This window comes from Lissotriton helveticus, chromosome 3_1, assembly GCF_964261635.1.
Source record: "Lissotriton helveticus chromosome 3_1, aLisHel1.1, whole genome shotgun sequence".
Classification (NCBI taxonomy): Eukaryota; Metazoa; Chordata; class Amphibia; order Caudata; family Salamandridae; genus Lissotriton; species Lissotriton helveticus.
In genome coordinates, this window is record NC_136061.1 from 1,839,752,238 (window position 1) to 1,839,824,326 (window position 72,089).

Consider the following 72,089-nt stretch of genomic DNA (forward strand, 5'->3'; position numbering starts at 1 on the left):
GTCACTAGCCAGTGACCAGGATGGAACCAGGAAGGAACCAGGCGATATCGGGTGCTTTAAGGTGAAGAAGGTGAGTTTGTCTCTTCAGCCACGAAATCCAGGAGGCATCGGCGATGACCAGAAGCTGGATTCGAGCTGTCCCACAATGGATCTAGATGACTGCGCTATCAGTATCCGGATTGGACCCAACAAGCCTTGGCAACCTCAACCAATGCAGGATGTCAAGATTGGCTCTGTTGCAGACTAGCAAGGTCTGTGGCGCTACTCCTTTTCAGGAAAACTGGATCAAGCTTGGAGCAACCGGGAAAGCAAGTAAAATTCAAAGGAAGGTCTTCAGGGGGCTCACAAGCCAACGGGGAAGGAACCGGGAAGATGCATCGAGCTCAAATGCAAAGGTGGGGCCCACGGGACACTCGTGGAGTGTGAGGGCCTGAGCTTCGATGCAAGTGGTGCTTGGGGCTGCGGCTTCTCATACCCCAATGCCCAACTTACTGAGGCTTCAGGAAAGGAGTGCAGGTGGCAAAATGCAGGATGTCCTAGATGTCAGGTCCCATGTCTCTGGTGTCCGCCACATGTCTCAGCTTTGCTCTGATGTGGGTCGGGGTCAGAGAAGTCTGGAAGTACAGTTCTTGTGTCACAAAGTCTTCGCGATCTGGCGGGAGCCTCGACGATGCAGACGGGTAAAGATGCTGTTGGTGCCTGTTTGCACAGGGTGGTCACTCCTTGACCACAAGGGGGATGTCTTCTGTCTTCCAGTCAGAATGGAATGTCGAAGGTCCAAGATATGTCTAACAAAGATTCATCCAGGATAATGTAAAGTCCTGGGGACACTGCTCCTATACTTATACTAAGAAAGGGGGATGGATTACCTGACTAGGTCCCTCCTATGGGTGGACCTGAGAAGAGGGTGGTTAAACCCCTTTCCCTTTGTCCTGTTTCGTGCCAGAGCTGGGGCTGGAGTCCCTCAGCAACTGGTTTGAACCGGGCTATGCATGGAGCACCTTGTGTGCCCTAGGCAGTGTCTAGATGCATTCACTGAATGCAGCCCTCCCTGCCCCAATACACAAAACCCCTGTCTGGGGAGGTGGCAGCACCTCCCTGGACAGGAAATGTTAGGGTTTGTGCACAGCAAAGAGCATGTCCCCTCTCATTGCACTAGTGGTCTCTGTAATAGCTCTCTTTAAACATACTATTGAAAGCCTTTCTTGTTATCTCAGCCCCTCCCTAAGACTTCTGTGTATGTTGCTCAATGTATTCACAAGTTTGGACATTGCTGTTTTGTTTGCACATTGGACCTTGCTTTTACCAAGGCTTATTTAGAGCACTCCTCCCTAGGCCATGTGTTACTTCAACTCATTAGCATAATAACTGAAGCTCTGCACACCTGCTTGTTAGAACCACAACCAGTTCTTCGAACCACACCCAGCTCTTCGAACCACACCCAGCCCTGTCTATAAAAGGCAGCCCCTGAGCCTCACCCAGTGCTTGTGCTCGTCTACCTCCCACTTACCTGAGAACAGATCCTTCGGCGCTGGCACTCCTGCTCTCTCCAGACCTTCATTGGCTTCAATGGGCATGGCTGCTGGCTCTTCCTTTTCCCGGTTTCCGGCTCCTTCTTGCCTCAGTCCCTCTTCTGTCCACTGCAATCGACCTGCAAAAGAGAAAGAGGACAAGGTTAGACTGATCAGTATCCCTTTTATGCAACAAGTAAGTGTAAAACTTTTTATTACCTGCAAGACCTTTGTCGGCGATTTCTGGATTCATGTAAAGACAATTTGGAACAAGATTTCTCCCACGAACTTTGTGGTTCAAACCCTTTGTTACAAGAATACTTTGTGGAACTTTGTGAAATAAACATTGTTTTACATGGAACTTTTTAAGAATCGAACAGAGGAAACCATTGACAGCAAGGCAAACAGTAAATCAAGGACTTGCACAAATGACCTGCTGTATTTTGATGTAAAAGTACAGTATTTGTTTTATAAAAAGTTTGGAAATGTGTGAAAAGTGAGTTTGCTATTAAGAATTTAGGTTTTAGTTATATTAAGGTGAATGTTAGATGTTGATAATTCTGATAATGATATTTGTTTGATTTTACAGAAGTTTTACAGTAATAGAAAGCACATCCCAGAACAGTAACACATTCCAAACCTGAAAGCTAGAGACCAGGATCCAAGAGGTACTTTTAGAAGAGAATTTCGAATAGATTAAGGGTTAGTCAGGAACACATTTAGGGTTAGGTTGCACTTATCTGTTCTTTGTTTATGTTTCATTAGGCACCAGTTTCTACACAAGTCAGAGAGGGCCGCAGATTTTAGCAGCACTTCTACAGTGGAAACGCAAGAACGGTGTTGTCTCCCTTTTTTATTTTATCCATTTTCCCCCTTCCCTTGAGCTTCTGGTTCTTAGAGCACTGTTTAAAACTAGTGTGCAGGAACAAGCAGTTTCAGGGTGGGGTCGGACTGTCTTCAACTTCCATCAGAACTGAACAGAAACTCAGGTGAGCTGGGCTTTGACAGGAAACCTATTGTCCAGGTCTCCCCTGCCGGAGTTTCTCGCAGCAACAGGAGGTCAGACTCGTGTATGTGGCAGCAGCATCCATTTTGTGATGCTGAGGCTCTGTTTAACTTTAACCGGGTAAAGCAGTAACTACATGTCTTCTCCCTCTAGAAGGGTGGAATGCTACCCCCGCCGTTAGAATTGGCGGGGGGTAGTATTCCAAAGTGTTTGACACCTTACACGATATTTTTTGATAAAGCCAAACCAAAGTTAGCAGTAACCACGAGGATTATGATGCACTTAAGAGTATAAGGTATGGCTATATCATAGAACAGCTTAAGGAGATGGTTCCGAAAGCTGCAGAGGGGCTCAGCTCATGCCAGAACTCCCTCACATAAAACCCAGCACTCTGCCTCCAGGATTGTTGAGGCCTACCATAGGAGTGGCTTATAGGTGTATATGTGTCTATATGTAAAGGTGGATATAGGTATACTATATCTAAGCAAGGGGTGATTACACCACCTTACCCAGGCTGTGTGAACAGACCTGTGGTGTCAGTTTGGAAGGCAAACCAGGGGTGGCACAATACATGCTGCAGCCCCAGTACTTGGGTGCACCTATGCCCTGGGTACCTATGGTACACTATACAGGGGCTCACAAGGGTGACCCAGTAACCAATCTGGTATGCACCTAAAGTGCATGGTATCAATTTAGAGAGAAAGCAGCTGGGCTGTGGTCTGATCAGCAGGCCCACAGCCACACTAAAGTCGAAAAACCAGAGAATCACAGCAAAAAGTGGGAGTGACCATAGGAAGCAGACCCTACTCTCCTACAGTGATATGCTGATCTGATTGTTACTGTAAATCAATACATCATAGATCTCACAAAAAAGAATGTATCCTCCCTGCACCGGCCTTGATTTGCATACTGGTAGGCTGTTTTGCTTGGTGATCCCCTAAATGATATGATACTGTAAACACCTGTATGCAAAATGTGTATGTATTATTATGATTACTTTCATTGAACTCTCGTAGAACATGAAACACTATCCCTATACTTTGGATATGTTTCTTTTTTGGTCACCTTTGACCACCTTTCTCTCTCTCATCCAATTTTTTGCTACTCTGTTTCATTGCATTATTATAGATTGCCTCTACCAAGACTCAAGGTTATCTTCTATCCAATGGCGTTTGGGAGCCAGGGTTCCCACTATTTACTCTTTATTGGCACCAACTGGGTTAGAGCCATACTCATAGATTTTTATAAAAACTTGCTGGTTCTGGGCGATAGAGGGCCTCCTGTTCATGAACTAACATACATGCCACTAGACCCGATTCAGCGAGGAGACTACCGATTTTTCAATTAAAAAATGGCTTTATTTTAGCTGTCTCCCGCCTGAAATTGCATTTTTTTACAATAGAAGTCAATGGGGAATTTTAATCCTCCCTATTTTTTATTTTAAATCTCCCTCGTCCCTGTCCTAAAATGTTGGCATGTATGAACTAACCACATTAATTACATTTAATTCCTGGTACACGCTGCAGTAGGGACACTGAGATTATTGTTTCTCCATAGTCTAATTATCATGATATGGACTGGCCGATCTTTTTTTCGTTATTGTTTGATTTTGACACCCTCTCCCACAAAAAGATTTTATAAATCGAAATTTCTTGGTGACTTGGCGTAATTATATGACTTGGCCTTTTGGGATTCTATGACCTTAGGCAGGCATGATGCTCGCCTCAATTGTCTCAGTTATACTTTATATTTCCACTTTTTCCGTTATATCTATATACATTTTTTTTTGTACACCAGGCAGTTTGGCCTCGAGTAATTTGGAGCAATGGCTTGTCTTTCTGGTGTAAAATAGCTGTATAAGACACACCATCACAAGATGGCGGCCGCCACCATTTTTGGCACTCAGGGCGGAACTTGGTCGATCTTGTTTGTATAGCCCGTGCTCGGCATTTCCGGTTAAATAATGATTGCTCTGCTTAAATGCAGAATTTATTGCGGTTTGGCAATATCATGTCCCTTGGTCTTTCTAGTGAATGTTTCATATGTTTTTCTTATGAAGGGCATGACACCCATCCAGAGGGACCATGCCAACTCATTATTTTTAATTTTCTGTTCCTATATAGGTATTTGAATATTAAGTAGTGTTTAAATTCCATGCATCCACTTAGTGTCTTTCATCAGATTTCAGCCGTTAGGAATAGCAACTTGATTATTTTTTTGTTTATCGCTATACGGGATACACCACTTAAAGATGGTGGCTGCCATAGACCCCGAAAATTTCCAGAATCAGTTTGGTTCACTCAGCTGTTTCGGTTATCAGGGATTATTGCGGGTACATAAAGTCGATTTAAAATGCGATCTGTACCCATTTGGTCTTTCACTGAGGAGGAATACTCCGACTGAATCTGGTAAGTCAAATAATATGCTGGAAGTGACACGGTCCGACCGGCTTTTGAATTATTACTCTTTGTATGGATGTTTACATGGTAATATTATTTTGTGACTGGGAGGTTCTGTACTGCATTATGACCGCAGATTCGTAAATATGCATGGTTTCCGTCCCTGCTCTAGATTGGATATCCTAATACATTGCAAGGGGGGGTAATTGATTGTACATGCTTCCTCTCGATTTGTAAACATGGCTTTGTGAATAACTCACTATGTAGCATTACCATTTGCAAATGGTATTGGGTTGTGCTTTGGTACTGATTGTATCTATTGAGAACCTTTTGGGTGCCCTGCCTTTAGTATAATGTTTGGGGACATTCATAGTGTTATTGTTTAGGGTGTTGTGCGGCCGTTACTTTGTGGGGAGTGCTGCCCTCAACTCAGTATACTTACCTTATTTACAGTCTAGACAAAACTGGTTACTCATTGACTATCTATCCTTTGCCACTGTTGCCGGCACGAAGCGGCATAGCATTTCATAGGCGAATTTTAATCAGGCTGATGGAGCGAGATAGAAAACAGAAATCTGTTTGAACTCGTGAAGTCACATTTTCATAACATGAATAATAATATTAATGATTTGTGATGTGTTTTGCTAACTTAACCTAGATTAAACTTTACACATGGGGTTGGTAACATGTGTGCTCATAAACGTGCATAAATGTTGCATCTTTTGTTCGTGCAAAATAATAAATTAATTTGTCGTTTTCGTTTGTCACTACTAACTGCAGCAAATTTAAAAGTGGCATGTGCTTATTTTGCTTTCCTTGCCTATGTGATGTCATTTCTACTATTCTAGGTGCCCATAAGATTTCATGGATTTATGAAGACTGGTAGATATGAAATGCTGCTTATTTGTTGCTTGGTGCTAGGTAACATTAGACTAATTGGGTGGGTTAATCAATTAGTGAACGAAGGGTGGATACAGAATAAATAATATTTCTTACATTAATACTTTTCTTGTGTTTGTTTTATACTAGAAAAATAAGTTGCCTGCTTTTGGGCCTAGTTTGCTCGAGTTTGCTAAAAGATGAATTTTACTTCTGCAAGGAGCACGAGATGTCCATTTTGAAAAAGTGTTTGTCAAAGTCGCATTCACTGAACAAAAGCTGATGCGTTGTCATCATTCTGTCGGACGTGGCCAAGGTCAGAAACCGGTAGAAAAGAACAATTTTGCTAACTTGGCATCCGCGGAAATTGTTGCAAACTAGGGAAGCTTTGGAACACGTACAAGAAAGACAATGGTCCTAAAGAATATGACCTAATGGAAGTTTTGAAATGTGGGTGACATGTCACTTGTCACTCTTGGACCAATAGGACATCGTCGTTTGCAGAAAATTTTCCTTTACTTAGATTAGCTAGCATAGAAAGGTATAAAAAGTCCATGCCCCTGGGGATGGGCTGGCTGCTGCTTTCTGACTTTCTGATGAGGGTGTCGTGCTGCTGGACTTTGCGTGGAGCACGTAAGAATCCTCAAAGAACTTTGCTTTATTTCCATTTATTTTAGCTCAGTTAGGGACTTAGGATTTAGAAATGCTAAACTTATATTTTCTTGCTTAAACTATATTTTCTCATGATACTTTTCATACATGCTTGCTTTAATGCTAATAAAATTACATTTATGAAACTATATTTTGAAATATCTACAATTAGTTAATAAAATCTTACTTTTGAACTCAAGCTGGTCTTGGTTATTCAGAAGCGCAGGTTACTATTAGCTAGATGTCATCGCCATGGTGGTCATTTAAATAGTTAGGATTTGTTCATATGTTGTCATTATCTACCGCGGATGTATATAGATGTATATAATTTGTAAATAAGGTGTATATAGGTTTAATTTGACCACCTGATTCAGTAGGCAAAAATATGTCATATTTGGTTAATGGGTCCATGAGTTAGAGTGGTATATTATGAAGTAGGTTATGGAGTTAGGTAGCGTTGCTATGATATATTTCCTATAGGCCGCTGGATCAATTCTTCTGGTAGCAGAAATTGATGGTTGCTAAGGGTAACCAAGGTGATATGGTGGTTGCTAAGGGTTGCTAAGGTGTTATGGTATAGAAATAGGATCGATGTTTAACACATGTTGAGTTTGTTTTTGTGCTATGTGTGTACCGGTACAGATTGTGTGATGAGAAGGTAGTCACGCAAGACATCTGATCTGTTTGTGATATCGTCGTGTATCACAAGTGATATCGTCGTGTATCACGTGTTGTGGTCGTGCAACACAGTGTTGTGGTCGTGAAACACAGTTTTAGGGCTAGGTGTGAATCTTGTATAGTGAGGATTTTCTAAGAAATTAGAGCAGCATGAGAATAGGGACAAAGCGCCTGTTGTAAAACTCACTGTGATAAGAGTATTAGTTATATTCGAGCTTGAGTGAAGGGTAAGGTAATGTCGGTGCATGATTATCTATAAACAGGTGAGAGTCCTGTAGGGATACATGTTTTATATCTATAAACAGGTGAGAGTCCTGTACGGATAACGTCATTATTTTGCTAACGGTGCATGATATCTATAAACAGGTGAGAGTCCTGTACGGATTTCATGTGTGTTTGAAGTTAGGGATTTTTCCGTGTGAAAGTGCGAGTTTGTTTTGTAATTTATGTTCAAGTGGAACTTTCGAACAGTCACTTAGTTGTGCGTTCAGAGGGAAATGAGTTCATATTTTACTTGTTAGAAGGGTAGAGTAAGAGTTGCTCTACTGGCAATTGGAAAATATTCTTAATGAGAATAGCGTCGACTATTCCGAGGTGTGAATACTTGAATGTGTGTAAACTATTCTATTTAGAGAAACAGACAGATGAGTCCTTATTGTCATTGTTAAAAATTAATTTTAACCCAAGAAAGTGTTCTCAAAATGGCGCTGTGAAAAGATTTTGTGAAGGAGGGGTAAGCGCAAAGAGTGAGAAGTGAGAAACCGCAGCTGCTGTGTACGTCACAGAGCCGCGCTGGGATTGGGTGACATACGTCACAAGCTGTGCTCTGATTGGTTCTTGAGTATCTGACGAACTGTAAGCTGATTGGTTCTTCAGAAAATTCTCCATTTTATTGGTTGAGTAAGAGAAGTGACGTAGCTCAACTCTCATTGGCTTGTTGGTGTGTTTCGCGCACGGATTGGTTGCTTTTGCGGAACATCCCGGAAATATTTTTCGAACTAATTTGTAAATTGAATTTAACTCTTAAAAATGAGTTATCATTTTAAACACGTTGAGAAAAAGCCAACGTTGTTTCAGAAATTGAAAATTTTTATTTCGCCCGACAAGAAAATTGAAACGCGAGGTGGTAAATTACTTCATAAGTACAAAACACCTGCAGCGTATATGGAAGGTGAATATGGTTATCATACTGTTCTGTGGTTTGATAGCTGGAAACACTACACAAAGGACGATGGTGTTTTGGCTTGGCCTGATGATGGTTCATTTAATGTAAAGGTTTTGAGAAATTTGCGAGAGAAAATGAATGTTCTTAAACCCAAGCCGAGGCCAACTCAATTTGAGGCTTTAGTTGAATGGGAAGATGAAATGTACCAATTACAAAGGGAAGCAAGTGGAATTAAAAGATCTTCTAAACATCCAAGTTGGAAGAGAGAGACACATGAAGACAGGATGCGAATGTGGAGACAGGGAAACATGAGTGAGGGACTTTTTGTAATTAGAGAAATGGTCTTAGGTTCTCCTGGTGGAAAAAGAACTGAAAAGAGAAATAGTGCTCCTTTAGAAAGTGAATCTGAAGATGCAGTTTTAGAGGAAATATACACTACAGATAAAAGGAATCAGCCTTTGAGACCTCCTAGGTCATGGTCTACTCCGGTAGTTTCTACAGAAACTTCACCAAGTGCACCTCCAATTAATGAAGCTCCTAAACTTTATCCCAATAATTGTGAAATTGTTGAAACTCCAAAAAGACCAGAATTTGAAAATGTCCGTAATGAGGGTAGGCATTTTTCAGTAACTCGGATAGCAAGGGAAGCTCCAAAAAATTATGTGAGAGAGACAAGAAACGTTGAGGCTGTTGATTCTTCTGAATATTTGAGATCAAAGGAAGAATTAATTCGACAAATAACAAAAAGCATGGAAGCTGTGACAGTTCCAGTAACTATTGGTCCTGTTCAACCTGTTTTTGAACAAAGAGAAGCTAATAAGACAGGGTTAACTGTTCCTTTAAATGCAGAAATCCAGAAGGTTTCTGAAAAATGTTACTCAGACATATCTGAAATAAACTCTTCAAGATCGAGAATGCCAGACTTGACTTTTAATGAGGATTTATCTCCAAAAACACCGATGGGTGCAGAATCTGATGCAGAGAGTCCTGAAGTCAGGGTGACCAAACCTAAACTTGATGTTGCAAAATTAAAAGCAAATATTGAGGAATTAATAATTGGTACGATTGGTCCTGATAGTTTAAATTATTACCGGGATGATGAACTACTGTTCATTTGCAAGAGTGTGCAGTGGAAAACAAAAAATAAATATGACCAGTTGGAAGAACTGGCAGCTGAACTTGAAATTGATGTGAGCAAGCAAAAGAATTTTGCAAAACATTACAGATTAGACTTTTCAGAAAGTGACATTGAGAGTTTGAACTCAATGGGAAGAATAATGCACATAAAAGACCTGATCGTTTATATTAAAAAACTGGGAGAACTAAATAAGTGGAGAGTAAAATGGACTAAAAAGAAGGAAGATGAGAAATTGGAAAAATTGTCAAAACAATTTCCAATGAGAGAGATTGCAGGTGGAGGATATGTTCATGTCCCATGGTCAAGACAGGACATACTGCTGTTCACAAATGATTTTCCGAAACTGAGGGAAAAGCCAGTGGAGTGGTATAGGCAGGTGGACAGGTTTATTAAAGTCTCAAAAGTTTTGTGGATTGATCTGGATGGATTTTTTGACATAGTTGTTCCATCAGATCTTTGGACAGAATGTAAAATATCCATAAGTTGGCCAAAAACGGAACCTGATCGGGTTAAGGAAACAGGTGCTCCAAATCCTCTTGTAATGGATTTTTATGAAAAAGTGATTTACTGGTTGAAAAACAAAATTCCACCAAAAGAGGTTGATTGGGTTAAAATAGAAAGGACAAACCAGGAAACAAAAGAATCAGTTCATTCATTTTACGAAAGGTTACTGTTGATTTTTAAACAATACAGTGGCTATGAAAAACTAGACGAGAAAGATATGAGTCATTTCGTCTACAGATTTGTTTATGGTTTAAAACCAGAAATTGCAGATATGATCAGGAATAGCATTGTCGGATGGCAAGCACTTTCTGTTGATGACATCTTGAGAAAGGCAAAATACTGCAGTGATGAGCTAGAAGTGAGACAAAAGAAGCTCAAGGAGAAAGCCATGAGGGCTCAGGTAAAAGTGGCTGAGCAACAGATTGCCAGTCTTGGTAATAAAAATACAAACTTTATTCAAACTTCAAATTCGAATCAAGGGCAAAGGAAGTTTAAAGGTAATAATTTTGTTAGGAAAATTAACCCAAAGATTGAAGAGATGAAACAAAGATTACCTTGTTTTAATTGTGGCGAAATTGGACACTGGAAAGACGAGTGTAAGAAACCACCTAGAAATGTAAGGAATCCATTGTTAAATCCACAGATGCAGAATGATGTTGACTTGCAGCAACAGCTACAGATGCAGCAGAGTTTAAAGGAATTAAATCTTCAGCGACAGCTGCAGCAACAGGTGAATCAGGTGAATAATAACCGTCAGAATCAATTGCCACAGGCACCATTTCCAAATTGTGGGGGAACTCAGAAATATAATTCAGGTGTGGGATTTCAAGGAGATGAACAAGTAATAAAACCGCAAAGACAGAGGGTGCAAAATGCAGCACAACAATTTTTATTAACAGAAGGGCAGGAAAGTGATTCTGATGATTATTACTGACGGTGCCCGAGAGAGGAGGAAGAGTGTGTTGTTGGAGCCACTCTTGAGGTTGACCAGTCTGGTCCATTTGTAAATGGGAAAGTTAATGATGTAGACATCACTTTTCTAGTGGACACTGGTGCTACCCGTTCTACTGTTAGATCAGTGGAAATTGAAAACCTACCTCTCTCTGGGGATACCATCCAAGTTGTTGGAGTAAGCAATCAACAAATCAGAACTGATTTGACTGATCCGGTACCAGTTGAAATTGGAAATTTTAAAGATAAACACAGATTCGTGGTTTGTAACAGTAGTCCAGTGAATCTATTGGGCAGAGACATATTGTGCAAGATGAACTGCAGAATATATTGTTCTCCTGAAGGAGTTGAATTACAAACTATAGAGGAAGATGGCTTATACAGGATGACAATGATGTTAATGGAAATAGAGGAAACAAAATTGTTTCCCGCGTTTGAAAAGGAAAATCTACCAGAAGAACTCAAAGAAACAGTGAAATCTGAAATTTGGGAATTGACTGGGAATGAGATGGGTCTAATGAAACATGTCAATCCAGTAAAAATTATATTAAAGCAGGGAATAGAATTTCCTAATATTCCTCAGTACAAGATGAAAGCAGAGACAATTGAGGGAGTTATACCTGTGATTGAAAAATTCATTAAAAAGGTGTTTTAAAAGAAATTGAGAGTAGTCCTTGTAATTCACCGATCATGGGAATTAAAAAGTCGAATGGAACGTACAGGATACTTCAAGATTTGAGAAAAGTTAATCAGATTGTTGTTCCATGTTGTCCGGTGGTTCCAAATCCAGCAGTTATTTTGTATCAGATTCCACATGATGCAGAATGGTATACTGTCATTGATCTTTGCAATGCATTCTTTACGGTTCCTTTACATCCAGAGAGTCGGGAAATTTTCACTTTCAGATTCCAGAGTAGGACCCTCGCATGGTGTAGAATCCCTCAAGGGTATACAGAGAGTCCTTCTATCTTTAATGAGCTGTTGAAAAGATCTTTGGAGAATTTAGATTTACCAGGCAGGTCTACGTTGGTGCAGTATATCGACGATTTGTTGATAGCTGCTAAAACGAGAGAAAATTGTGTGACAGACACAATTATACTTTTGAATCATCTTGCAGATGAGGGACATAAAGTGTCCCCAGCAAAATTACAGTTTTGCAAACAAGAAGTGAAATATCTTGGTCACAGAATTGCGAAAGGGAAAAGACAAGTGACAGTTGAGAGAATAAAAATGATTCAAGCAATGCAACCTCCAAGAACACAAAGACAGGTTAGAATGTTTTTGGGAATGGTTGGCTACTGTCGACAATGGATAAGTGGATTTTCGGTAATTGCGAAACCACTACAGAAACTGACAAGGTCTGATGTGAAAGATCCAATTATTCTCAATGAAGCTGAGATGGAATCTTTTGAGAACCTGAAAAAGAGCTTATGTCAAGCTCCTGCTTTGGGTATGCCGAATTATGAAAAAGATTTTGAACTGTATTGCAGTGAGAGAGAAGGATGTGCATTGTCTGTGTTAATTCAGAGACATGGGAATCTAAAGAAACCTATTGCATACTTCTCTGCAGTCCTTGATCCCATTGCAAAAGCATTACCAGGTTGTTTAAAAGCAGTTGCAGCTACAAGTGTCAGTCTTAAACAAAGCGAAGGAATCATTATGGGATTTCCTGTGAAAGTTTTTGTGCCTCATTCGGTTGAAATACTACTGACAAGTGGTAAAACTCAGCATTTAACAAGCAGCAGATTGACCAAGTATGAGAAAATCATACTAGGAACAGATAATGTTTCCATTTCAAGATGCTTGAATCTGAATCCTTCTACATTGCTGCCTGATTCGGAAATTGTTGATGAAAATGAAGTGGAACATGAGTGTTTGGATGTCATGGAGTTTTGCACCAAACCAAGGCAGGACATCAAAGATGTACCTTTACCTGAATCAGATGTTGTCTACTTTGTGGATGGCTCCTTTCTGAGGACAGAGGGAGGTGTTTTAAAGGCATCGTACTCAGTCTGTACAGTTGCAGATGTGAAAGAAGCATCATGTCTTGAAGGAATTCGTTCAGCTCAAGTGGCTGAATTGATTGCTTTGATTCGTGCTTGTGAAGTGTCAAAGGACATAAGAGTTACCATCATTACTGATAGTCAGTATGGGTATGGAGTTGTGCATGATTATGGACAGCTCTGGTCTCAGAGAGGCTATTTGACCTCAGCAGGGTCACCAATTAAAAATGCAGTTTTTATCAAAAGATTAATTGAAGCCATACAGTTACCGAAAGAAATCGCAATTGTAAAGTGTGCTGCACACACAAAAGGAGTGGATTATATCTCAAAAGGCAATGCCTATGCAGATGAGACAGCAAAGTACTGTGCAAGAAAATGTTGTGCATATAATCGGGAAAAGAGTAAAGAAACTGATTCAAATTCATTAATGCTAACAACAGTTGTAGAAACATGGCATGAGATTAGAGATTTACAAAATGAAGCAGATGATGAGGAAAAAGATCTGTGGTTAAGATCAGATTGTAGACCACGTGATGAAGATGGAGTATGGGTCTACAAAGATGGCAGAGTAGTTTTACCAAATTGTTTGATTGCTGATATGGCTAGATTGTATCATGGTCCAGCTCACATTGGAAGAGATTCTATGATTAGACTTTTCCGAGAGACTTGGTTCAATACTAAATTTAGAACCATTGCAGAGTCTTTTTGTCAAAGGTGTTTGTCATGCCAACAAATGAACCCAAACAGAAAATCAATTGTAGGTACAGGGGTAATTGGTCGAGAAGGTGGTCCCTTTACCAGGTTGCAGATGGATTTCATTGAAATGCCCTTACACAATTGTTTGAAATATGTTCTTGTGATTGTTTGTTTGTTTTCAAGATGGGTGGAAGCATTCCCTACACGACACTGTGATTCAATTACAGTGGCAAAACTGCTACTCAGAGAGATCATCCCAAGGTACGGTTTTCCAGTCACTATTGAGAGTGATGGAGGAAGCCATTTTGATAACAAACTGATGAAGTTAATATGTGAGGCATTAAGCATTGAGCAGAAAATACACTGTGCATACAGACCAGAGGCATCTGGGGTGGTTGAACAGATTAATGGGACAATTAAAAACAGAATTGGAAAAATGTGTTTGGAAACAGGTGTAAAGTGGACTGATGCTCTTCCACTTGTTTTGATGTCATTGAGAAGTACACCTGATAAAAAGACAGGTTTGAGTCCTCATGAAATACTGATGGGAAGAGTCATGAGGCAAGCTTTTGTACCTGTAGGCAAATTGTTGAGCATAAATGACAGTGCTATTTTGGATTACTGTAAAAGGTTATCTGACATAGTGACTTCTGTGTCTAATCAGGTGGGAACTGATGCACAATCAAATGAGAAAGTTCTAACACATGATTTGAGACCTGGTGATTGGGTCAGAACAAAAGTACATCGAAGAAGAAATTGTCTGGCTCCTAGGTGGCAGAAACCTAGACAAATAATTCTGGTTACTACAAATGCTGTGAAATGCAGAGGATTGAAAAGGTGGATACATCCTAGTCATACTATTCCAGTACCAACTCCTGAAAGTTCTGATGCTGAGAGTGATACTACAGATGATTCTGATTCTGAAGCAGAAGGTGAAATAAATCCGGATTCTGAAGATCGACAAGGTGGTCGACATCTGGAACTTGTGCCTGCAAATGGAGAACTGACAAGGAAAGACCTTGAGATAATTGAAATAGATTCAGGAGAAGAAGAGAATCTATCAAAAGGAAAAACGACTGAGGACTCAGTCAAAAAGATTAATGGAGTGAGTTCCATTGAAGACAGAGAGGCTGAATCAAAAGAAATTTCTGACCAGGAAAGTATCGAAAAGCAGAAGTTAAGCTCTGAAGTAAGGAACAGAAGTCCAGAATCTGGGAAGTTGGAGGTAATTGAAGAAGAAGAGGAAGATGAATTACCGAGTACCAGTGATGGAAGAAAGAGTATAGTTCCTGAAGGAGTGAAACTGCCGAATAGAAAAGTTCCTGAGTCAATAATTGAAGTTTCAGACTGCGAAACTGAAGAAAGTGACGTAGATGGTGAAAGTGGAAGTGCCAAGAAAAGATCTTGGAAATCGGAGACAAATGCTTCAGAACCAAAGAGAAAATTCGTGAGAAAAGCGGATTACTGGCCTGGTGGAAGATTGAGAGTTAGGTTGATCAAAAAACCGAAGGACCAGGTGGAAGAAATCAGTAGTCAAAAGGGTTCTGAAAAAGAAGTTGGAGTTGGAAGAAGGATTGAAGTAGTGACAAGAAAAGGCAAGAGGATTATAAGGCCGAATCAGAAATACAAATCTCCTGAGTGGACTTATCTAGTAATTCCACCTGTTATTGACATTTACGATAGTAGTCAAGAAGAAGGAGAAATTGAAGAAATTAGTGACAATGATTGAAGTACAGAAATTTTAATTGGATTTTTGATTTTTTATTTTTGGCAAAAGGCTGAAGAAATCTTGTTAGGTGACACAAGGTCGAAGAAAAGTTGTTTAGTTGAGGAGGACTTATTTGTGACATAAGGTCGAAGAAATACTGTTAGGGTTTGAAAAAAAAAAAAAAAAAAAATTTTAAAAGGGGGGTGTAAATAATTAATTATTTCATTTTTAAAATAGTTTTTGTTTTCTTTTAAGGCAAAACTAATCAAAGATGCCTTACGTTATGGAACAAAATACTTCTAGATGTTCCATTTTTAAGAGATGCTGTAAGATGACTCTGGTGTGTTTGCTCATTTTAATTCTGCTCTGGGTAGTTTTAGCTGTTATTATTCCATTTGAGTTTCACAAAGATTTTCATAAAGTTAACACGACGAGCAAAGCTTCAATTAATCAAAACAAACATAGTGCAACTGGCAAAGTTATTGATCATCAACCTAACATTCATCAGGACAAATCTATTAGTGATTTTTCAAGTAATACATTTACAAAGCTTTTGAGTGAGTATGTCAAGGTAATGGATGCAAAAGACTGCTATGTCTGTGTTAAGTTACCTGCTTCTGTTTCCGAGGGAGTAACATACAATATGCTTCCTCTTACATATGGTGTGACTTGCAGTGTGTTAGCTAGCTTGTTCTATCAAACTGGAGGCTTAGAATACTATTATTCAGATTTTGACGAGATTTTCGCCAATTTAAAAATTGAGGGTGCTTTGAATAAGCATAAGAAAGCGAAACAGATGAGGGAATTTTTCCTTGTTACTAATGAACTCACCTATGAGTATGCTTATAAGAACAATTTAACATGTAAACTTAGTGCTGAAGGAAAGACATTTTTGAACCTGGTTGAAGAGAGGAGAGCAAGTTACAAGAGAAATGAAATAGTCAAACAGACTAAATCCAGGTTCTGGCAGAAAGAGGATGAGAAGCTTAATGGCAAAATGCTTGAAAATGTTGCAATACATATAGACAAACCAATTAGTGGTAAGCTTTGCATTAGAAGAGACAATACACTTTTTGATAACTATTTTGTGGGTGCAAGTAATTGTGAGGATACTTATAAGATAATGGGAGGTTGGGGATTCAAAGGTGGAAAAGATCCAATCTTTCCTGGGATTTATTTTGTTTGTGGTGACAAGGCTTACTACAACCTTCCTGACCATTGGTATGGAACTTGTTATGTTGGGATTGTTTTCCCTAAAGTGTTCCATGTTGATAGAGATTCGGAAGGATTGTTTAAAATTCACAACTATGTAAATAGAGTCAAAAGAGAAACTTTCACAGAGGTTTTGGGAGATATTTTTCAAGCAGTGATACCTTATGTAGGTATAACCTTAAATGCAGGAAGAATCAGAAAATTGTCCACAATTGTTGACAGATTGTCAACAGATACAGCTGATGGTTTCCAATTAGTGAATGTTGAGGTCATTGCAATCAGATCCATGGTGATTCAAGATCGCCTTGCTTTAGACATACTCCTAGCAAAAGAGGGAGGAGTCTGTGGCATTTTGCATGTGCAACATTGTTGCACATATATACCTGACGAAAGTAAGAACATCGAGATGTACATTAAGAACATCACGGAGATGCATTCAGAGATAATTCCATTAGAAGAAGAAGATTTTACAGAAAGACTTTCAAAAAGATTCCAATCGATTAAAAATTGGTTCCATGAAATTGGAAGTTCAGTTCTTGGCAAGATTTTGGCACCTTTGATTGTGATAATATTCATTTTCATTTTGACGAAAATTGGTTTGTTTGTTGCACAAGAGAAAGAAACAAATGAAGGAAAAGAGAAGAATTTATAAACTCAAAAAGGAAGAAGAAAGGGAGATTGAGTTACAAGAATTACATAGAGCTCGTTATGACAATTGCAAGGATTTTGCAGAAACAGGGTTTTAGAAATACTGACACAGATGAATTTGAATCATTTTCCAAGAAGACTACAATTCCAAAATTTGGGTGGTGGTGTGGTGATTTGTTAATCACCAGATGAGGGAGTTGATGGAGCGAGATAGAAAACAGAAATCTGTTTGAACTCGTGAAGTCACATTTTCATAACATGAATAATAATATTAATGATTTGTGATGTGTTTTGCTAACTTAACCTAGATTAAACTTTACACATGGGGTTGGTAACATGTGTGCTCATAAACGTGCATAAATGTTGCATCTTTTGTTCGTGCAAAATAATAAATTAATTTGTCGTTTTCGTTTGTCACTACTAACTGCAGCAAATTTAAAAGTGGCATGTGCTTATTTTGCTTTCCTTGTCTATGTGATGTCATTTCTACTATTCTAGGTGCCCATAAGATTTCATGGATTTATGAAGACTGGTAGATATAAAATGCTGCTTATTTGTTGCTTGGTGCTAGGTAACATTAGACTAATTGGGTGGGTTAATCAATTAGTGAACGAAGGGTGGATACAGAATAAATAATATTTCTTACATTAATACTTTTCTTGTGTTTGTTTTATACTAGAAAAATAAGTTGCCTGCTTTTGGGCCTAGTTTGCTCGAGTTTGCTAAAAGATGAATTTTGCTTCTGCAAGGAGCACGAGATGTCCATTTTGAAAAAGTGTTCGTCAAAGTCGCATTCACTGAACAAAAGCTGATGCGTTGTCATCATTCTGTCGGACGTGGCCAAGGTCAGAAACCGGTAGAAAAGAACAATTTTGCTAACTTGGCATCCGCGGAAGTGGAATGGAGTCAGTGAGAACAGTTGCCTAAAATTGTTGCAAACTAAGGAAGCTTTGGAACACGTACAAGAAAGACAATGGTCCTAAAGAATATGACCTAATGGAAGTTTTGAAATGTGGGTGACATGTCACTTGTCACTCTTGGACCAATAGGACATCGTCGTTTGCAGAAAATTTTCCTTTACTTAGATTAGCTAGCATAGAAAGGTATAAAAAGTCCATGCCCCAGGGGATGGGCTGGCTGCGGCTTTCTGACTTTCTGATGAGGGTGTCGTGCTGCTGGACTTTGCGTGGAGCACGTAAGAATCCTCAAAGAACTTTGCTTTATTTCCATTTATTTTAGCTCAGTTAGGGACTTAGGATTTAGAAATGCTAAACTTATATTTTCTTGCTTAAACTATATTTTCTCATGATACTTTTCATACATGCTTGCTTTAATGCTAATAAAATTACATTTATGAAACTATATTTTGAAATATCTACAATTAGTTAATAAAATCTTACTTTTGAACTCAAGCTGGTCTTGGTTATTCAGAAGCGCAGGTTACTATTAGCTAGATGTCATCGCCATGGTGGTCATTTAAATAGTTAGGATTTGTTCATATGTTGTCATTATCTACCGCGGATGTATATAGATGTATATAATTTGTAAATAAGGTGTATATAGGTTTAATTTGACCACCTGATTCAGTAGGCCAAAATATGTCATATTTGGTTAATGGGTCCATGAGTTAGAGTGGTATATTATGAAGTAGGTTAAGGAGTTAGGTAGCGTTGCTATGATATATTTCCTATAGGCCGCTGGATCAAGGCCGTGTGTTTTTAAAGCATGAGATTGTAAAGGCCCAAGCTGGGATCTTGCTTTGGACTGATATGGTATAACGTTGATTCACTATGAGCAGTAGCTCGCTCTCTTTCACGGTATGTCTTTTTCTCACTTTTACTTGTACAATGCGTTCCAGCCATTAAATAGGTTATTTTTACCCATTTTTACATAACAGAGCTTGGCAGCACAATCGTTACATTTTTCTAAGGTTTTGCAAATAACCACGATCCCTCTTGTGCTCTGGTACGCTACCTTGGATATGCGTCTTCATGGTAACTAAACACATATTTCCGTATATCACTTGCCATATATTATTTGAGATCACCCCTCTGTGTAAATGATTATGTGGTGCACGATTATACAATGTTTTCTTTTAGTATGACCGTAAAACATCTCTCTTGATCCAGGCCGGCTGTTGCAATTGTGCAATCAATGTCATATATTACCTAGTTCCCTGACCTTGGACCATGGATTGCTTTGTTTGGGAGTTATCATATACAAATTCATCCTTCTTCATTCAGACTAAGGCGCTAACTAAATCTTAAACTTAGTAAGTAATGGGCTACACTTCCAAGCTTATAAGCATAGCCCTCTTGTCGCATTTGGGAATGTTAATCTAAACATCTTTCTCAATATAGATACATTTAGGACGGAAGCAAGTGTTCACTCCAATTTGGCTTATTAGGCGGTTCTGTTTACAATGCTAGCAGCAAAAAGACTCATCTTGGTGGGTATTACAATATGAATAGTACGCTCACAAATTGGGAATATGGCTCTACTCACTCTCATTATAAATCTTGCAACCTTACTTTTATATCTCACAACCCTGGGCTCTCTCTTATCTGGAATTGCGCATTCACTCAATGTTATCTCTATTGATATTTTCTATTGACCCTCAACTCTCCCTCTCCTTATCAATCTACTATGGATTGAAATGTAACACTATGATGTATTATTCTTCAATATGATAAAATAAGAAAAACAAAAAAAACAAAAAAAACTGTATCCTCTATTAAAAGAAAAAAACGTTATCCTTTGAAACAACTGTTGTAAACAGTCTGTGATGTTTTAAAATATTTTGTCTTATGTTCATTGGTATGCATATGTATTTATGTCTTGATTAATGTTTGTTGAACCAACAGCCCTGAAGAAGTCCTTCTGATAAGGACGAACCACGTCGGCTGTGTCTTGATCATCCTGATCATGTTTTTAAAAGACTTCATTGAAATAAAAGAAGAACTTTGGAAGAATTCTTTTGGACGTGGATTTTTATAAAATTCTCTGTCTAAGTTCCCTTGTGGTGCACCTGTGCTGTTGTTTTTTACCATGCGTAAAGGCCTTGTACTCAGTGTTCGAGGCATCATGGTAATGTTGGGTAAAGCCAGATGTGTAACCAAAGCAGTTTCAGAAAAACTAATCCAACATTGTCATGCACGCAAATATGTGCAAAAGGTTACAGTAAAATGTTATATTGCAGAAAGAGGACAATGTAAGAAAATGTTCAGTGTTGCTTCATGGGCCTAACTTGGGCACATAACATGTCTGTACGGGAAGGAAATCAAGAAGGGCTGAAGTCTGGAGGGATGGCCCAGCTACTATGGAGAAAGGCAGTGGATCTGGTGATCCAGGACCCACCAAGGAGGAGTTCTGTAGGGCACAAAGGGAGTGCCCAACCCTTGTTGGCATGAGGCAACAGGCTGAAGCCCAAGCCACAGGTGATGCCTCTGGTACTCACTACATTTATTAGGAGGACAACCGTCTATACAATGAGCCTACAGTTCCTGGGCATGGGACATTAAGGGCATGGGACATCAAGGGCCCTAGTGGCCCCCCACTGCTACAGGTCCTTCCTTCTTCAGCTAGCTTACAATATTCCCCTGGCAGGACACCTAGGCCAAGACAAGACCTTTGCAAGGCTTGTCCCCCACTTCTATTGGCCTAGAATGAATAATTCCTCAGATGGATTCTGTAGGACTTGTGCAACCTGCCAGGCTACCTGCCATTAGCACCCCCTTTGAATTGGTGGGCATCGACATTGTAGGGCGTATGGATCCCCAGACAGCATCAAATAGTAGGTTCAGCCTGGTTCTGGTGGATAATGCCACTAGGTACCCAAAGGAAATCCCTCTGAGGACTACTACTACTACACCCACTGTGGAAAAGACCCTGATGACGATTTTTGCCTGAGTGGGTTTCTCCATGGAAGTTGTGTCTGACAAGGGTACAAACTTTATGCCTGCTTATATGCAGTCGATGTGGAAGGAGTGTGGGGAATGTTAGACCCTGCACCATTGGCATGGGTCTCCCATGTACTTTTTGCCTTTGCCTCGTTTGTCTTTGCTGTGTATTGGACTCCATTTTTGCTGGTCTAGATGTTTTGGGCACTTTGCCACTGCTGTTCAGTGCCAAAGTGCAAGGGCTCACTCTGTAAATTGTTGTTATGGATTAGTGATTCCATGATTTGCTTATTTGATGTACTTGTCAGACCCTAGTGCAGTGCAATATGTGTGCCCGGGGACTGTAAATCAAATGCTGCTGGTGGGCTTGCAAAAACAACAATTGATGGACGGAATGTTGCACAATGGCAGAACATTCACCCCCAGTCACAAATCTGGGTTTAATCCATTGTTATTTTGCTCACCAGAACACCCCAGTTCAGACATGGCCATATGCAAATCAGTCTTGACCCTGTGCCTCATGGGAACAGTCCAGCCCGAACTGCCAAGCCAGGACCGGAATTAAGCATCCTAGGACCGGTTTCTGGCTACCAGCCGTCATCAGCCAGGATAGCTTTGATTCCAGTGGCCTGGAGAGCACGGGACTCATGTCTGAGCATACCCGTCCCACTCGAGGTGACAAATGCAAAAACAACAATTGATGGACGGAATGTTGCACAATGGTGGGCTTGCAGCACTGATTGTGCCACCCACAGAAGCAGCTTGTAACATGTGACCCAGGTCTGCCATTGCAGAGCCTGTGTGCAGTCTGGGACTACCATGTCGACTTGCCAGTCCCTAAACCTTACATTTTTCTCCATGTTAGTCACCCCTCATGTAGGCCCAAGGTACCCCTGTGGGCAGCCTGCATTGTATGTGAAAAGTAGGACCTGATACATGTGGCATGTCCTGATAGTGAAATATTGCCAATTTAGTTTTTCACTATTGCAAGGCTATCTGTTCCCATAGGACAGAATGGGGAGTTTGTTTATAACATCTTTTAAACATAACTGACACTGGGAGCAAGATCGAAAGGTAAAGTTTAGTATGTCTGAACTCGGAATGTTTGAGTGCATCTTTTAGTGAGGGTGATTTTTACATTCTGTGTTTGAAAATAGATACCACTTTCAGAAAGTAGGTATTTTCTTGCCTAACCATCCAGTGTGCCTCCGCTAGGTTTGTGTATTGGATGTCTGGCTTTTGGATGACAGGGGCTGGAGAGGGGCAGTGGCTCCAGAAGTCTGATGAGTTGGGGCTGGGATGAATAGACTTGGTCTGCATTTTGAGTAGGGGGAGGAGATTTCCTTTTCACCTGAATGGGCCTGGTCTGTGTTTAGCAATGCTGTCTCCACCTACTGCTAGGAAGCTGCACCAGTGAGGACAGAACTGGTTTTGGCTGGGTACAGAAACGTTCTGCCTTCAGAGAACAAATGATTTTGGTGTATAAAAAGAGGGGCCCAGACCCCAGACTTTTAGATCACGTCTGGGAAATCAAGAGGAACCTTTGCCAAGGAGAAAAGCTGGAGAAGCTGAGGAGGAGTACTGCCCCTGTGTGTTTGCTGTCTGGGGTTGGCCTGCAGTGGCTACTTGCTGGCAAGGAAAGGAGAAAATGACTTTGCTGCTTGCTTTGCCCTCTGCTTGAAGAAACGATCTCCAAGGGCTTGAAACTGAGCTTGCCCCCTGTTCTAAAGGTCTCAGGAACAGCAAAGTCCTCACTGTGTTTGTGGGCACCGTCCCTGATTGTCTCTGCAGAAGAAAAGGGTAACCGACTCTGTCGTCGAGTCCATTGCAGGATTCCGTGTCCTGAAAGCACCGCCGAGAGCAACGGCTCGTTTCGCAACACAATCCTGGTCTCACTGACCCCGTCAATGAGCCGCTGCTTGCACCACATTCTGAGGGCACCCCCCCTCCGCAACGCTTCGCTACATGTCTCAAGGATGTCACCAACTCTGTTGCTGCCCAATCCGAACATCGACTGGCTCCGTCGCCGCACCGTGACTTGCCAGTACCGCAGCGAGCATCGTCTTACCCTTCAATGCAAGCCCTGGTCTCACCAACTCCTTCAACGAGCCGCTGCCTGCACCGCATCGTGGGGATATCGTCGCAACGCTCCGTTTCACAATGCGACCATTATGTTCACCATGACCGACTCGCACCGACATGTTGGTCGCAACAAGAAATATACTGTGTCCGAATCTGTCATATCTTTAGCTGGCCCGTATCGACATGGTTGGCTGGAATCGTTAGACTCTGCCGTATTCAGTATCGCGGTAGCCCCAGGAGGAGCTACAGAGTTGGAGGAACTGTGTTTTATTGATTTTCCTGCAATTTAAAGGTTATTTTGCACCTACTAATTTTCAAGAGTATTGTATGTTGGATTTTTATTGTATTTGGTCTTGTTGGTTTAGATAAAGATTACTATTTTTCTAAACTGGTGTGGTGTCAATTTGTAGTGTTTTCACTGTATTACTGTATGTGTTCACAAATGCTTTACACACTGCTTCTGATATAAGCCTATCCACTCATGCCAAGCTACCAAGCAGTGAGCAGCGGTTATTTTGAGAGTGTATCCCCCTTACCCTGACTAGAAGCAAGAGTCCCTATTTGGACAAAAGTACCTACCTCTGCCAACTAGAGACCCCCATTTCTAACAGGTAACATACAGATTTTCCAACCCTTCCCATCCACAAACCAATGGGGTTGTTGAGAGGTTCAACAAGACCCTGCATGCATGATCATAGGCCTGTTTCAGGCTCTGAGAAAAAAGTGCGAAATCCTCCTACCATGCCTTTTCTTTTGCTTACTGTGAGGTGCCACAGAGAGGAGAGGGTTTCAGTCCATATGAGCTGTTCTTTGGACACTCAGTAAGAAGCACTCTGAGTCTGGGGAAAGCAGGGAGGGAGCAAGCTCGTAGGATGGTACCCCAGGATGCACTGAGCTACATCTTGACCTTCAGAAGCCAGGTGGATAAGTCATGTGAGCAACCTTCCTGTAACCTTGAAGCCAGCCAGGAAGTATTGAGGGAGTAGTATGACAAAAAGTCTGCCTCTGTGGAATTTCAACATGGTCAGAAAGTGTGTGTGATAGAGCCAGTAGAGCCCAGGGCCCTCCAGGTTCACTGAAATGGGCCAAATGAAGTGATTGAAAGAAAGGGTGAGACCACATACCTGTGGACCTAAAGACCCCTATGGAACCCACACAGGGTGCCTTGTGTTAATTTCCTCAAACCCCACCTTGAGATGTCTGAGTTTAACATGCTGTTGGTGACTGATTGAGGAAAGAAGAGGAGAGTTAACCTCATCCTGACCTCTTGGACTTCAAGAGAAGAATAGCTCCTGAACAACAGAGAGAGACTGCCAAAGAGTGTTGGGGCAATACTCTTTTTTGTTCTCCCTTATTACTGGGACTACCCACGTGTGCACCCATGATGTGGACACAGGGGACAAACTCCCTGTTAAGAGTTAATCTTACAGGTTGTCAGATAAGGTGAGGTCCAGCTTAAGGCAGAAGTGTGTTAATGTGTTTCTCTGTTGCACAAATACTTTAAACATTGCCATTGCAGATAAGCCTGACTGCTCTGTGCCAAGCTAAAAGAGGGTGAGCACATGTTATCTTATTGTATATGTAGCTTACCCTGACTAGTATAGCTGTTCCTGCCTTGGTGTATACCTTAGCCAACCAGGAATCCCAGTTCTAACAATTGAGACAATATATATTCCGTAGGTGTGTGTATATATATGTATATATATATATATATATATATATATATGAGTAAGGTATGGAAAACCCATACTTACCTGTCGAAATTTTGTATTTGATATTCTATCCTCGCTATTCTGTGCCATCTATATTCTGTTTTTGGTATTTAGGTGCATGCCGTATGATTCCGTTTAAAGGAATAAGTGAATTTATATAGGGTACATATTAAGGCACCCACAATCAACTTTTCAAAATCGCATCAATTAAATGGGATTTTAAGTAGAAGGGTGTATACTTACCTGTCGATATTTTGGATTTGATATTCTATCCTCGATATTCTGTGCCATCTATATTCTGGTTTTGGTATTTAGGTGCATGCTGTGTGATTCTATTTAAAGGAATAAGTGAATTTATATAGGGTACATATTAAGGCACCCACAATCCACTTTTCAAAAGCGCATCAATTAAATGGGATTTTAAGTAGAAGGGTGTATACTTACCTGTCGATATTTTGGATTTGATATTCTATCCTCGATATTCTGTGCCATCTATATTCTGGTTTTGGTATTTAGGTGCATGCTGTGTGATTCTATTTAAAGGAATAAGTGAATTTATATAGGGTACATATTAAGGCACCCACAATCCACTTTTCAAAAGCGCATCAATTAAATGGGATTTTAAATAGAAGGGTGTAAACTTGCAAAAGAGGCTTCCAGACAACTTTGTGTATTTTCTAATCTGTCCAGGATTTGTATGATGTAATGCTTATCAAGTTTAAAAAAAAAAAAGAAAGTTGGTCTCAGCTCAGAGCCCTCCCTCCCACAGCTTTTACCTCAGGAGGTGGATGTCCAGCCTCCACACCCAAAATCTTTAGCCTGAGGATGTCTTACCTGGGACATTCTGCATCAGGAAAACATCACATATGGAAGGCCCAAAAGTATAACATCTTACCTCACTTAAATTTAGGAAACTTCATCTTCTTAATAAAGTGTAGAGATTCCCAATTCAAAATAACTTTGTAAGTGAGGTTTTAATGACACATCACTAATTTTAAATAACTTTACAGAGAGTTTGGAGGATATCCATAAAGAACATTTTGGGAACTTAATGGCATAAAGTGTGTTTTAAACATTTTAGGGCAAACTAAATAGAAATGTAATGTAATGTAATGTAATTTTACTGGGAAAGTTAGGAAGGCCCCACAATTAATTCCACAATAAGTTTGTGACAAAATATGGTTCGTTCAGTTACATTTCACCAAAAGCACCAGTCAAAACTGCATGGACTTGAAAGCAGGCTTCGCCAATGGTTACAGGTAGGTTCTGTGAAGGGTGTTGTAGTGAGGAGACCTTTCTTAGACATCGGCTAGCAAGACAGGTAATCATGGTAAAGGATATGTGATTGTATGAGTCTGGAAAAAGTTCATTTGAGGCCTGTGGACTGGCTGTGGATGCTAGTTCCATCTCCAGTTAGAGGAGTTGTAGTTGGGCAGCCTGCAGCACTGCCTCTAATCTATGAGAGGGGGTTCACAGTTTGCCTCCAGGATCATGCTCTGTGATAATATCTCTGTTTGATGATGGTTTCATGGTGCCTTACATCTGCATGCTACTTCCACAATTATGGACACACTCCTTGCATGGAATTCTCAAGGTGTTACACTCTACATGGCTAACATTTCGTGGACGAACATGCTTTTTTCTGAGGAGTGTTTGTAGAACGCATGGTAGCTTGCCATAAGTGCTAGAAATGGAAAACATGGGGACGCTAGGTGGGGCACATCCAAGCTGGCCGCACACCCGTGAGGCCCTGGAGGCTTGGCGACTTTAATCCGGAATTCATCCTACACTGCCAATGTCCATTGAACTGTAAGGTGAACCGTCCTTGCCTGTGAGTACTGCAGAAGACACGGGGTGACTTTCACGACTGTCCGTGGGACAGAGGCGCCGCTAGAATGGGATCTTGGCGGCGGAGGACTGAGTCACTGCTGCGCTGGTTCCAAAGGGTGGCGTGACACACAGACAGAGCGCCGGGGATCCCACATGGCGACAGGCCCTGCACCGACCACTTGTCGACCAAGCTCCAAATGCTGCACACTGCGGTCGGCGGAAGACAGATCTGTGACACCCCCAGAGAAGTACAGACCTGCGGAGGTGTGGCGGGACTGGGGCCGGTCTCGTTCTGCAAAAAATGTCTAGCAACTACCTATGTACATGATAGAGTACACTGTTTGGGAATAGACTGTGCTGTAACACAACAACTGGAGAGTTGGCAGAGACTTGATTAATCATGCAGCAACTTCCACATCTCCCCTTCACTGTTACCTTGGGGCCATGTGTAGCTAAGTTACGGAAAGCTTAAAGTATACCCGTGTGCGTGGGCCCAGAAGCATAGCGGACTCTGTGGGGGAGGCATTTGATGCCCGCGCGTCGACCTCAGGCTGCTACTTGCCAGGCTTGTTCCCCGCCAAATGCACCAGCCATTGAGACTCAAAGAACCACACCTGTGAACTCCTGACGGCCCAGACATACGTGCCCCACTGGAATAAAAGACTATACCATACAGCCGGCATCTTCATTAAAGATGGGGAAACCTGATGGCAGTCAGCCTTGCCTCACCTTTGACAACAAGAAAAACTCTCTAAGTTCAACTTCGGCGGACTCTGGTCAAACCAGCACGGACCAGTCTCACGTCCCTTCGCCAACCCCGGAAGATGATGTTAAAACACTGCTACTGGCTATGAAGCACAGTCTAAGTGATCTTTCTGGGAAAATGGACACTAGGAACATCAGACTGGATTTTCTTGTGCAGAAAGTCGACAAGCAAGATGGGCAAATAAAGGAGGCAGAACGTAGGATATCGGACAATGAAGATGCCACATCCCAAATGCAGATGTAGATGTCACATATGGAAAAAACATTGAAAGTTATAGCGGCCAAGAATGAAGACTTAGAGGCCAGAAGTCGCCGCAACAACATTCGTATTATTGGAATACCGGAAAGTACAAACACCGGGTGTTTGGAAGATTATATAGAGCGTCCACTGACCACTACTTTGGAGCAGAATCCTTCTTGGCACATATGGTAGTGTGAGAGGGCTCACCGCTCCTTGGGCCCCCGGGCCCCCTCCGGGAACTACTTCACGGCCCATAATAGCCCGATTATTAAATTATCGAGATCGGGATGTGGCCCTCAAGAAAGCACGCAAATTAAAAACCTGCATTTTGAAGGGAATGAGTATACCATATATCTGGACTTTACGACGGCAGTACAGGAAGCGAGACGGAAATATCTGCCTGTAAAAATCCAACTACGGAAAGCCCAGATCGAAAAACGCCCTCATGGCTCCAGACTACGCACAACGGCAAACAAATTATATGCAATAACCTGCGGCAAGTGGAAGATTTCCTAAAATCTACGCAGCGGAGATCACCGCGACAGGATCGACTATCTAGATCTCCATCTCCGACATCGGTTTAACCTTATTACGGTTTGTTTTCCCTATCAATGATAAAGGGGAGGTTTCCCGCCCTCTGCGTGCGTAGAAAACAAGATGTACCAAGTGAGATACCATGCTGCGGCCCCCCTGATCCACACTGGGTGGACACTGAGGCCACCTCCCTTATTTTGTCGTGATGCATCACCTACAAGACAGACACAAACAGCTAAGTGCCCTAATGGGCTTTACATGTTAATTCATGCTGTGTGATTGCAGGGCAGGGATAATCCCCAATGTGTTTTTCTTCTCTTGATGTTCCTCTGGATCAGGCAATGGTAGTAATGTATTACTTTTCACCAAGCACCCCTCCCTTTCCGCTCTGTCCCCCCTTACGTAGGGAAATGTGGGAACTGCATTGCCAGAGAGATGGTCTATGGGAAGGGCTGTTCCCATAGACCTCCCTTATGGGAGATCGCCCTTATTGGTTTTGCTTTAATCTCTCAGTGTTATAGAGACTTCCTACTGTTGTGCATATTACGAGCTTGAAGTTTTGGAATGGAGGTTGGGCATTTGAATACCAGCACGTTTGGGGTGTTGTTGTGGGTGGGGGTGGGATGGGTTCTGGGCATTCGTTTCAATGTTTGACTGCAAAGGGACATATGGGAGGGGTGTTTGGGGAGGGGGATGGTTCTGTATACAACTATGCTTAAGAGACAGCGATCGCTCACCGTGCTCAACTACTGTGGACCAGGTATACACTTTGTGCACAAAGTTAAATCACCATTACATAACCTTATCTTAGATCTCAGAAGTAATGTCACCAAACACTGAACCTCTAAGAATCAAACTACTCATGTGGAATGTAAGAGGCCTTGGGGATCCCCGCAAACTTCGTCACATATAGGCATACTTAGACAGACATAATATTCAGATAGCGATGGTTCAGGAAACACACATAGATCCACAACGTGAGTTGGGCTTTGGCAGCAAATGGGCCTCCGCTAGGGTGTTCTCTTCTTACTCTACTTACTCACTGGGCACACTAATACTAATAAATAAAACCACACCCTTCATAATGAGAGGCACTTAAAGTGACCCCTCTGGACGAAGCTGCTTAATCTGGGGTACATTGGGCACCCAATCGGTCACTCTTGCCTGTTGCTACAGCCCAAACACAGATACTCCAGACTTCTTCACGGCTCTATGGGGTAGATAATCAAAGAGGGATCTACTCACGTCATATGGGGTGGAGAATTCAATGTTGCCCTACACCCATCTCTAAATCGATACAATCCTCTCCCACTGCACTATAACAACACGCAGGATGTCCTATCACAACTATTTCTCGACCAAGGGCTTCTAGACTCATGGTAATATGCCCACCCATCCGCCAGAGAAGGTACTTTTTACATGGCTGATCGCGCTTGGATTACTGGGTGTTTTCTAGAGGGATCAGCACCTGGATACACTCGGTCAAGCACATGGCTCGGACGTACTCTGATCATGCGCCGGTGTGTTTGATGATTGAGCCGCCTAATTTAATCACGACTCTAAGAAGTTGGAGACTTGTGCCGGAAACACTGTTGGATGCGATCTTCCAGGCAGACATAGGTGAGGAAATAGCTGACTTCTTTGCTAGAAACAAGGAATCGGTTCAGTATGTAGGAACGGTCTGGGAGGCATTCAAAGTCACCATGAGTGGCACTTGCATGTCCAAAAGCTTTGAGGTGCTCCGGGATCTACGTCGCACTCTACGTGTGCTAGAAACCGACATTAGGAAACTGTAACACAACATGTGGAGTGAATCATCGGGTACACAAAAGGCACTACTGCGAGAAAAAATAACCGATTGGGGGCGTGGCCAAGATGGCGTCGGAGTAGGACGCATCCCTGAGCCTCTCCGACGCCGCACCGACATAGCTTCGAACAGCGGGGTCCTTGGTGTGCTGTTCGGTACTACCAGGAAGGTGAAGACTGGCGGAGCGCTCCGGTGCCGCCGGAGAGGCGATTTGGTGCCTACGGCGCTTTTTAGCGCGGAACCGGGCTGCGGCCTGTGAAGCAGCGGCCTCGGGTGCTGGTGGCTCAGCCTCGGCCTGACCGGAGCCTGGCCTTGGGGGGCCGTCCACTGCTGCCGATCCCGGCTGGGGCCTGACTGAGAACGGGACGCATCACGCCCGAGGGGTCGTGGAGCTCAGTGCGACGTGGACAGAGTGCACAGCGACTCCGGCAGGGTGAAGACGTGGACTGGCTGGGCGAGCGCCGGCGGATTCAGCCCGGCTGGGCGCGTGATTGGCTGTTCCCACCACCGGGACGCATCGGAGGAGAGCTGGCGCGACAGAGGGGTGAGCCGAGCCGGAGGAGAGAGTGAGGTGCGCCGCTGCAGTGGAGAGCTTGGCCCGGGGGGAGGTCAGGAGAGGCGTCCTGGACTGAAAGAGAGGAGGCATTGCTGGCTGGTGACGCCGGGGGGGCTCTCTCGGCCTCCCTGCAGTTTGTGACTCGGATAGGCTGCCTGTGCCGTTGCTGCTTCATCAAAGGGGGCATTTTGAGCGGTCCGAGCGACCGGGACGCTTTGCTGCCCCGGACAGGCGGACTCAGGGGGTACTCCTGCGGCGCCAGTGGAGAGAGGCCTGGAGGACGCTCGGCACTGCCATCTCTTGGCTGCCTCCCGGACTGGACGGAGCGCGACGCGGCCTTAACGCGCCTTTAGCTGGCTGCGCAGTTGGCCCGTAGTGGTGCATATCTTGCCCAGTTTTTGCGGAGGGGCCGCCGCTGGTGACCAAGGAGACCGGATTGAGGGTCCCCTCGTGCGAGGGCACACGACCCCCTGTTGCGGCGGGCCTTACGTAGCGGCCTTTGGAGGGCCGATCCCGAGGATCCTTGGGCTAGCACGAGACTCTGTTGCGGAGGGGGCCTTGCGTAGCGACCTCTGGAGGCCGATTCTGTGGGTCCCTAGGCCTGGTTTCAGACAAGAGCGCAAACGGAGGAGTCCCAAGAGCCCTCTGCCGGACGCCGGCATCGAGGAGGGGTTCTGTCGACCACTAACTGCTGCCTGGATTGAAGGGAACTCTCGGTGCCCGCGGCTCTGGTGGATCGGCGGCCGCTCCTAGGGGAGTGACGCAGCACTGCTGACGGGGTCTCCCGAACTCGAAGGTCGCTGTTCTGAGCTTCATCCTCCCGGCTGCGACTACCTTAGGCCTGGTGGTAGGAGTGTGGCGGCATTTCGCGGTCATGTCTGGCTCGCAGCGCAAGGGGGGGAAGACGGTGAAGGAGGTGGCCTCCAAGTCATCGCAGCAACCAGCGTCGCCTGGAGCCAGCGGGTCCTCCAGACAATCGGATGATGAGGCGCCAGCGACTAAAGCGTTCATGAAGGAGCTTTTCGCAACTATAAAAGAGGACATCTCCGAACTCAGAACACAGTTGGCATCAGACCTCCGGGAGGTGCGGAGGGACGTAGATGGGATTGGCGAAAGGGTGGCGACGCTGGAGGACCATGACCTTAGCATGGCTCATGACGTGCACCAACTCCAACAGGATATCATACGACTTACGGAGCAGAATCTGGACTTGCAAACCCACGCAGAAGATTTGGAGAACCGCTCCAGGAGGAATAACATTCGCATCAAGGCGGTACCATGGGATGGCGAATCGGGGGACCTGCGTGGCTACGTCCAAGCCTTGTTTCTTCAAGTCCTGGAGGATGAGGAACTGCGGGACATCCAGATGGACAGAGTGCACAGAGTGGGGCTGCCTAGAAGGGGAGGGGGCCCGCCGCCAGATATCCTCGTCTGTGTGCACGACTTTCAGGTCAAAGAAAGGATTCTGAGGAAAGCTAGGACCATCACCTCTTTGCAGTTTAGGGGCCATAGCCCCCAGCTTTACCAGGACCTGGCGGCGACAACCTTGCAGAAGCGGAGGGACTTCCGGCCTGTGACCGCCTTCCTCCGGGGGCGCGGGGTGTCCTACTCCTGGGGTCATCCTTTCCGGATTATCTTTCGATGGGAGAACAGGCTACGGCAGATCACTTCCCTGCGGGAGGCAATGGATCTTCTGGGCATCGTAGAGGAGGAACCATCTCGAGAGGCTCGTAGCTCACCGTTCCGGCGGAGGCGTCGCTCCTCTTCCTGGCACAGGGTGGGCCCGTCCCCAGAACGACAACGACCGGACCCAGCGACTAGAGAGCAGGAGAGAGGGGCCGCAGTGGCATCGGTGGCCTCCGCCACCATGACGGATTCCCAGACGGGCTCTGGAGCAGCATGACCCCGACATCATGGCATGGCGTCGGAGGGGCTCTTGGCCTGAGGTCCCCGGGGTATAAAGGTACTTTTAGAGAAGACACCCCGGACCTTGGACCTGGGGGTCACCGAGTTGACACCCCTGCCCCGATTCCAGTCCAGTGGGGGACTCCCGAACCTTGACCTACTGGAACTGAAGACTATGAGGTTCAGGTTCAGTGCCTTAACTGGCGTTTTGTTGTTTCTTGTTACTTGCGCTCTTGTTTTTGGGGGGGCGGGGGGGAGAATGAGGATGGGGAGGGATGTTGGGGGGGTTGGGACTGGGGGGGGGGGTTGGGAGACCAGTGGTGGCGGCTCTGTGCGGTATGTCTGGATTGCTGAGCGTGGGACGGGATGTGGGATTTACTGCCTATCCTTGATTTGCTGGGGTTGGAGGTCTTATTTGGCTTTCGGTTCCCGATGGAGGACGACCTGGCGGGCGGGAGGGGGGTATGTTGGGTGGTTGGGTGCTTTGCTGCTATTCCCACCTGTATTTCCTATGTTGCTCTGTAGTGTGACTCCTTTGGGCCCTGCATGTTCTGGAATCATGGGGGTCTCGCGTGGCTTGAGGGTTGACCGTGTGGGCCCTTTGGGGTGGTTGTGGCTGAGATCTCTTCCTCGAGTTCCTGCGCTTGCTTCTCTTTCTTGGGCATGGGTTCTGGCGCGTCTGCAGGTCCAGTACGAGGCCCGGGGCTGTTCGGATGTGTGCATGGCGTGGAGTTCTTACTTTCCCTTATGCCTGTCAGCGTAGGAACTTGGAACGTAAAGGGCCTTAACTCCCCGCAGAAGCGGCAGAAACTCTGGAAGTACATTGTGGATCACCATTTAGATGTGGTTGCCCTACAGGAAACCCACCTGGCTAGGAAGGATGAGCTGAGGCTTCGTCATAGGCAGTTCCCTCTTATTTACAGGGCATCTGCGACCACGAAGCATAGAGGGGTGGCCCTGCTCTTCCGGGCTTCCCTGCATTTTCAGCCCACGGGGGTGAGTGGGGATAAAGAAGGCCGGTGGCTCCTGGTGAAGGGTCTGTTGTATGGCCGTCTGTGTACTTTTGCTGTATTGTATGCTCCTAATGCGGGTCAGAATGGCTTCTTGCAAGGCCTGCTGGACAAGATGGGGACCTTTGTGGAGGGTCACTTACTTTTGCTGGGTGATTTCAATATGGTATGGGACAGGGGATTGGATAGCTCTGGGGCCCGCAGGGCGGACGCTGGCGTCTTCTCAGACGAAACTAAACGTCAGTTAGGTGATATGGGACTGATTGACAGTTGGCGCTTTCTTCATGCCCAGACCAGGGATTACACATTTTTTTCCAACGTACACCAATCGTATTCCCGCATTGATTACGTCTTGGTTAGTCAGGCTCTTCGGGGGGACATACAATTAGCTGAAGTCTTTCCACTCTCACTTTCGGACCATAGCCTCGTGATTCTGGGTCTACATTGGGCCACCGGGGGGGATGGTTGGCGTAAGTGGTATTTCCCAGCAGCTCTAGTGCGAGATGAGGTGTCCTGTAGGGCTTTACGCAAGGCTATTGGCGAATTTTTTCTCCTCAATCCCCCTACGGACACATCGGTGTATACCACTTGGGACGCATGCAAGGCCTCTTTGAGGGGCACATGCCTCGCTCTCAACGCGAACTTGAACAAGCTGAGGCGGGAGGAGAGGGAGGCTCTTGAATCCGAGCTGGCCTCTTTGGACCAGGCTCACAAGGCGAACCCTTCCAGGGTGACCCTACGCCCCCTGACGGCGGTGCGTGGGAAACTGAGGGCCCATTATAATAATAGGGCGGAGTTTACCCTTCTGCGTCTTCGACGCACCTCCTACTCCCAGGGCAATAAGATAGGGCACCATCTTGCCCGGCAACTTCGGGACAAACGCGAGAAAGAGTATATAGGGGGAATTCGCGACCATGCGGGCTCAGTTCAGCATCGAGATGCAGACAAAGCAACCATATTCGGACGCTTCTATGAGGCGCTCTATTCGAGTGACTCGTTCGATCCGGGGGCTCAATCCACCTTCCTGGAGGGCCTGCCTCTCCCGAAAGTCTCTAAAGAATGGAACGAGTTACTATCCTCCCCCATCACCCGAGAAGAGGTCTTAGATGCCATTAAGGCCCTGAAGCTGCACAAGGCACCTGGGCCTGACGGCTACACGGCACTCTTCTACAAAACGTTCGCCTCTGACATTTGCGACTACTTAGTCTCCCTCTTCAACGCAATGGCGATTGATGGTAGGACCGCGGATTCTATGGCCGAAGCATTGATCACTGTTATCCCCAAGCCGGGGAAGGATCCTACCTCTTGTGCCTCTTACCGCCCGATAGCGCTTCTCAATCTAGACGCCAAGCTGTACTCCTCCATTCTGGCGGGTAGACTACAGGACCTGATGCCTGCCTTGATCCATAGGACCTGATGCCTGCCTTGATCCATCCTGATCAATCTGGGTTTATTAAGGGCAGGCAGACTCACGATAACCTACGTCGCGTCGTCCATCTCATTGAAAAGGCGGAACGGTTTCGCATACCTGCAGTGCTGGTCGGGCTCGATGCGGAGAAAGCTTTCGACCGTGTCGACTGGGGGTTTCTGCACCGGACGTTAGTAGCCTTCGGATTCTCGCCCTGTTTCATTAGAATGATCGAGGCCAACTATAGTGGCCCTACCTCTCGGGTGTTAATCAACGGCCATAGATCGGCGAGATTTCGTCATTCCCGAGGGACGCGCCAGGGGTGCCCCCTCTCGCCTCTGCTTTTCGCCCTTGATATAGAACCGTTAGCACTGGCGGTGCGAGAGGACGAGCGGATTCTGGGGCTTCCCTTTACAGGCGAGCAGCATAAGATCTCACTTTTTGCTGACGACGTCTTGTTATCCATCAGGGACCCAGCACTGTCGCTACCTCATGTTCACACGGTGCTCTCTACCTATGAGAGGGTGGCGGGCTTTAAAGTTAATTTCGATAAATCCTACATTCTAAATCTAACCTTATCGACAGGGGAGGTGCAACAGACCCAGCTGCATACTCCACTCGCCTGGGCGTCGGCATCCTTGCTTTATCTGGGCGTAAGGCTGACCTCCACAGTGGGTGCCCTGTTCCATGCTAACTTCCCCCCGATGTTGTCTTCCATTAAAACTGAATTGGAGCGATGGAAGCCCAAATTCATTTCGTGGCTGGGCAGGATACACGCCCTTAAGATGGTGCTCCTTCCTAAACTGTTGTACTTGTTTCAGGCTTTGCCTATTCCGATAGGGCTAGACTACTTCCGCCGTTTGAAGACTATGATGCTGAGATATATCTGGCAGGGTGGCCGAGCGCGGCTTCCGTTTTCGGTTCTGCGACGTCCGCGGTTGGAGGGGGGGTTGGCTTTCCGGACATGCATCTGTACTACAAGGCCGCCCAACTGAGGGTCATCGTGGAGTGGTCCCAACAGTTGTCGGAGAAACATTGGCTCCACATGGACCGGAGCGTTGCAGGCCGCTCCATCTGGGATCTGGCCTGGTTGCCTAAAGCAGACCGGCCAAAAAACGCTTACATTAGCACTCCCACGAGCACAGTGTTGAAGATCTGGGACACACTAAGCGGCGACGACCGCTGGACCACATTCCCGTCCCCGTTTACCCCGATTCATTTCAACCCGGCCTTCCCCCCGGCTCTAACGGAAGGTCCCTTTGGGGCTTGGAAGGAGGGTGGCTGTAGAGCTCTCACCCACTTGTTTCATGGCACCGCACCCCTCACTTTCCACAACTGTATGAGGGACTATGGCGTTCTCCCGACGGAACGATTCAGACATCTCCAACTCCTGCATTGGGCGACGTCGCCTGCGGTAGTGGACGCTGCTACTAGACCCTTGTCGAAATTTGAATCCTTCCTTCTCCGCACGTCTGCCATGAAAGGAGCAATTTAATTCCTGTACAAATTGTTATTAGACTCTGCCGTGGCACCGCGGCCGCGATATCAAGACCATTGGGACTCCACCCTGGGAAGGGATATTTCTACTAGTGAGTGGCAGGGCTTATGGAGGGACGTGACGGCGCATAATCACTCTACTGACCTCAGGGAGGCTCACATGAAACTTATCTTTGATTGGTACCTATATCCTTCTAAATTGCACCACATATTTCCCACTACTTCAGATAGGTGTTGGCGGGGATGTGGGCTGTTGGGAGACTTTAGCCATATATGGTGGGAGTGCCCCACCATCAAGCCATTCTGGAATGAGATTCTGTCCCACATAAAGGATATTTTGGGTTACCCGATGCCGGACTCCATGGCTTTTGTCTTATTAGGGCTTAGGGACCCGCTGCTTGAGCACCAGACTAGGGCGGATAAGCGTGTTATGTGGTTGTGTCTAGGTGCGGCTAAGATGACGCTTGCAGCTGCGTGGAAGTCCCCATCTGCTCCCGCTATTTCCTTGTGGCATGCCCGATTGTGGCGTCTGTTAAGCATGGAACGTTTCTCTGACATTTTCCTGGGGAACTTCAAGAATTTTATGTATAACTGGGGCCCACTTGTGAGGTTTCTATCCCGAGGCCTGCCCTCGGCAGTATGTCCCTCAGCGGTGCGGTCCCTGCATCTCTTCCAGATTTGATTTCCTGAAGGTCTATTTTGCTCTGTATGCTTGCTGGCCGCCGCCACTGGGGGGAGGGAGTAGTTGGGGAGGGACGAGGGAGGGGGGGTTAGTTGGGGTAATTGTTTTATGTTCCTTCTCCAGTTGCGACTGGCTCTGTTTAGGGATGACCGCTTGACCTTGGATGATGTTCGGGCTATTTCTTATGTCTGAGGAAGCCGTGTCCACTGTTGGGTTATCTGCCCTGCACGGGAGCTGAACTGAACGGACTTTCTTGTCGGAATATCGCTAGCTTCTTGTGGACTCTGGAGCCTTGTCGCCCCTTATCCTTGAAGGATTCCCTCCCTGTCTTTGCTCCCCCTGTGTGGGGTTTTGTGGCGATATGTCGCCTGTCTTTCTTCTTTCTTTCCTGTCCCCCCTCTTACAGTTTTCCCTCCCCTCTCTATTTCCTTTGATATACTGCAAAATAAAAATTTTATTTAAAAAAAATAACCGATTACACTAATACAGCGGATAGAGAGGCCAAATTTTGGGGTAAATATTTCACGGCCCATAGATATGGTGAAGGGGAAAGACCGGGTAAAGCACTGGCATCTGAAATAAGACCACCCCGGTTTCTAACTATATGCTAGAAATGGTGGGAGACGATGGGGTGAGACACAGAGACATTCGGGATATTTTACAGACTTTCACTGATTTCTATGAAGACCTGTACAGCACACGTAAACCGCTCCCCCCGGATGTATCCTCTTATCTAGAGGACATAGCGCTGAGATGGTTGGGAGATGGACAGCAGGACTTTTTAGAGGCCCCATTCGAAGATGATGAGCTCTACGAGGCCATCATGCAGCTGACATAGGGGAAAGCCCCTGGGCCAGATGGCCTGCCAATAGATTTTTACAAAATGTACATTGAGCAACGCCTCCCAGTGTTAAAAGAGGTCTTCCTGGAAGCCCAGGAAACCCAGCTCCTACCTGGGAAAATGAGGGAAGCGCTCATTATCTCACTGTTAAAGCCTGGCAAACCTGCAAAACGTTGCAAATCTTATTGGCCATTATCGCTGATAAACACAGATGCCAAGATACTCGCCAAGTTCAATTCAATTCATGAAGCTTTATTCGGCACATAAAAAATGACCATAAAAGCACAGAACATATATAATATCAATATTACATAATTCGGGACATATATAAATAAAAAAAGAGCAACGACATCATAAAATACAGACAGTATTCCTAAAATAGCATACTTTTTTACGTCCCTTAATAGAACTATTTAAAAAAGTGGCAGTAAAAAAGCAGATGTCTGCGGACTCCATGTTAAAAAGTAAATTCATCGCCTGGTTAACAGTACATACACCATATTTAACAAACATGGGTTTCAGGTATACTAATCGAAAATTCATGTACAGTTTACAAATCAATAAAAAGTGCAATGTGCTTTGTTTGGTAATGCCATCACACAGACAGGACCCATTTGGATGTTTCTTGAGGTTTGGCAGGGCCACTAAATGATGTGCTACGCCAAACCTCAGCCTGGTTAGCACAAACTTATGGGATGGCCTGGTCACCATTGCAAAGTAACCTGGAAAACCTTTATTCATGTTATATTTACAGTAAAACATGACTGTGGACATAGATCCATGAGCTGAAGCCCATTTCCTTACTTTATGGGCCAGAAATGTAGTTTTCAGCTCTACTTTTGATATCTTAGATGCGGCCCTAGGATCAATCAATACATTAATATTAAATATTTCTAAATAACAGTCGGCAACATATTTTAACCATGGGATATTATGGGATTTATCCAGTGATAGACAATCCTCAATAATAGATCTATTAAAGGCCTTTTCTTCCTGAAGCCATATCGATCGCCATAACATTAATGGCCTCAATGATAGTAGATCCTCTAGAAAATGGATATCCAATTCCCGATGGATCAACTCAGTCAGGCGGAGGAAGGTAAGCATAAAAGTTTTTTTTAAAAGGAGTTCTCCAATTGCAAATTATGGGAACACGTGTGTCCCCATACCCCAGCTCCGTACATTGCAATGGTGACACATCTGGTTTGATAAATGTGGAGCATATCCCTTGTGCGTCTGTCACCAACCGCAAATCTAAAAACACCATCTGCGTTTTTCGCCATTTTGTTACTAATATTATTGAATTCATTAGTCCATTTTTTATTTTTCGAGAAGGTTATCCCGAGATGGCAGAATTTATCTACTTCTAGCACCTTTTCGCCCTCAATGAAAAACGCATTAGGGGTTTTTCTTCTAGCCCCATAAGTCATAGTATGTGTTTTCCCCTTATTGATAGACAGTTTTCTATCCTTAATAAAGTTAGAGAATCTCTCGATCAGACGCTGTAGTCCGCAAGGTGTTCTTGAAAGTAGGACAGCGTCGTCAGCATATAATAACACTGGTACTGAGACGCCTTTAATTTTAGGGGCTTCAGCATTTACGGCTTTTAAAATGGAGTTGATTTCATTAATAAACAGTATAAAAAGTAGGGGGGCTAATACGCAGTCCTGCCTAATCCCTCGTTTAACCCTGAATTTCGGGGTGCATTCACCTTTGGTGCCATAACGCACACAGGTTTCTAACTTTTTGTATAATCTGGCAAGAAAGAAAATTATTCCCTCTGGTGCTCCTAGCTGTAACAGGGTCGGCCACAATATAGTGTGGTCGACCATATCAAAGGCACTACTAAGGTCTGCAAAGCAGAGGTATAGTGAGCCCTCTTTAGCTTCAGTGTATTTGCCTAACAATAAATCAAGGTTAATACACTGGTCGAGTGTCCCCAGACCCTTTCTAAACCCAAACTGGCTATCAGGCAGGATACCCTCTTGCTCCACCCATTCTTCTAGTCTAACCAACATAACTCTACTCATGATCTTAACTGAGGAGTCTAGAAGAGAGATGGGCCGATAATTTCTTACATCAGATCTGTTACCCTTTTTGTGAATCGGGATTATGATGGATTCCCCCCAGGTTTTTGGTGCCACAGTACATACAGCAGCATTAAAAACTATGGCCAAAAGGGGGCCTCCACAACTCAGGGGCTGCTTTATAAACATCTATGGGGACCCCATTGGGTCCCTGGGCTTTGCCCCCCTTACTCGTCGATGCCAAGCTCGACCTCTTTTGCAGTTATGTCCAATGCAATAATGGGCCATTTACTAGAATAGTTATCAACAGAGTTAGACAGACCAAATATTTTGGAGAAATGCGAGACCCAGTCATCGCTAGATATATTGGAAGTTAGCTCAGGGGTGTTTTCCTCCTTAAGAAAAGCGGAGTTAACTGTTGCCCAAAACAGTGTATTATTAGATAACTCTGCAGCTTCATTAAGTGAATCCCATGCCTGCTGCTGCATCTCACCCTTCCTCCTCTTTAGTGCTTGCTTATACTCCAGTCTTAAATCAACGATTTCACTGGGGGCCCTAGGCTTTTTTGCAAGAGCACGTTTGAGCTTAGTTAATAAACTGGTACACATATGGTCAAACCAACTCGGTCCATTTCTACATTGTGTTTTTTTGGGTCTAGTAAACCTAGCATCAATGGATTTATTAATATCGATAAAAGCGGTTAAAACCCGCCCGTGATCTGTGTCATTATCAAGGATAAGGGTAATATCAGCCAAACTTTCTTTGACAATAGAGCTTAACAGATCTTTAGCCTTCTCCCCAACCCATCTTATTCTTATGCCATTAGGTCTGTGTGGCTCCACATTAGTAATTGTAGTACCCCCTTCCATATTGCTTTTCCCCCACAGAGTACATTCCAGAATTATACAGTTATGGTCACTTAAAGATGAGACCTCAATCCTGGGGAGGGCACAGTATGTGGTAATATTCGATGAGACAATCACATGGTCAATTACTGAACTGCTCTGCTTATTCTTAAACGTAGGAATAGTCTGACCCAGATCATCTTTAACGAAATCTAAGATTTCCAGGTCATGGCAGCCCATAATTTTATGTAATGAATCACCGTAGCTTTTGTGTTTAAAATGCAAGTCATCTGAACTGACATTATTGATAACCCAAAACAAACAGAGAGAATAGGGTCAAAGGGAATAGTTTAAAGACCTACTCCTGGTTCATTTCCCCAGCAACTAAGTATGAAATAACAAACAAGAACCCAGGAGGTCTATAAGCCAAACATCTTGCTGGCAGAACACTGGCAGGACTATCTCTATGTCAGTGGGTGCTACAGTCACCATATAACAGTGTCTAAGAAGAGGAAAGAGAAAGAGAGGAACACATGTGTGGCGACAAGGGAGTCGTGATAACTAGGACCCAATTGAGAAACTGGTCAAAGCAGATCCAGCACGCATAGTTTGTGGATAACCATCAAACAAACCAGGTGATCGGTCCTATCATTTGGCGGTCCACACTGTGACCAGGCAGGTCCTTCGATCATCAGGATCTCATGCCACACAGTCAAAATAAGTACTGGATGCGGTCTACAGTAAATACAGAACCCCCAATCGTTGGTCTGATTGTGATAGTTAGTGATGAAGAAATGAAGAAAACAGTGCAACACACAATAAAGTGGTGAAAATAAAATAGGGTGATGTGTCTAAACCGACACTTTAATAGAAAAACAGGCACATCCCCTAATTAAAAACTAGGAACAGGGCAAACGACAGTGTGAAACAAATGACTGTCGTAATTCGGGCCGACATGTTTCTGCCTTTCGGGCAAATAGTCCCTTGGCTTTCATCAGGGCCACTGCTCTAAATTAGTTGCTACTGTTTGTGATCAAAACATATAGTAAGTGAAAAATACTACGGAGGAACGATACAACCTGTACCTACGGTTATTAACACATCAAGAAACAAGTAATTAACATTGGTAACACACACACATGTACTCTCGAATCTCTCTTCTACATTTGATAGACAAATCGACAAATGAAAAAAGTGAAAGAAGTTAAATACACATTAATTGCTCACCCAACATGACAGGGGACTGGACCTCACCTCACATGGACCGTACTCAGGTATATGAGGCCCCGCACTGTGGAACAGAAAATGCGAACAGGGAAGGCATCAAAAACTCTGTACTCAATGTGGAGTCATTAATGTGTATTTAACTTCTTTCACTTTTTTCATTTGTCGATTTGTCTATCAAATGTAGAAGAGAGATTCGAGAGTACATGTGTGTGTGATACCAATGTCAATTACTTGTTTCATCAGATCACGTTGAACGTCCACTGACAAGGAGGATGTGTTAATAACCGTAGGTACAGGTTGTATCGTTCCTACGTAGCATTTTTCACTTACTATATGTTTTGATCACAAACAGTAGCAACTAATTTAGAGCAGTGGCCCGGATGAAAGCCAAGGGACTATTTGCCCGAAAGGCAGAAACATGTCGGCCCGAATTACGACAGTCATTTGTTTCACACTGTCGTTTGCGCTGTTCCTAGTTTTTAATTAGGGGATGTGCCTTTTTTTCTATTAAAGTGTCGGTTTAGACACATCACCCTATTTTAGTTTCACCACTTTATTGTGTGTTGCACTGTTTTCTTCATTTCTTCATCACTAACTATCACAATCAGACCAACGATTGGGGGTTCTGTATTTACTGTAGACCGCATCCAGTACTTATTTTGACTGTGTGGCATGAGATCCTGATGATCGAAGGACCTGCCTGGTCACAGTGTGGAGCGCCAAATGATAGGACCGATCACCTGGTTTGTTTGATGGTTATCCACAAACTATGCGTGCTGGATCTGGTTTGACCAGTTTCTCAATTGGGTCTTAGTTATCACGACTCCCTTGTCGCCACACATGTGTTCCTCTCTTTCTCTTTCCTCTTCTTAGACACTGTTATATGGTGACTGTAGCACCCACTGACATAGAGATAGTCCTGCCAGTGTTCTGCCAGCAAGATGTTTGGCTTATAGACCTCCTGGGTTCTTGTTTGTTATTTCATTATTGATAACCCCACAAACCTTTTGGGTTGACAGTTCACACGGCGGTAAATTAAAATCACCCACCCAAAGTGATTTCCAACCGGCTCAAGCTCCTCATGGAGAAATGAGTTCTGCCAGACGAGGCCGGCTTCATCCCAGGCAGGGTTACCTCTCACAACTTACAAATTCTATTCTCCATACTTCAAAATGTAGACTCCAAACTGGCACGTGTGGCGGTCTTTCTGGATGCCTGAAGGCCTTTGATTCGGTCGAGTGGGATTACCACTTCACTATACTTCAGTGTATGGTAGAGGTCTTCAAACTTTTGTAGGTTGAGCACCCCCAGCTCCATTTTTTTAGCTGTTGGGCCCCCCCAATACCCGACAGAAATGTCTGGAATCTGGTACACTACATAATTGATCGCCTCACGCATATCCTGGGCCATATCCAGCATATAATGTCCAACATAATGACAGTGTTTAGTTAAGTGCAGGTTTGTGAGTGGGTGTGCTGAAATGACAGATTACTACATAGCTCAAACCACCATTTTCCTAGATAAAATGTGTGCAAATTGTTTTTACTAGGATGTCTTATCCCCCTGCTAGTTGGACGTGCAGATTTTGGTCTGCAATCGTCTTTGATGACTCTGCAGAGAGCCTTTTCAGGAGTCACTGTTTGCAGGCCCTGACTCAGTTAGCAGTCAGTGACTGCGTTAGTAGTTCTGGCTCCTATTTTGACTGTGCGAGTTGGGTGTTGTGTTATCCCTGCCAGTGTGTGACTGCTATGTTCATCTGCATCTGCGGGTGCTTGCAGGGAGGCTGTCTGCTGGCTCAAAGTTAATGAGTTTTCCTTCTGGGAGGGGATTGATTGCTTGGACACCTCTAAAGTGAGACTCCTGCACTAACATTTAATTCTTGTTTGACGAGTTCTGAAGCTGCTCCTGTAAAATGTGACTGCAGAAGGGTTGAGAGTTCCAGTTGGTGGTATAGTTTAAGATGGAACCATATTCAAAGGGGGCTATCATGGTGATGGGCAGTAAGTTTTTGCAGCAAGCTCTGTCTTTTGAGAGGAATGTGAAAATGGGCCCATTAGCAGTGCAATGCTAACATATGCAATTGAAATAGAAATGCATTCAACACAAGGCTCTGACTTCATTTGCTGCTCTGGTAGCCATGCGGATCATTGCAGTGATAAAGAGGGCACACATAGTTAGTCAAAGGCAGGCACATATCTGAATTTTACCATAGTTCAGCTAATATCGATTCAGAGCTGGACTTTGGTACAGCACTAAAGCACTCATCCACGAGGAGGTGCATATTAAACTTCCTAAACCCACTTATGATTCTACCAAAACATATACATTCTTCTACCAGTCCCACTGAACAAAAGAAAGTTAAACAGGTCTCGTTGTTAGCTAGATCGTGATGTCAGCTTCTTTTTTGTGGAAATTTGAGATCAAAGTGATGCTTTTAAATCAGTGGCCACCTCCTGGGTGTGGATTGAGAAATACGTTTTGTTGACATACCGTGGAAACTGTGTCAGTTTACTCTGCTGAAATGTGTCTCATCATGTCTTTTGTGCCCCGAGGGTATCCCCGCAACGTACTTCCTGAGACAAGATCTGATGTACAGGAAAAGTTTTGAAACAGTATTTTGCTGTTTTATAGATGCCCCGTTCCTTGCTGTAATTGTCAGCCCATTGTGTGTGTGCGCTGTTTTGGCTGATAAGGAGCTGCAGGAGGAGAGGTACGAGGAGGTGCATATTAAACTTCCTAAACCCACTTATGATTCTACCAAAACATATACATTCTTCTACCAGTCCCACTCAACAAAAGAAAGTTAAATATGTCTAGTTGTTAGCTAGATCGTGATGGCAGCTTCTTTTCTGTAGAAATTTGAGATCAAAGTGATGCTTTTAAATCAGTGGCCACCTCCTGGGTGTGGATTGAGAAATATGTTTTGTTGACATACCGTGGAAACTGTGTCAGTTTACTCTGCTGAAATGTGTCTCGTCATGTCTTCTGTGCCCCGAGGGTATCCCCGCAACGTACTTCCTGAGACAAGATCTGATGTACAGGAAAAGTTTTGAAACAGGATTTTGCTGTTTTATAGATGCCCCGTTCCTTGCTGTAATTGTCAGCCCATTTTGTGTGTGCGCTGTTTTGGCTGATAAGGAGCTGCAGACGGAGAGGTACTTTGATTCGCCCAGGATCACACATCTTGGCAATTCTCGTTTCTGCCTGATAATGGCCTTGATACTCTCTGATGCACCTTGTCATAGGATGGTGGGTTATCAATATTAACTTTTCATCTTAACCGTTTCACTGCTGGGGTGGAAGCGTACACACCTTGCAAGGGCTGCATTTTGTAACGTTTTCTTGATACCACCTGAAAATGCAGACATGTACGTTAATCCTCCTTAAAACACACCCACACGTTTTACACCCCACGACTTTGAAATGTCACGAGCCACGGGGGCGTGGCCGACCGAGCAGCGAAATGGCCGCTTGAACAGCGAGCTCCGCCGGCTGTACAACTGATCCTGAAACAATCCTACCTTACTCGTGAGGCAATCCTCTAAATCCTGAGCTCAGAGGTGGTGGACGATCGGCAGCACAAGCGGTGAAAATCTGGAGCCCGCGCGTGCATGGTGCGGAAGATAGGCGCACGTCTGGGTTTACCGTGGAGCGGCTACTGGACAGCCCGCTTCCTGTGGAGGCCTGACCTGGGGGCTTGCCCTAATTGAGACCGGCGATCAGAGGCCGAGCCCGGGTGCGCTGCGTAATCCCGTGCAGTTGCCGGCGACCCACTGCAAGGCGGGGTGAGACACGGAGATAGTGTCAGACTCCGACCTCTGCTGCAGCATTGCCCAGTTGATTGATGAGGAGCTTTTTGCTTATAAAATGCAGCCAACTTTGGAGTAGCCGATCCTGAGGTACCGCCATTTTGAATTGGGCAGATTCGGGAATCCTTTAACTGCGCGCTAGGCTACAGATGCAATACTGGTCCCTGCACTTGTGACGCTCCTATTGAATCACTGTTCCCTGCCACAAATGCCTAATCTACCTGTGTGCCTAGCGCTGTGAGCCTCTTGACTGCACTTCCACGTACTCACTGCACAGCCGGCCGGACTGACCTAAAATGGCACCCAGCGAGTACATTCAAGAAGTTAGAACTCTCTGCCCTGTGTTGAAATAGGCGCCTTCCTCGGTGCAAAGGAAGACACGGAGACTTTGCTTTTGGGGCGTGTACTGCTTTTTAGTGCCGCGTGCTCACCATGTTTGGTCTGGGACCTTGGGGGCGGTGCGGCTCCTCACTGGCACCATACAACCAGTCTGTCTTCCTTGATTTTGGGGGTGACTCTCGCCTACCCATACTCGGTCACTGCATCCTCTCCAGTCATAGCGCCACAAATGCGGTGACTAGGGGCCGCATCTCCTCCGCCTACCTGACTCTACAGCACGAAATCCTGTCGCTATGGTGAGGGGCCACGGCCTGCTGACTGCCTTGTCTGGCCGGCACCGCCACTCGCTTCCAACCATTGTCAATCTGGGGACAACAGTCGCACCATATCCAGAGGGCGAAAGACAACGCAGAAGCCGCGCCCCACTGTTTTGGCAAGATGGGTAAGGGAGACCCCCACCAGCCGAAGATTGCGTTTGACCAGAAACACCAACCCAACCAAACGGATTCTGAACTGAACACTGCAGGTGCGGCACTGCAAAGTGATGGCCAAGATGTAGATGTCAAGGCACTGATGTTGGAGGTACGCTCTGGTCTGAGAAGTATAGACGAAAAGCTCGATGCCATGTCCACCCAACTAGATTCAGTGAGATCGCAGGTGGTGGCGCATGAGACAAGGCAGGACTGTTTGGAGAATCGCCACACGGAATGCTGCGAGTTTCGACAGGAGGCGAAGGAGCACATAACAACCGTGGAGCAAAAACTAGAAATGCTATGCGCTAAGGCAGATGATTTAGAAGCGCGCTCTAGGAGATGCAACGTTCGCATTACAGGAATTCCGGAAACTACAGCCATGGGGAAAATGGAAGTCTTCGTGGCTGACCTGCTACATGAGCTATTTGACCCTAACCTGTCATCGGTGTTCACTGTCGAGCGTGCCCACAGGGCGTTGGGTAAGAAGCCTCCGGTGGGAGCAATCCCGAGACCTATCCTTGCAAAGCTACTCAATTACCAAGACAGAGACTTAATACTGCGGCTTGCACTGGAAAAAGGGAGGATAACACACAAAGGGAACACCATATCCTTCTACCCAGACTTCACGCCATTGGTTCAGGCGGCACGGAAGGAATTTTTACCAGCCAAACATCTGCTGCTTCAGGCGGAAATTCCTTACTCCCTCTTGTACCCAGCAAAGTTGAAAGTCACACATGATGGTACCACACAGTATTTTGCGGACGCCAAATCTGCGCTGAAGTTCGCGAAACATATTTGTGGCTCGAAGACCAAAAAGAAGACTGCAACTGGGGGAAGTTCTGAAGATTGCCTGAGCGATAATGACTGAGACCGGCAGGTTCATTTAAGTTATGCTTATGCTGTTTTATTCCGGCTTTTGATATTGCCACACTTTATTTGTTGCAGATCCCCAGAGTCGTTCTCCTCTGCTTAGTATCTATCCTTCATTGCAGTGTCTGGGGTGCGCTTCCCGCTGACTGGCTGTGTGCCGCATAGTCATTGTGCAAATGATCTCCCTACTTTGTTTCACCTGGAACTTATTTTGCCAAGCGACTTGGATTGTGTAAGTACAGCCACCCTGTGACAGCAGGGGTGTACGCTCGAGATACCACGCCTCCTAGAGGTATCTCCCAATGTTGTCATGTTCAAATTGTTGTTACGCTCTGCGTATTTCGGGAGGGGATTTGACACAACCTAATTGGGGGGTTGCTGTGGGTGGGGGGGTTGTATGGGAAGTATGGATGTTTGGTGAACTGTCAGTACTGCGGTAACGAGGTCTATCCTTTAGTTGCACTTGGATGCGTCATAGGTCACCTGTTATACCACTACCAATTAGCATACGCAGACCGATGGGTGTGACTAAGGTATTGACATGGAACATTCAGGGTTTGAACGATATTAGAAAGGCGAGGCTCATTCATGGCTATTTGCAGAGGCATAACATTGACGTTTGTTTTTTACAGGAAACATATATATACTCTACGCTTTCACCTAAACTCAAACACATCAGGTGGGGTTCCATATATTCCGCTATTTACTCGAACTATGCCCGTGGGGTGGCGATCCTTGTACGGAAGGGGCTAGACTTGAGAGAACATAGGGTGACTAGTGATACCGAAGGCAGATATGTTGTATTGCATGGGACCCTTGTGGGGAAGCCACTTGTACTTGCGGCTGTATATGGCCCTAACGTGGACGACCCGAATTTCTTCAGAGGACTCTGGGCACAGATACTGCTGATGAACTGCTCCACGATTATCTGGGGGGTGATTTCAATGTGGTGCTAGACGATTCTTTAGACCGTAGGGGCTCGTCTCGACCACTTCACCCACACGCTGGTCAGGCCTTACGTGATATCATCAGAAAGGGCCCACTACTAGATATATGAAGGAATAGGAACCCAAGTGTCAGAGAGGGCACATGCATTTCCAGCCATCATGCAGCATGGTCGCGGTTAGACTTTTGGCTTGTGTCCCCAGAAGTGGCTACATGGACAGTTAAGGTGAATGCTCTGGCCCGCTTGCTGTCTGACCACGCCCCCTGCCTGCTTGAACTGGTGATTCCAGGCCCCCCCACTTGCGCCTTTACCTGACGACTGCCGCCAAATGCACTGCTTGATGCAGAATTTACAGAAGCCATTAGGACAGATATAACGGAATATTTTGGAAAAAATACAGGATCTGTGTGTACAGACTCGGTCCTATGGGATGCATTTAAAGTAGTCATTAGAGGCCAGTGTTTGGCACGCCAAGCGGGAGTTCTTAAAGCACTAAGGGGCACCATGGATGGGTTGGAGAGGGAGCTCGGAGACCTCGAGAAGTTATTTTATGACAACCCCACGCCTGATCTGGCAGCACGCATCAAAGCCAAATTGTTAGATTTCACTGAGGAAGCGCAGCGCGAACTAAAGTTCATGGGTAAGCAGGCAGAGGCTCGAAGATATGGAGAAGGGGATAGGCCCAGCCGTACTTTGGCAAGACTTGTTCAGGCTTCAGCGCCTACCACACACATTCAATCCCTCAGGGGAGGTGGTTATAGGACAGGATGGGATCCTCAAGACATTTGCTACATTCTACTCTAACCTATATGGGTCCACCAATGTACACACGCAAGACTCCCTTAAAGCATATTTAGATTCCATCGCCCTGGTGTGGTTCAATCACATGCATCGTAGATATATGGATCTTCCAGTCACAGTTCAAGATATCGCCAAGGTTATTAAAGGCATGCCATCTAATAAGGCTCCAGGTCCTGATGGGCTACCAGTAGCATTCTATAAAACTTACGTTGAAGAGCTCGCACCGAGGCTACATGCTGTTTTTGCGGAGGCGTTGGAAGTGGGGGTATTACCTGAATCCATGAGGGAGGCGCTCATTGTTTCACTTTTAAAACCAGAAAAAGACAGCCAATCACTTGACTCTTATAGACCTTTATCTCTCATAAATGGTGACGTACTAATATATGCTAAAATCATAGCTGATCGCCTGCAGCCCCTGCTCCCTATGGTGGCCCTCCCGGACCAATCAGGGTTCATACCAGGGCGTGCCACTTCACACAACCTAAGGACCATATTCTCAGTACTCCACTACCTTCATCCCGATGTCCAAGCTGCTGTGGTGTTTTGGGATGCCACATAACATTTGATTCACTTGAATGGCCTTATCTATTTCAAATATTAGAGCGTATGGGATTTAGCCCATTATTTATAGGACAGATACGCCTACTATACACCGCTCCCACAGCTAGAGTAAGAGTTAATGGCCAGCTATCTGACCCATTTTTGATATCCCGAGGTACTAGGTAGGGCTGCCCACTATCCCCGCTGTTATTTGCGATGTCTAATTCTGGCCGCCAGCGGCTCCATTGCTAACACCACACGGCAAGAGGTATAAGTTTCAGTACCCGTAGTCTACTAATTTCCCTATATGCTGACGATGTCACTCTCTATGTTTCGAAACCGGTTGAAAATTTGAACCCATTACTACACGAATTTGTAAGATATGGAGGATTATCAGGTATTTCAATTAACTGGGCGAAGTCCGTGATATTCCCCTTGACTGACAACACCACTGAGGTACATTTTGAATATCCTTTACGCTGGGAGGACAGTGAGGTGAAATACTTGGGGTCTGGATAAGTCTTAGCCTTCAGGATGTCTGGTCCTTAAATTTTGGGAGGGCGATAAATTGGCTTGAAAGCAAGGTGGCCATATGGGCTAAACTCCCCCTATCCATTGCTGGCAGGATTGCACTTGCCAAAATGATAGTGCTTCCAAAGTTCCTGTACCTGTTTTTGAATATCTCAAATCCACTAACAAAGCACTTTTTCACATGTCTACGCTCACATCTGCTATCACTGGTCTGGGCTGGTGGTCAGGCCAGAATATCTTGGGCATTCTTGACACTGCCGCTGAGGCAGGGAGGACTGGGAGCTCCGGATATGCACCTATATGCGCTATGTGCGCAGGCTCAATTCGTGCATTTTTGGGCCTACCCCACGCCTTATCAACCGCACGTGGCGGTGGAACTGGACTCGGTAGCTCCGTTACCTCTTGGGGTTGCCCTGTATCAAAAGGCCCCGAGACCCATGCAAGATATTGACTCCGCTAATATGTTACGCTGGTCATGGCGAAATTGCAAAAAAGAGCTAGCCTTCCCCTTTTATACGCGCCGGCGATTCCACTGAAACATAACCCTATGCTCCCTTGGTTGGAAGAAAGTAGAGGTGACATACCGCTGGCGGGGGCACAACTGCGTACCTTTGCTGATTTATATCCGGAGGGTAGGTTCAGGGATCTACAGCTTGAGGAGGCGGAACCAGGTCTCCCCTTCAATGAGCAGATCATGTACCATAAATTGAAATCATCCTGCAAGGCGCTCTGGGACAAATTTCCAGATGAGCCTCCTCACCTGGGCGCCCTCCAGAACGTTCTAGCACGGGCCTCGCCAAAAAAATGAGTGTCTCGCTTATATAATTCTGTGCAGGAACAGGCCCCCATCATAGTGCCCACTTCTAGGCAGTTGTGGAACACGGAGCTCGATACACCTTTGACTGACGAACAGTGGTCTTTCTGTTGCAGACAATTACTGGAACTCTCCCCTAACTATAGACTTAGACTGATGCACTTCACATTTCTACATTGATTCTACCGCACCCCCGTTGCCCTTCACCGCATGGGACTGAGAGATAACGATAGGTGTTGGAGGTGTGGTGCAGAGGGCGCCTCATTTTTACATGTTGCCTGGAGCTGCCTGTCTATTGCTGTCTACTGGGCTGCCATATTCATTGCCCTAAATCAAATACTTTCCAGATCAGATGATCCCTCCCATTATTGGGGGTCTTAGGGTGGGTCGCCGCCACGGAACCTAAAAGTCGCAAATTGCATGCCATATTATTACTATATGCTAAGCGTCAGGTGGCTATGAAATGGGGGCGCAGAACGCCTAAATTTACTGACTGGTTGTCAGATTATGGTCACACGCAACTTGGCACGTACTGGGAACTGATGCCGCCCACCTCCCGGCCGAGGGATATCTGGGAACCGTTCCTGCAGCGGAAGCGGGATAGGGGGTCCCCGGCTCACGAGTCGGATGGGCCTGAACAGTAGATCGTGGCCGCGGTGGGGTGGTGAGCTTTCCTATCACTATTTGTCTATATCCACCGACTCCGGCATTGTTTGTGATCTTCTTTGTGGGAGATGCGATCAGATGGTGGTTGAGCCTGCCCCGGACGCTTCTTGCAGATGTATGATATATGCCTTTTGCGGTTATTTCTGCATATACGTTTGCAATATATTTACCCGGAGCTGACTTTACCCAACGAGATTTGCTACGCTTAAGGCTGGAACTGATTACTGCTTCCCCACCTGGGTACAAACAACTGTGTTTCTCGTTCGTATTGATCATCATCTTGGTGGATGCTCAGTTTATAAAATGTCCTACCCTTTTGTAATATGTCACAGTTGTTCGCACTGTGATTATCTCACTGTTCATAAGCGCTGTGAAAATAAGTACATTGGCATGTGTTTTCCTTGCAGGGCTGCTACTAGCTGTTGTAGGTTGTATGCCTTTGATGCTATCTAGTCTTTATATGTCTGCCAAATCTTCGCCCTGAATCGACCTGTCCCAAGCATGATTTGTGGTTTTACTGATTGTATTTAATGATTATCTCCTCATCTAAGGAAGACCATATATGTCTCTCGTACATGCTGACCTTCGCCTTGTTGGTTGTTCAGTTAACAAAATATCATATCCTGTTGAAATGTAATGCAGTTAATAGCACTATGAGTATCTTACCGTTAATATGCAATGTATATTTTGTGTACTGCTATGCATTTTCCCTGCAATTTTCAATAAACAGATTTAAAAAAACAAAAAACAAAAAAAACAACCCTTTTTTCATACAGAAAATGCCTTCGGATTTTCCCAAAAATGAAAAAAAAAAACGAAATGTCACGAGCCACAACTGCACAGACCTCATTTCCTGAATGAAATGTCCTGAAGAAGCAGTTTACCTTGGTTTAACAGAGGAGACTTCCTGCCTCCTCGCTGAAGCTGAATGAATTAACCCCCTCCTGGGACGGTGAACATATTAAACGAAGGGGCACTTCGTGCCCCATCGATTTCCCCTCCCTCGACTTGCCACAGGGAACAAAGGTGAAATTAGAGTGGAGTGCGCGCCCCACCTAGGATGGTGTCGCGCCCCCCAGGGGGGCGTGCCCCACAGTTTGAAGAACTCTGGTGTATGGTAATTCCCAACAGTTTTTTTGGCCTATATCAGACTCCTATACACGGCACTGATTGCTAAGGTCCAAATAAACGGGCACATCTCATCCCCGATTGCCCTGTCGAGAGGCACACAACATGACTGCCCGCTATCTCCCCTATTATTTGCCCATGCAATGGAGCCTTTAGCAGCAAGAATTCGATAACATCACTATGAGAAAGGGCTCCGATGCCTATTGCGGCCCATACTTATATCCTTATCCGCAGATGATGTCACACTTTATGTTAAAGAGCCGTGCCAAAGTATGAATCTACTTCTGAGGGAATTTGTCAGGTTTGGGGGTATTTCAGGTGTCCATATAAACTGGGCTAAATCCCAAATATTCCCGCTAACTGCAGCGGCTACACCGTTTGATATAGACTACCCAATAGCATGGTGTACTGACGTATTGTGGGATATCTAGGGAAGACTCTTACTAACGGGAAGAGCTAATGAGGCTGAACTAGAGCTAATGAGGCTGAACTATGGACACATAATGAATCACTTTTCAGAAATGGCTTACGGATAGGCTTGATGATCTTGCTCCTCTTTCTACGCCTCGCTCATCCACTAAGCGTAGCTCGGCTCCTTGGTTCTCCAAATCACTGACTCTTGCTAGGCGAAATTGTAAGTTAGCCGAAAGACTTTGGTGGAAACAGTACGATAAGGATGCTAAGTCCGCCTACAAAGCATCTATTAAATCTTATCATGCGGCCATTCTAGAGGCCAAAAAGAATTATTTCGCCAACAGAATTGAAGCTGCGTCAAACTCGTGTAAAGAAATTTTCTCCATTGTCAAAGAGTTTGTTTCTCCTAAATCGAGTTCAGTCCAGCAAAAGTTCTCTGAATCCTGGGTAAAGGAGCTGGCTATCTTTTTTAATATGAAAATCAAACTCATCCAAGACTCCTTTCCTCCAGCTGTCCCCAATGTACCTATGATTGATTCAAATTTGTTGTCTTTTCCATCTGATACGTGCCCCACTCTATCGGAGTTCCCACCTTTATCGGAATCTACTTCTTTGGATCTCCTACTCAGAATTAAATCAGGCTCTCCGCTTGACCCCTGTCCGGCGAGTTTTCTAGCTAGGAATGCCAAGATTTTCAAATCCCTGATTTACCCTATCTTGAATTCATCCCTGTCCAGTGGCATGGTTCCGCCAGCATGGAAGAAGGCAATGGTTGTTCCCCTTCTAAAAAAAACCAGGCCTTGACCCAGAGATACATGCGAACTATAGGCCCATATCTCTCCTGCCCAGCCTGGCTAAGATCGTCGAGAAGCACGTCCACTCTGTGCTTTCCTCCTTCTTGGAAGACCAGGGGTTACTCCACCCTACCCAATCTGGCTTCCGCTCCAATTTGAGCACCGAGACCGCTCTTTTGGAAGTAAACGAAGCCATTAAGGAAGTTCTCGACGCAGGGGGAAGAGCTATGCTGGTGATGTTGGATCTGTCGGCGGCCTTCGACACCGTCCCGCATGAGGCCCTCTTGAGAAGACTTCACGAGATTGGTCTCCGTGGAACGGTGTTGAGCTGGTTGAGATCTTACCTAGCGAGTCGTCGACAAGTGGTCTGGGCCCCGCCGTACTCCGCAGAGGTGCCGCCTATGGATGTTGGAGTCCCACAAGGGTCGGTGCTTAGCCCGACCCTTTTTAACATCTTCATGACTCCACTGGCGGTACTTGCGGAGTCCATGGGTGCCCAGATCATATCATACGCTGACGACACCCAGCTTCTCTTCACCTGCAAGAAGGGCATGGAGTTTGACGGGGAGAGCATCCGGGGTTGCCTGGGGGCTGTCTTCGACTGGTTTCAGCGAAGCAGCCTCAAATGCAACCCTGATAAATCTGAGGTGCTTTTCTTCGGCTGTCAAGCAGATCCACCGTGGCAGGAATGGTGGCCGGTGTGTATGTCACCCCCTTCCTCCTCCTCTGTGGTTGCAAAAAACTTGGGGATCAAAATTGATAACACCCTTTCGCTGAAAACACAGATCACAGGTCTCTCCAACACCTGTTTTGGTCTGTTAAAAATGCTGCGAAAATTTCTTCCTCTGCTCCCTTTAGTCCACAGGAAGCTGACGGTACAGGCTTTGATTTGCTCCAGGATTGATTATTCAAATGTCCTCTACCTGGGTTTACCGGACTACCTCCTGCACCAACTTCAGGTAGTTCAAAACTCCGCAGCAAGGGCGATCTTTGGCCTACCTCGACAAGCTCGGGCTTCAGAGCTGCTTTCTTCCCTTCATTGGCTCCCAGTTAAGAAGCGTATTACTTTCAAGGCTCTCACTTTAGCCCACAAGGCACTCCATTTGGTTGGGGCCTCGTACATTCAGAAACGGCTTCTTTTCTATAAACCCACCAGATCTCTCCGATCTGAATGTCTTGGCCTGGCAATGGTTCCTCCCATTAGAAGGGTCAGGATAGGTGGTCGTTCCTTTACACATCTTGCCCCAAAACTATGGAATTCCTTGCCTGTGGATCTGCGCCGTACTTCTAATCTGCTTGCCTTCAGAAAGGCCCTGAAAACCTGGCTTTACAAGCAGTAACTTGTTATGTTTGTGTTTTTTACTCCATCTTCTTTCTCAGTTTGGGGTCAGAAAGCGCCGGGACACTCCCTGGAGTAGCCGTGCGCTATATAAGCAACCCCTATAACATAACATAACATAACATCTGATGGGTGGCTCGTTGGAATGCACTTCCATTGACCATAGCGGGCCGAGTCTCCCTAATAAAAATAGTAATTCTACCTAAATTCTTATATTTGTTTTCAAACATTTCATATGATCCGGGGAGATATGTTTACTCTAGCCTATGTGCAGAACTGATCAGGCTGGTTTGAGGAGGCAAACAACCCTGGATAAAATGGAACACTCTTATGCGACCATATGCACAGGGAGGATTTTACATTCCAAATTTCGAATTATACTACATATGCGCAGAGGTACACTTTGCCCAGTTTTGGTTCAGCACACCTGTGTGGACACCTCACGTAGCTACCGAACATTGGCTTGCAGATCCTATCCCACTAGAGGGGGTTATATTCTCAACACTTAAATCCCGGGAACCACAGCCCACCTCGGTGGAGTGGACTCTCAAGGCCTGGCAGCACATTGCTGCTCGATTACAAACACCATTCCTATACTCACCATAGTATAGGTTCCGCTCCCGCTAGTATATCACCCACAGATGCCTTTACTACAAGAAGGGGTTTTAAAAAAAATGGCTAGGATACATAATATTCGCCACAGGGGAGATTTATACATAAACGGTAAATTCCGCTCCATACACCAACTCTTCACGGACCCTCCACCCACTACTATGGAAACATTCCTATATACTCGCTTACGACATGGGAGGAAAGAGTGCACCCCGGAGTATCCATCTGAACCTGCGGTGCTCGCACCGCTACACCATGCACTTCGTATACCCACAGCCATTTTTAGTGTCCGCACAATGTACGTAGATGCTATATATACTACATGTGCTGCCAGGGACAAATGGTCGGCCAAACTCGAACACCCACTCACATACAGGCAATGGGAATTTTGCTGCAAACAAACAAGAACAAACATTACTCGAACGCCCCCCTACGCATCACTCATTATACATTTCTTCAGCGTAGCTACTATACTCCTTTAAAGTTACATACATTTTGCTCCTTTGGGCTTTCTTTTACTTTCTCTATTCTCTCCAAATTTCCCAATTTCTGCCCCTGCTGCATCTCTCGGACTTTTTCCCCACTATCCCATTCCTGCTTCATCTGTCTTCCCTTCCTGTCTCTCCTGCTCACTTTCTCGATTTTTCTACTTACTCTCCTTTCTTTCTCTCAATCTTTTCTCCTTTTCTAGAGCCTCTTATTTTCTAACTTCTTTGTACCTTTCAATATTTCTTATTCTCTCTTGCCCTTTTTTCCATAGACAATGTATGGCAGCAGAAACTTTCTCTCAGCTACATGTGGCCATTAACAGCACCTTCCACCTTTCTTTGACCACCATACTTTTCGCTCTTCCCCTGTCCCAGAAGCCTCCTGAAAGTGCAGATGTCCCTTATGATCATGGAACAAAATTAGTGGAACATGGCTATCATATCATTGCAGGTTGTTGTCAATTCTTGTTGGGTAGGACACCAGGCTGCATGTGTTTGGTAGGTTTGATTTGCCTTAGGGCAGATAACGACCCGTTGACGTCCACTACATTACTTTCAAAGTGCAGTTGAATTCAACAGGTCATCCACAGTACTTGAAAAGAAAATGTTTCTGGTCAAAAAACAGAAACATTTTATTTTCCAAAATCTAAGGTGTTATGCACGGAAAAAGCTTCCCACGGGTCCCACGTTAGATTTTTTATTTTGCTGGATTGCACAGCATGCTGTGTTCACTGACGTTAGGCAGCAAAGCAAAAGTGAAAGCAGACCATGCTAATGGAATTTGCAGGATCCACAAATGTCCTACCACACAGCATTCCTACACGTTTCTCACTAACAATAATACCCTGCTTGCATGACTGGGCTATTACCTGTGAAAGGACATTCTATTTAAGCCTGCAAGACACAAGAAAAGATCAAGATTTTGCCTTGCAAATTGACTAATTATGACAATGTGGGTCGCTGTGCTATTTAGGCCAGGGCTCAGTCGGAATCCAGGTAAACCTGCTGCTCTAGACATTTGTGAAAACAAGGTACCTATGGTACTCTGGGCTGGTGTGTCTTGTGTGATCCCAATACCTTTTCCTACACATAATGCCCTCAAACACCAAATAGCTTCCTCATATTTCTGTAAAGGAAAATTGTGGAATCTGTGAGGATCCATACCATTCCTTCCACTCAGCATTCCCACACTTCTCCCAATAAAAACACTACCCCAATTCTTCATCAATTATTTAGCACATCAATAATTTAGACCCTTATAACAACAATTTATTTGCTATGAGCATAAATTACAGAAAGCGAAAGCATAACTTAATAAAAGGAGTCAAAACATTTCAAAAAGCATATTCATATTAGCCAGTATATTTACAATGTACAAAACCAAAAAATGTTAGTCGATGTTCTGCAGAGATGCTTTGAGAGGTAAATTAGAAAACACATATTTTTAGATCGGATGAACTGATTATGGTTTCCTTAATATTTGTAAAAGAGATGACATCACATAGTGTTGACCCCGGCTAGTGTTAATGTTGGACCTGGCCCTCTCTGCAGGGTCATCCCTGAACTTTTTGCCTCCCTCCAATATTCTCTCTGACCTGTTTTTGTTGGTTTAATGACTCTGGGCACTTTACCACTGCTGACCAGTGCTAAAGTACATATGCTCTCCAAGTATAAAGTGTATACATTGTTTGGATTCCACGATTGGCTTATTTGGTTTACTGTCAGACCCCAGTAAAGTGCACCAGGAGTGCCAGGGCTTGTAAATACAAATCCTGCTGGTGGACTTGCAGCACTGGTTGTGCAACCCACAGAAGCGGTGTGGTAAAATGTGTCAAAGGTCTGCCATTGCAGAACACGGGTGCAGTCTGGTACTGTCATGCTGGCTGGGCAAGTGCACCCACTTGCCAGCCCCTAAACCTTCCCTTTACTTCATGTGAGTCACCCCTAAGGTAGGCCCAAGGGCAGGGTGCATTGTAAGCATAAGGTAGGACAAGCCCTAATGTGTGTGGCATATCCTAATAGTGAATTACAGCCATTTTCGTTTTTCACTATTGTAAGGCTACCTGTTCTCATAGGCCAGAATGGGCTGCTGGAATTATTACACTCTATAATCCCAGCAGGCTCAGGGAACATGGTAGAAAGTCAAGTTTAGTATGCCTGAACTCAGAATAATAAAATACTTCTTTTAGTAAAGTTTATTTTAATATCCTGTGTTTGCAAATGCCACTTTTAGAAAGTTAGCATTTGCTTGCCTGACCATTTCAGCCCGCCTCTGCTAGGATGTGTTTCTGCTAACTGGTTTCTGTGAGTGACAAGGCTGGGGGATTCCAGGAGACAGTCTGGGCTGCCAGGTGGTGAATAGAGGGATTACCCCCAGGATAGGTGGGAGGAGTGCCCCTTGACTCTGAATAGGGCTGTGCTCTGCCACTACAATGCTGGTTCCACCTCCTGCGGAGCGTCTGATGTCTCTGCCCTGCACCCTGAACGAAACAGCAAGAGTCTCCAAAACAAAGTGCTCCAAAACTGGGTTTAACCAGGCTCAGGCCCCCTGGCCTGCAAGAACAAAAGATTTAGCGTATAAAAGTAGGAGCCCCGCTCCTAAACATCAGATCCTGTTTTGACCACGAAGAACCTCTGCCCTACTAGAAGGACCTGGAGAACCTGGAGGAGGAGTACTGTCTCTGACCTGGGAGACGGGCCTGCAGTTGGTGCCTTGCTGAGGAAAGGAGAGGAAAAGACCAGAAAGGACTTTGCAGAACTTGTGCCTGAAACGATCTCCAAGGGCTTGGGAATGAGCTTGCCCCCTGAACTGAGCTCAGGGACCATTGGGCTCAGCCTTCCTTCGCCCGTCTGCTGCTGGGCTGCTGTGTTTTCCCCCTCGCTGGAGCCGTGATCTCTGGTGTGCCATGCCCCCTCCTTGGGCTGTGGCGTCTGGTGCCTGGCCACCCCTGCCTTGTGAGAGCCCCGCCCGAGTCCGAGCCGCTCTCTCTACGCTTCCCTGGGCCGCCCGCACTCCGTCCACTCCGCCCACCTGGAGCGCGCTGTGTGCATCATACCCCCTCCAGCAGGAATTTGCTTGAAGGGCTGCCTCGAGCCTCCGACGGTGCGTACGTTCGTGACGTACCCAGTCACCCCACTCCGCTTCCTTGAAAACCGCTGGGCCGCGCCGCACACGGAAGGCCTCTTTGTACATTGCGTACTGAGAGCACTGTGCCGCGCCTGCCCCGCCTTTACAATCACAGCCCCCCCAGCCGACCCGAAGGTACGCCGCGAACCACCAAGCGTCCGGAAGGAGTACGCCTCGCAAGACCGAAAGACGCCTCGCGAGCTGCATACAGCCCCGGACCGCCAGCACCTCTCCCCACAGTCCCGCTCACCCGCCTCGCACCTCGAGGCTGTCTGCGAGCCGGACGACCAAGTGGAGAACCGCCCCGTCCCGGGCCTTGCCCTCACCTGTGGCTGCATCTGAAGGCCGTGAACATTGATTCCCAAAGGTACTGTACGACTCGTACAAGAGTCTATGTGCGCATCGGACCGCAGAGTCCGCAACGTTGTCGTATTGCATTTTTGTTTAAAAGACATTGTCTCAACCACCGCACAAGTCGCACAGGTTGCCCGAAACGCACTGAACTCATTCATGAAGCACTCTTAAAGAACTCTTGCCTACAAAAGTACTGTGGCCTCATTTTAATGTCATCATACTGGTCTTGTATTTAAGCCTGCAGAGAAAATATATATTTACATAAAGCATACGTATTTTTGATATACAACTACGCCTGGTGTCCATTTGTGGTGGGTCATTTTTATTACTGTATGTGGTCATAAATGCTTAACTAAACTAACGCCCTGAAGATTAGCCTTGTCTGCTCGCGCCACGCAACCTAAAGGGTGAGCAGGGGTTATTTTTAAGGAGTAAGTCCCTTGCCCTGACTAGAGGAGATGCTCCCTGCTTGTCACAAGTGCATACCTGTGCCAACCAGAGACCCCCATATCTAACAGTTAGCTAGCTATTAAACCATTTCAGAAAGACAGATACAGCCCGATTCTCAAAGCTGTCAAGGAACACACCACAGCCCTCTTATAGGCTGCATTGTGTTGAGTGACAGGGAGAGAGCTAGAGAGCGCCATTCACAGAGAAAGGCCACTCTACTCCCCTCTACCTAGCACTGGCGCTAATTTAAGCAGCCGTGCACCAGAACACACCTTAGTGCTATAGAGCTAGGGAGCATGCCTGAGTCTAGAATAGCTTTTGTTCAGAAAGGGTACCCTTTCTGTAAGGAATACAATGCCTATACATGTCTAAAATCTGTTACTACTTTGTAAGTGGGCTGCACAGTGCAGCCCACATGCAAAGTCTGCAAAGCATGGAGAAATGTAAACATTTCTTTGTTTAACACCTACTTTTCATTGACGCTAAACCCTTTCCACTAATGTTAGTGAATTAGGTTTAGTGTCAAAAAGCATGGGTTGTTGAATGGGAACACCCATGTACCACCCATGTAACCCCCACTTAACTCAAAGTAGTGCAAAGCAGCGTTTCATTCTGCTTTGCGTTACTTTTCCATACAAACTAACAGGAATATTTATTTGTATTGGTTTGTGAATCCAAAAATAGGTTTAGCATCGGGTTAACCTTAAAAAGTGATGCTTACCCAATGCTAAACTTTTGAGAATATGGGCCGTAGGGTATAGCAGTCCTTTACCAATATAGTCCCTTGGCAGACTATATTGGGTCATATCAGATTCACACTACTGCTAGTTAGGGTATTTGCAGCCATCTGCAGAAGGCAAATTAATCTACCAAACCATCTGGCTTCTGCAAACAAAATAACGATCTGTAGTGCAGATAAATTATCTCACCAGGCTCTATTTCTCAAAAGGACAGTGTATGCTAGAGAAATGTCAGTGCAAGGCAAGTCGTACCTGACATGTGATAATTCCGCCCCAGCAGAATACACAAAGCACCACACCTTATTGGGCTCTGTAGTTTCCTGATTAGACTTTGATTCTGAATGACTGGTATGTTATGGTAGTGACAACCTTTTATGTATCAGGAATAGGAACTATTATGAAGGTTGCAGGCACAACATGATTCAATATTCTGTATGGTTGTGCAATTTCTTCACATAGCAAATTATTGTTTAACATACCATATGTGAAAGGTGAGAAGGGAGTTCAGATAATGCCCATTGAATTTTTGGCCTCTCAGCTGTGACAGTGAACTATTGTCAGAACCACCTTTCATACCAGCTCCTCACAAACAGCACAATGGGGTCCCACAGGGATTCATCATATCCCCTCTGTTTTTCAATATCTACCTCACCTCCAAAGGATTGGGTCAGGGCCGTTTGTATAGGCTTAAGAGATCCCTATCACTACATTTGCCTAAGACATACACAGAAGTGTGGGAAAAGGAATTTCCCACCTCTACATTGATGTAAGGTTAGGAACCCTAGCTCTGGGTTATTGCAGCAACAAAGTCTGGGCCGAGGGAGGAGGTGCCCCCTAAAGTCACGCATTCATTAAGGGAAAAACCAGCAATCTCACCTACTTCCCCTCTGTATGAACAAGTACTCTTGGGTTAACAGATGCCCCTCACCCAATCCTTTGGCGCTAACGTGGCAGAAACGTGATGGCCTTAACTGGGTGAAAAGATCATAAAACAGAGGAATTGTACACGTTAATTTTTTACAATTCCAGAGATGCCTACTATTGAAGGTCATTCCTTAGGTACACCTCAAATGTATTTTTAGTTATTCTGGATCTCACCTTATCTAGTGTGTCTTTTTGAAAGAATACCCCTCATAAAGGGGTTAAGTCCACCCTGGTGGCATCATCTTACCGGGCTGGTGTAAGGTATCAATCACAAAGCATGTCACAAAAAGTGGGTTTGGATTCCTCAGCCAGTATAACAGATTCAAGTATCTATTTCCTACAACAGGATTAGTGCCAATGCCAGGCATAACCTGCATGATCATTGCATTTTGTGTGTTTTCCTACTTTCTTCTGGACGATATGCAATGGATGTACCTTATGGGGAATGTTCTCATGAACGTGTGATAACCATTGCCAAATTTACTTAACGCAACTCTTCACATCCCAGTCTATCGCGACAAAGTAACACAGTAATAACGTTGTATTCCCAACCCGCCAGCACCATCCGATAGTAGCAGGATAACGTGCTAAATGACAGCCTAAAAATTAACGCAACACCAAAAAAATGCGAAACACGAATGTGAAAAAACATGAGATGCCCCAAATCACGATACAAAAATCAGCAACAACCAGCGACAGGGGTGCAATTCCCATGCGTCATGTGGGAAAATGCACCATGAAATCAACACACAAAAAACACACCAAAACCAAAGCAAACTGTGTAGCATCCTGGATGCACCCAGACCGAGTGCAGAGGACAACCCAAATCCCAAAAGCCCCACGGACTACCAGCCAGGAACGCCGTGTTCGGGGTAGGGCAAGAAGAGGAAGAGGAAGATGGGGTTTAGTCCGCAGGAAGACCAGCTCATCGTCACGGAGGTGATAGAACACTACCAACAACTGTTCGTCACCTCCACTGCGTCGTTGGCAACACATACAGAAATATGGCAGTCCATCGTCAACAACGTTAATGCAGTCGGAGTTAAGGAGGTCAATGGAGGAGGTCAAGAGGTGCTGGCATGATGTGCAAAGCCAGACCAAACAGAAACTTGCCGCCAACAGGAAGGCAGCAAAGGTGACTGGAGGTGGGAGTCCTGTGCCACAGGAGGAGCTGGATGAACTGGAGGAAATGGTGGCCACAGTCATCAGTGTGGAGACGGCGCAAGGAGTTGGGGTCTGGACAAAGCTCGATATGACCTGACCCAACAGCAACAGGGCGAATAACCACCAGGGACTGGGTGGTCGGAGGGAGATGGGAACAGTGGCACACATGCACAATCATTTGTAGCACACTGCACACACATAATGATAGTGGAACATGTCCCTGATACCCTTGGCACACTGCAGCACACATAGAAACAACAAGTAGGCCCCCATCCACAATGTGCTCAAATGGCCCCCCTCTATATCACCAGTGCCACAACCTACCCATGTACATGTGCCGAATCCAGAAAAGCAGCGGCTCTGTGAGCCACACTGACAATGCAAGTGACACTGCATGACCCATTGTATGGCTGCACTCAAAATAATTGACATGGTGCATGATTCGACATTGAGGTGGCTCAGTGTGGATCACATCCGTGAAGGAGCAGGTCACACTCTGACACATCCAGGTGCACCTCCAACCCATGATGTCAATACCACATCAGCAGACAAACAATGCACAAGAGCACAAAATCTGTCCAAGAGCACAATTGACCCAAGTCGCAAACACCCCAGTCCCCGAAAAGTACAAAATTCAAAGGCACACTGCCTCAAAGAGATAAGAGTCTGCTAAATCAGAGCTGCAGGGGTGTCTCTCCCACAATGCAGCACACACACATTGCAATCACAGCACATCAACATGTGGTACAAAGTGCAACACTTACACCACAGGACAGAGGACACAACTGGTACCGCTTGTGCATAGTAACTGCCCACTCATATCTGGTATTGCTTGACACTGTGAGATGATAATGTACGAGTACAACCACACATCCATCATGTAGTTGAAATGTCCACTGTCTGCCATCAAATAGCCAGCTCCACCAAAACAGTCACAATGTACATTGTCATGCAATCTGTATGTAAACCTCTACAAAGCGTCAACATACATGGGCCACTCTGTTAACCTGCATCTCCCCTTTACATTGCAGAGAGACAATCAACACCTCCTGCAGAGCAGACCACAAATCTCATCAGTGATGATGAAGAGGACAACCTGCACATATGCTCAGACACCTTCTAACGGCTAATGGACAGCCTCTGCACCCCACCCCCAGGAGCAGGGCAGCACAGCTGCCTTGAGGTGACCCCACCCCCTGCACAGTCCACACAGCAGAAAGCACACACCACCACGCTGTCTCCCAGGACCCCACCCGACCAACACATGGAATTCCAATGCCATGTGTTGGGTTGCCAGGAGGAGATGGCTGATCAGCTGCGGGTGGGTTTTGACCTCATGGCAGCCAAACATAATGCCATACGTGGGTGTCTGAATCCCATCAGGGGCCACTTACAGTCCCTAAGGGATACCCACTATCAGCACCATGCTCTCTGACAATCCTTGGCTGACATTGCTGGGGCCATTACTCGGATAAAAGAACTGTCTAGTCAGACAGGCACCAGAGATGACAGCACAGAGTTGGCACAGATGTGCAGGACAATGGAGATCATGGAGCTGATGCAGGCTGGAAGTATGGCTGCCACGGCTGAACACCAGAGAGATGTAGCTGGGATCTTCCATGCCTTGCAGTTCCTCATCTTGCTATAGCTGCCACTGAGCCTGTCCAAGATAACTGCTGTGGGAACTTCGACAAACACCTCTCCGACCCCTGATGTGTCAGTAGTGCACAGTGATGCAGCCCCATCACCTTCGCACCCTGATGCGTCAGTGGCACACAGTGATACAGCCATAACACCACCACACACACCTGACACACCGGACACAGAAGACGTATCAGAGGAGTAATATGTGGATGGTAGTGACTGTGTGAGGAAGGAGGTAGTAGCATCCATCCCTCCCATATGGCCTGTCCCTGCCTGGTTCAGCCCTATGCATCATGCCCTAGGATAACACCTCCCACTGTCCCCCTTAGCATTCTGCGACATTCACCTGGACCCCGTCATGGACTGCCATATCTGCTTTGGTTACCAATGATACACCAATCCGGCTGCGGACTGAACTCTTCCTCTTCCAATCCACTTTTCATTCCCCAAAGGACTCTGATTGGCCGACCACTGGGCTACCATGTAATGTGGGCTTGGCATAGCCATGTACTGCTCCCACTCCTGCATTCACCAGAAAGTGAATAAAACATTCAAAATCACACAGATGTGTCATGACTATGTTTACTCATTGGCAGTGATCCTAACAGATGCAGCATTCATGCACGGTACAGTTCCACATGACAGGGGTTGTGCATGTGCCCGGGATTGCCTGCCATTGCTTTTGTTGGTCTCATAGCACCGGCAATCCTCAGACCGGCGGCAGTTCGGTGGACGATATGCCACAGCTCTGGGCAATGAGTTGTATGTGTGTGCAACGTTTGGACATATGGGTTGTTTTTTACCAGTGTGTTAAGGGCATCCCTTCCTTGCAGGTGTAGCTCGAGCAGGGACAAGTGTGTGTGGGGTGCGGACACGTTGGTCTTTCATTAGCGCAGTTCGTGGTGTGGGAGTCGTCGGAGTCTGGTATGGTATCTCACGCAGGTTGTCCTTCCGCCTTGTGTATTGAGACAAAGGGGCTTTTATACCTAATTTTAGCCTGACTAGTGCTTACAATTCTTAAATGTGATGTGGCCTTCGCACTGACTTTCATGCCAGGTCTTAGATTTGGGGTGCACCAATTGCAAAACACACGCAGCAGTTGGCATGTGTGAATGAGCCAAGGGCCAGATTGGCCTTCTTGGTGCTTCTTGTTCAGTCTCTCTTTCTCGTACTTTCTTTCTCTCTCTCTCTCTCTTTCTCTCTCCGTCCTTTGTTGAGTGTCTGACACACCTTCTTATCTTGAATATTGTCTTGCAGGCTTTGGCTCACAGATTGTCCAGGGATGCCCCGCACTGACTCCTCAAAATATTTGTTTGGAGACAAATTTGGGCTTTCAATGGCGAATGAATGAATCAGATTTTCTGTACTCACATGTATGTTAATTGTTGTAAAGATGCAACATCAGGCGAATGCTTTTGTTCCTGATTTTGTGATGTGCAATATCTTGGTTTGGGGGTTGTGGGGGGTACCCAGGGTAGGTCCCAAGGAGGGAGTCCTGGGGGTGGTGGCAGTGGGTGTTGTGGCCCTCTTGATTGTCCTCGCTGCATGATCAATGGTTCCATGGCATCTCTTTTACTTCAGGTGTGGCTCTGGGCTGGGCTACCTTTTCTGGTGCAGGTTGTAGTCCGACTTTACACCAGGTCAGAGCAGATGTTAATTTCCTGCTGCTAACATGCCTTATCGCCTGTTTTGTGATCTTATCGCCGATCTGGCTGGTCGTTGAGAATGTTGTGACGTGGTGTTGTTGTGGCTTTTGCACGGGAATGCCAACTCTGCATCTCATTAGCGATAGTTGCCGGGGTCCTCTGTGGCGATGTTTTTCGTGGCTGCTATCGCAGGAAAACTTGTGATATAGGCTGTTAGCACCAGCTTGTGAATGGAGACATACATTTATCGCAACTTTGCTGCCATAAAGTGCCGATAACTCTGCGATAGTCTCTTGAGAATATTTCCCAATGTCTTAGAACTGTTAAAATATACTAATGTGTCAAGTCAATTGATGCAAAGTGAAGAGGACGCAGAGGTAAATGTTGAAGTGGGATCTATTCAAGAAGTACAGAGAGCCGTCCCAGTTGGCACAGCCCAGTCACAAGTGGTAACTGCCACTCACAGAACCCGTGTAGGATGCTGGTAAACACTCCAAATGACATCACAGTATTCATGCTGATCTCTGCCAGCATCACATCACCACACCTACCCCCGTTCAACAAAAAAAACCTGAAACAATAGAAGGGAAATAAGAAAAAGGGTACAGAAAGAAAATGGGAAGAAAAAACAGAAGATCAATGTAAATGATAACCATTTAAATGTACACGTAATCTCGTAATCCACTTGGTCTGGCATGGACCCTGGAAATCTTCCTAACACTATCCCACCCCCGAAACATTTTTGTCAATCTTTGCAAAACAAGGGTCCTTAGCCACACGTGAGGTGCTGCACCAATTTCCATTGGCTAATTTCACAGCCTTCTTGTGAACATCTATAACCTCCTGAGAATCAAAAAATGTATAGTGACACTTCCTCAATGAGACAGTATTTTTTACTCTGACCCTGTCTCCAACACGAATCCTGTGAATTTATTTCTCAACAGTAGGTTCAAAATTTTTCAAACATATTTCAGAAGTTTTTTTGTTGGCAGATTCCTACATACTCTTCATGTCACCACCATGGTGAAAAGACTTCACCATCTAAAATGGATAAACCTGTGAAGAAGCTTTTCTCCCTCTCATGAGTTCGAATGGTCTAAAATTGGTGGCAACATGAGGTGATGTGTGATATGACCAAACCAGATCTCTCACGGCTTGAAAAATACAAGGGGGCATATTATCAAGGACGGCGCTAAAATTATCGCCGGTTTAGCGGCAGAAAAATTCCGCTATGTCCTTGAGAATTCCAATAGAAGTCCATGTTCACACCAGAACATGGACTTCTTTTGAAATTCCCAAGGGCATCTTATCAAGCCCATTATCGCCACTTTATCTTCAGTTTTCTGCCGCTAAACCAGCGATAATGTTTAATACCGTCCTTGATAATGTGCCCCAAGACTTGGATCTGAAAGCTGCTTGGACACACTCTTAAATAACTCTATTGAATCTCTCAGTTTTGCCATTTCTTTGTGGACGATAAAGGGGTGTCCTGGTGTGTTTGATGCCACAAGAACGCAAAAAGGAATGAATCTCTTGTGAGACAAATTGGATACCATTGTCTGTAAGAATTTCCTCAGGATAACCTTCCCTGATAAAAATCTTATTGAAGCAGTTGATGACACTTTTGGAATTAGGGATACTAATAGGTTCAACTTCAATCCATCTGGACAGATGGTCAACAAGAACCAAAAAATATATTTAATTGGTAGGAAGAACATGAAAAGGACCAAGAAAATCCATACTTAACTTCTGTCAAGCTCTCCCAGGAGGAGGTACCGGAGATTCAACAGCACCCTCTAATACAAGAACTTTGTCACTGGTATTACACCGTACACATTGTTTAACCAACTAATGAACCTGGAGGTCCATCCTAGGCCACCAAAAATCAGTTCTGACCTTTCTCTTAGTAATGGTTGCACCCAGATGACCCGAATGAGCAGGTAAAATAATTTTCTCCCGGTAACACATGGGAGGCACAAGTTTTTCACCTCTGAAAACTTTTCCACCTTCAAGCAAAAGTTCATTGTTGACCTTCCAGAACATTTGAAGGTCTGGAGAAAGACATTTCTCTTTAGGCCAACCTTTTTCAATCAGTAAAGCAACTTCCCTGAGCACAAAATCTTTATCAATTCCAGTCACCCAGTCTTCTTCTGCAAAGGAGGAAATGTCCTGATTGATACAAGCTACAAAACATTCCTCTACTTCAGTTTCCCAATCTTGTTCATCTGTGTCAGGAATAGGGAGCCTAGATAAGCTGTCTGCCCTGCTATTCTTTCCTCCTGGAATGTATTCTACATTGAATGTGTACTCCAGTAACTTTGTTGACAACCTAGCCAACTGAGCAGTAGTGCGCTTGACGTTTCTTCCAGACAGGATATCGACCAAAGGTCGATTATCGGTTTTGAGAACAAAAGACCTGCCCCACAAGTAAGACTTGAATTTCTCAACACTCCAGACACAAGCCAGTAGCTCTTTTTCAATGATGAAGTACTTCCGTTCAACAGGACGAAGTGTCCTAGAGGCAAATCTTACTGTGTACTCTCTTCCTTCAGCATATTGCGACAGGACAGCACCCAGACCATACTCGCAGGCATCAACTGTGACAACAGTTTGCCTACCTTCCACGAAGGCCTGTAAAGCTGGAGCTTTAACAATGTGATCTTTGATAGATAGAAAACCTTTCTCACATTCTTCCGACCGTGCAAAAGTTGTGTTTTTTTAAGTAGTGCTCTGAAACAGTATGTAGTTTTAGCAAAATCCTTCATGAACTTTGCATAAAAACTCAGAAAGGCCAAGGAAAAACATAAGTTGGTCCTTGTTCTGGGGTGCTGGTGCCTCTATAATTCTTACAATTAAACCTGGTCTAGGTTTGATGCCATGTTCCAAGATGATATGACCTAGGTATTCAATTTCTTTTACCTTGAATGTGCACTTGCTTTTCTGTAAAGTTACCCCTCTGCTCTCTACTACACCAAAAAACATGATCAATAACTGAATTATGTTTGGCTTCAGTTTTAGTGAAGATAAGAATATTGTCTTGAAAAACTACAACATGAGGACTGTGATGAAACATTTCGGTCATTAGTCTGTGAAAAACAGCGGTCGCAGAGGCCAGACCAAAAGGAATCCGGCAAAACTGAAAAATGCCATCAGGGGGAACAAATGCTCTGAGGTGTCGGGACTGAGGATGAAGTTCGACTTCATGATATGCGGTTTTGAGATCCAGTTTGGTAAACCATGAAGATGACTCTACTTTGGCAATAAGATTGTCAATACCTGGAAGCGGGAAGCCATCAACACAGATGGCTTCATTGAGGCTTCTCAAGTTGACACACATTATCAAGTGCCCAGACCTCTTTGTGGCCAAAACAATGGGTGAAAGCCAGAGAGTGGACTCAACCTTTTCAATTATACCTTGGTCACACAATGTTTGTAAATGTTTTGAAAGGTCATCTCTAATGCTTAAGGGAACATTGTGTAACCTGTGTTTGATAGGATTAGCATTTTCTTTAATTTAATGAAGTGTTGAAAATTAGTAATTTTGCCAAGACGGTTTTCAAAAGATTTTGCTGAGTTTGAGTTCCCAATCATTGGGTGTTTGGGTGCTAGAAAGAGAATAGATATCTTTAGTGGAATTGATGTAATTTTGCCTAAGTTGTTTGTCAATAAATACAGAGGAGCATATTAGTAAGAACTTCGTTAAAATTATCGCCGATTTAGCGGCAGGAAACTGCCGCTAAAACGGTAATACTTGGCTTGCTAGTATGCGTTATAGAATTCCAATAGAAGCCTAATGGTAGTAATTTTAACGAGGTTCTTGCTAATATGCCCCAGGGTTTTCCAAACCAGGTTTGATAGTCAACCCAAACTCAGCTTGATGAAGAAGACTAAGAACATTGATCCCTCTTCTAGCAACGTACACTTTGTCTTTTAAGTTTCTCCTAAAACACTAATGGTAGTGCAGAAAAACTTTTTTGAGACCAAAACCTAAGATACGTTTCCTGCGATACAACCGTAATGCGAGCTCCAGTATCTACCAGAAGTTGAATCTGATTTGTTTCGATAGTAACTTCCAGATCAGAAATATGTAGTAGTTGTTTCTCATTGCAGTTTTTAACCACCATAACATATTCCTGATTCGTTATATCCTCCTCGTAAAAATTGTCACTCTCATTAATTACACATCTTTACATCTCTTCTTCTGTCACCCATGCAAACTTTGGTAAAGTGGGACATTTTACCACATTGCCCACACTGTTGTTTGATGGCTGGGCAATTTTTGAAAGATGATACATGTAAAGATGATCCACACCTATAGCAAATAATTCTAGAATTAAATTGTCTTTTTTGCATGAAATTTCTTCCACACCTAGGCATGCTTGGTCCTCTAATATTATCAAGAATAGTATTGTCATGAAAGGCATTGTCACATATAGGAATGGAAGATTTGGTAAAGGTAGCACCTGGATGCTTGGTGGAGACAGCACCTGAGATGGTAGAGTTAGATAGAGCAGTTTCAAGCTGTTTTGCATCCCCCATTGAACTTTCGATGCTTTTGGCAATGTCAACGGCTTTGTCTAGGGTAGGATCCTTGCAGGTAAGCAGTCTCTCTTGTATTTTTTTACAATAACTACGAGCGACCAGTTGATCTTTCACCAGTTGAGAAGTAAAATTATCAAATTCACATTTTGAAGCTAAAACTTTGGAAGCGGTGATAAAAATGTCTATGCTTTCGTCGGGTTTCTGCATTCTTGTAAAAAACTTGTATTTATGCACAGCAAAGTTCTTTATTTCAGTAAAGTACTTATCCAATTGTGCTACAGCTATTTCAAATTGGACAGGGACTTCACCTTCGGGCAGATCATACGGAGGTAGATGGTCTAAAACATTTTGTCCTTCGCCCCTAGATGGTAATAGATGAGATTCTTTTCCTCTCAGGTCTGTATCTTTGACCATCAATAGCACCTTAGTACGCTTTGAAAGATCGAAACTATAACTTCCATTCCATTCTAATGATGATTCTCTGGGCTCTTGTAAAAAAGGCGCTGGTGCAGTAACACTCTGCATGTTAGTAGAATTTCTGTGGAATAAAAATGGTTAAAAAGAAGAGTAAAAAATGAGAACAAGAAAGGAAGAAAGAAGATCACTGCTTCTGCAAGAGAGCGGAGAATGGGAAGATAATGCCTTGTTTTGCACAAAAGAGAAACAAAGCTAAACTTCTCAAATTTAGGAATGAATATAATTTTTTTTTTTAAATGTGTGTGTGTATCACAGATGAAACACACTGCAAAAATTCCATATCCAATGTTGATTTTAAATCTGGTCACTAGATGGCAGCATTGGATAGTGTTGAAACAGAGATACTAGTAAATCCTTTCAAACCAATGGGAAAAATGACAGGAAGTAGAAGGGGGGATAAAAGTGAGAGGTGCCTTCAGGGAGTAAGTACAATGCCTTTG